Here is a 72089-nt window from a genome sequence, read left to right on the forward strand (position 1 = left end):
CTCCTCTTCTTTCCCCTCTGTAGTGCTGATATAGAGATGAAGAGTGTTTTTGTTTAACCGAAAAATGTAAGAACATAAACCACAGCAGACCATACTAATGCTTTATGTGAAGGGAAAATGTTCAATTTGCCGGTAAATGCTGTTTTAAGTTAGTTTCCCACAATCCAATGTGTTTTATCACCTTTTTTTTTTTTTCTTTTCTTGTTTTGTCTGATAAACATTAAAAAAAAACAACCTTCACTTTCACACATGTTAGCGTTCACTTAACATGCGCGTCAGAAACAAATAAAAGAATCGTCACATACATTTGTTGTTGACAAACTTTTGGAATACAACATTTACATCAGTGAGAGGAAATACATTGAATTATCTGATCTCAGTTTAAAAAAAAGTATGACATTTGCATAGAAACCAGAAACAATGCATTGAACGTAACCACAAATGACGGAAGAAAAATAACATTTTACCAGATCATTGTAAGAACCATTCAGTCCAAACATCTCGTGTTTATAACTATCCATTTCAGCTTCTAACAATGACAATGCTTTTAAAAAGCGCTGTAAATGTACAATTCTTCAGCACATAAGGTAGAGAAAAATAAAATAAACTGGATGTGCAGTAAAGCCTTTAGGTGGGGGAAATTGTTTATTTTTACCTGTGAGTACAAATTCAATACACAAGGGATTTATAATTGACCAACGGGTTTATCATAAATCCAATACTAATATATGATGTGATGAATCCAATAAAAGGGGCTTATGGGAAAACATCCAGTAGAATACATTCAGACTGAATGGTGTTTTTATAGTTTCCATGTATACCATGTTTGGTCTTTACGGTTTGGAAATGTTTGCACAACTGCAACCAACGGTGAAGATAACGCTACTGTGTTACATGTTTAAGTGTTAAGTAATGAGGTGTGAGGATTGTGGATGTGTTTACAGGTGTATCCAGGTGTATTCAACACATGCAAATGAATCTGTATCAGTAAGAAACCCCCAATGAATTAAACAACTTAAAGCGACACAATGGTTTCAACCTTCAAATGATAATAAATGACAAATAGTTGTAATCTCTAGCTTTCACTGGCTGGCGTTCATACTCAACCGGGGGCGACCTTGTCCTGTTACTGTAGAACTAGTAAGTGTGAATAGTTTGCTTATCATCTTTACTGGGGTAAGTTTTTGTTTGTAATATATTGAAAAATGAAACTATGGAATATAGTGTGTAAAATGTGTAAAATGCTATGACTTACTAACAGTATGACGGATTATCAGGGCCAAACTGAAGAGAACAAGATAATTATCTTTCAAGAATAAAATCGTAATGTTATGAGAATAAAGTCGCAATCTTTCAAGAATAAAGTTGTAATATTATGAGATTAAAGTCGTAATCTTTAAAAAATAAAGTTATAATATTATGAGAATAAAGTATTAATCTTTCGAGAATAAAGTCGTAATCTTTCAAGAGTAAAGTCGTAATCTTATGAGAATAAAGTCGTAATCTTTTGAGAATAAAGTTGTAATACTATGAGAATAAAGTTGTAATCTTTCGAGAATAAAGTTGTAATATTATGAGAATAAAGTCGTAATCTTTCAAAAATAAAGTTGTAATATTATGAGAATAAAGTTGTAATCTTTTGAGAATAAAGTCATAATCTTTCAAGGATAAAGTTGTAATAATACTATGAGAATAAAGTCGTAATATTATGAGAATAAAGTCGTAATCTTTCTAGAATAAAGTCGTAATCTTTCTAGAATAAAGTCGTAATCTTTCTAGAATAAAGTCGTAATCTTTCGATTTCGAAAAATGTTCCTCATGACACATAATTGAGAATGTAGTTTAGTTGTCATGGAACAAGTGTGTGTGTGTGTGTGTGTGTGTGTGTGTTCTCACACTTATAACTTATATTTAATTGAGCATAGATCTCTTTTCTCACATGGTCCTCCATCTCTCTTTCTCTCTCTCTCTCTCTCTTCATATGTCTCACTTCTCTCTCACTCACAAACACTTCCTGTCCCTTCATTACCCTCAGTGATTTCACATATGCAGGTGGAACATGATGATCATACAGTAATGCCACCTGGGGGTGTCATAGTTGTCAGTGTCTTTAAAAATGTGACGATGTTACGGTTGGATAAACGTTACAGCAATTGAAAGAAAGAAAGAATTCATATTAAAAATGAATTAATAAACATTTGCAAAGGCCAGAAATATGGAGACCACTTTAAAAGTATGAAACAGTTTATTGCAAGAGTAGAATCTGTGTCATGCTTGGAATACGGAATGAATTAAGGTCTGATCAAACTCATTCATGTGTTGAAATTTCTGGAAAACTTTCTCGATCATATATTCAATGTTTGCTACTCTCGATTCCTGATAAAACACACTGAGGGTTTTTATATCATCACAGTGTATGAGGAGGAGTTATGATAATTATGACTGGGGTGCATTTGCTGTACTTAGTCTTTATGGTAGCAGTGTCCTGCCTCACTTAATGTTATTCTACTTTGACATTTGTTACTTTACTTTACTTTATTTATTTTCCCCCTTTACTTTAGTATTTCATTTTCAATATAATAATTTGGCCTTTCTTTAAAAACCCCTCGATACAGACTAGTTTACTGTTTTACACATTAATTCTTGCCACATACAAAAGTGAGATGGGAATCTTTGCACCAACAAAATGCCAAAGAATGAAAAAGATTGCATGGCACATGCATGTATTAAAATGAACAAGGTCATGGGTTCAGTGGTTCTGTTCCCCCGGGGAAACCACTGAGCAACAGGTGATACAGATGCAGCATGAGTGCTTCGTGTGAGGGCCAGGAGTAAACCAGAGTAAAGCTTGCATGGGCAGGGAGAAACAGAAGGCATGTGATTATGATAAATTTAGAAATATAGACACAGACACAGCAATGGGCTGCTCGATGATTGTTTTTAAAGGAAACGTCTCCTAACAAGCTCCCAGAATGCCATGCAGAAGGGGAACCTCAGCTCTGTGCTAATGGGAAGTCAACAAGGAGCTCATTAGGAGCCACAGCCCATCTCTGCTAACCTGCCATCTCCTGCCCTATCCTGTTCCATCCTCATCTCAAAATGAAGGACAGGACCTGAGCATTGCTTTCCCACTTTGGACAATGCATGCTAATGAACTGCATGTATGCAGTGAGGGAGTGTTTGGGCAGAAGGTTGTTGGCAGCTTGGAGGTGTCTTTGTGTGTAATTGCTTCCTCTGTACAAAAGGATGTACTGTAAGATTGTTAACAACACAAGCTTTGACTGAGGTAGATCATGGTAGATTCATTTGCCTTACAGTGTGATAGACGCTGACACGTGCCTGTTGCTAAGGGCTTTTAAAAAGGAGCAACAACGAGATTTCATTCTAAATACAAATAATTATTCCTGAGTTTTCCATCCTCACGCTCCGTCTTTGGTCTCTCTGGTAGGTGTACAGTTCATGGGGAAATGTCCTCTTCCAGTCAAAGGCTTCTTTCCAGTCATGGCTGGCAAACACATTTAATTGGTTGCGCCTTCTTCATTTGGAGGTCTCAAAACCTTTTCGCAAATAGGAAGCAGACAAACACTATTCCACTGTTAGCTGCATTTTCTATAGTCAATTTGCAATGAGTGTTTTTATCCCTTTTCAACCACAACACACCAGGCACCCAGGGGCCTTTATAAAGAAGTTGTTATCATGCAGACCTATCCGCACAGTACGCTGTCACGCAGAGGTCAGTGCTGCTGTTCTGAAGCTGTTAATTAGTGCTAGCAGAAAAGTGACCAACTATTGTTACATGAACTCATAACTTGAGTCTGTTCCACTTTTACTGTGTATACATAAGTTGTGGTTACTTAACAGTAAAAAATGTTGGTTGTAAATTCCATCCGTCCATTTTCTACCACTTTCGATGTGCGTATCTTTTGCATTTTAAAACCACAATAACATGCTAGCTGAAACGCACAGTGGATCATTAAAAGATAGCGTCTAGCATGAGAAAAAAAAAACGTTTTAATCCCTGTATGCGACTTTGAATGAACACTGACGTAGATTAATGACGTTAATGAAAACTCACCTCATAAGAAGATAGGAGGTTTAGGGTTGCTTTCTTTTCACCGTAGGTGTCATGTCGTCATCTCAGAAATAACTAATGTACGTCTGTTCGCCTCAAGGTGTCCAATTATTCTCATATCGTGCCGCTCTCTTTCGGCCGCTAATCCATTCGTTTGTTGTTTATAAACTCTGGAGAAAGTTGGCGGCTACACGTTGTGGCTTCTTCTTCCGTAGCATAGCAGAAGTGAGATCACAGCAATCAAACAACCCTAATTCAATTACAAATGTTATTGTTTTAACATCCCCAACACTGTGATTTGAAGCATGGAGTGGCTTCTTTGAAATTTCAACTTGCATATTCTGTCAAAACCGACTTGTTGCTGGCCACATTTAGAGTGTCCAATTGACCTAATCTGCAAATCTGCATGTGTTTGGACTGTGGGAAACTGGAGAACCTGGAGAAAACCCACACACACACAGGGAAAACATGCAAACTCCATGTTTCAACCAGGTCTCAAACCCGGATCTTCTTGCTGCAAAGGCAAGAGTGTTAAACACTACACCAACCACGTGGCCTGGTTGTAAATGCAAGAATCAAACATTACACAACAGTAACAACGTCCGTAAGAGAAGCTTGACTAATTAACTGGAACCAAATCACACATATGTTTACTCTCAGTACACAATTTGACAATATGAGAATAAGAGAGTCATTTATTTGCATAACAGAGAAGGGTTGATCAAAGAGCTGGAGCTATATTTGCAGTTCTGATTTAAATGTAGTTCTACGTCACACTGTAGTAAAGACTTGAGTTTTAAATTGGCATTCAAGTTTAACCACCTTGCTGTGCAAGCATAGCATCCATTCAGGCACACCAAAGTAAACGGAAATAATCTTGCAGTTTAAAAGTAGTCTTTAAAAGAAAAAAAAAAAGGTTGGTTAAAAAATATTGTATATTTCCCTCCTGCATGACGAGTAATAATGAGGGCCGGGTTGACACCTAGACCTGCTTCTAGCTGGCAGCCTAGGGGAGGTTCACACTAATCAGCCCGGTGTGAAGGTATTAGCCTTGCCTGTCTGCATGGACTGCCTCATTAAACACTTCATCTGATGGATCCACCAACCAGAACCTTCAGACTCTTCAGTCTCTCGGCTTGGCCTTCCTCATTTCGGAGTGTTTCTTGCAACATCAGCTCATAGCGCTCCGTTCACAAGTCCTCCAGTCTCAGGGAATTGGCGTCTGTCACTGAAGGACACGTGTCTCCGAAGTGCCCATGTCCAGCACCACACAGATCAACTCATACTTGTACCGCCGTGCTTTTGCTGCTTTTCTGCGCTGCGTCACACTCAGGTCAGTCGTCAGTTGTGTGAAAGACTGGTTACTTTACCCTGCATCTTTCACAGTCGGCACATTTGCTACGAACAGTTAACCACGGTTGTTGCTTAGTTATGCTGTTCAACTACTGGCTCAGTATCTATTTATTGACTGACTGACCTCTGCTACACTAGGGGGCAATACACCCCCTTTCAGCTTGTTAGTATCAGAGTATCCCTGAACTTTCAAATATTAACTTCTTGAAGCAGACAAAGCTGTTGCTGTCGTCTTATTCTTTTGTAAACTAGCTTCTTCTATCGTTTCTGAGTTTAAGCCGTGGGGTGGGAACTGTGGCGCATGCTCAGAGATGGAAGGTATGCACGCAATAGTAGTTTCACTCGTAATCTCATTATCTGGGTGTCTTAGTCCAAGAAATTGAGTATAATTTTAGTCAGACTAACATGTTTACAGGTATTTTGATGGTCAGACTAACATGTTTACATGTATTTTGATAGTCAGACTAACATGTTTACAGTTATTTTGATAGTCAGACTAACATGTTTACAGTTATTTTGATAGTCAGACTAACATGTTTACAGGTATTTTGATAGTCAGACTAACATGTTTACAGTTATTTTGATAGTCAGACTAACATGTTTACAGTTATTTTGGTAGTCAGACTAACATGTTTACAGGTATTTTGATAGTCAGACTAACATGTTTACAGGTATTTTGATAGTCAGACTAACACAACATTTCATCACAGATTAAAAATGAAAATTAACAGTGGAAATTGTAATAGCGTTAACGATACATTACTGCATACTTACTGGATCGGACATCAGACAGATAAAAATGTATGTAAATGTATGTAAAAAAAATTAAATAAAAATCAGCAATAGCATTTTAGCCGAGTCATGTTTTTGGCTGTTTATTTCTGCTTTGTGGGAGAATACTTGTAACATAGTTTGAGAATTATGTCTTAGAAACAGCTTTGAGTTTGAGATATCGCATCGGACACGAAAAGGTGGTACCCCTAAATTGCAATTTAGGTATGTCCCGGGATATAGGGATATATCTCTCCCTTTTAAACATCCACCACGTTGACAGACCAACAACAATCTGTTGACCTCTCACGTCTTGCGTCCATCAATGTTGCTGTTTCCTGAAAACAATAATGTTATTGCCAACAGAATTATGATGTTTTAACTGAGAGAAAAAAGATGACAAAAATGCAAAAAAGAGTAATAATATTTCCATTAAGCAGAAGGAGACACGGTATGCAAATTCCCTGCTTTAAAATAAAAGGCAAGAATTTGCTTATTTTGTGCTAGCCAGGCAAATGAAAAACAAGATTTTTTGCACGTTTAAATGTGTGATTAAAACATGAATTGCGATGGTGGCAGAGAATAAAGCAAACACAACAGCAGCCGAGCTTCACTGCAGGACCAGAAAAAAAGAAAAAGAAACTCTGGACCTCTTGCAAAGTCTTACAATCTAAATAGAAGAAAATTAAGTGATATCTTTGCACCCCTCCAAATGGCTGCTGTGGGGAACTGGGACTTTGCTTTAACAGCATGGCAGATCAGGAGTCAAGTGGCTTGATTCATTTGTTGGGAGTGCAGAGGGAGTGCTCGAGAGAGAGAGAGAGAGAGAGAGAGAGAAAGAGAGGGAAGGAGGGGGACTGTGTGTCAGAGGATAAAGAGAATGGCAAGCTGTAGGAGGTGAGAGGTAGATAAGCCCAGAGAGAAAAGAGACAGTCCGACAGAAAGAGAGCAAGAGCAACACGGGTAGTAAGAAGATGAGTGAGAGGGAAAGAGAGAGGCTTCGGCTCCCAGCGCTCTTAGACAGGCACTCTCCCCCAGAGACTCCTTATCTACAGGGGGCATCTTTGACTTGATAATCCTACTCCACATCACCTGTACCACCCTGAACACACACACACATGCAGACACACACCTCCTCCCCCTCCTCCTCCTTCTCCTCCTCCTCACCCATGCCCAGGGCCCAGGGGAGTAAAGAGCTACCTGTCACTGTGCCTACACCTCCAGGAGACTCGTGGGGCAGGGCGGTGTGGAATGTGGGGTTGTCACTGTGCCCGACAAAGAAGTCACCTTTCGAAGGGAAATGAATCTTAATAAGGTGGTGGGGGGGGGGAGGGGGGGAGGAGGAAGAGGAGGTGGAAGCAGATGCATGCTTGCTGCTGCTGTTACTGTGTGTGTGTGTGTGTGTGTCTGTGTGTGTGTGTGTGTGTGACAGATGGGGAGTTGTGGGGTGCTGACAGCCTCTCTATGCTTTCTTGGCTGCCAGATTATTTTTGGTAATTTATAACCATTGTTGCTTAAAGGTGCTTTTATCTCCAACTGTTCCTGATATAACAACACTCCAACAGCGGCAGTGCAACTGGCTCCAGTGGACTGTCTCCATTTATTTGTGTCTTTATGTTTCCTTTGCTTTGTGTGGTGATGTGTGTGGTGTTTGTGTCTCTGTGTGTGTGTCCGTGTGTGTGTGTGTGGCACAGCACTGAGGGCAGAGGTGCTCTCACTCATAGAAATGAGTCTGTGTGAGAAGGTGTGCGGATAAAGACTGTGTGTGAATACTGAACATAAAGACCAATTGACTTGTTTGCTTGTGATCACCGGTGTTACACAGCATGGAGCACTGAAGTCACTTTCTCAGTGGCGCCTTCTGCTCCGTTTATGCGTTATTATCACCGGGTCATTTTCACCACCAGCTGACACCGTTAACGTTTATTCACGTGCACGCAGATGTGCGTACCGGGCCACTTTTATGCGCAGACTTTTCCTGTCGTAAAGGTGACTCAGGCTTTGGGTGTCAGCCAACACCAAGTACCAGTACCAGTGTTTAGCTGTCATGAGTTGTTCATCATGCTGATTTTATCAAGACGTGTTTTTGGGTCCTATCCAGAAAATGTGCAGAGCATGTCTATTGTGCCAGGTGTATGCAACACATGCTTGGGCATTACATACACATGTTAAACTCATTGACCAACTTTCAGTCACATCATTCTAATTCAAATGGCAATTATTACAGAATTTGACAACACCTGCATTTCTTTGTTAATCGAATCTCCTTTCCTATGTTGTTGTTTTTTTTCAACATTCCATCCATTCATTATCTATTCTGCTTTTACTTTGAAGGTCACTGTGGAGCTGGAAGTCAGTCACAGTTGACACTGGGCGAGAGACACGGTTCAGCCAGATCAGGTCACCAGTCTATCACAAGAAGAACATGTAAACTCCACTCAGTCAGACAGAATTTAAACCAAGACTCTTCTTGCCTCTGACCACTGACAAAAAGGGTCGTATTCTACAAGCTCTTATCAGGTCATTTCCTATAGTTAACCTTCCTTCAAAAAAGGCCTGTTTATACTGTGTTCTTTTTGTACTAAAATGAGGGAAATGTATGCCGGGCATGCATGCATACCTGATCCCACATTCTATTTCGCTCCAGTATTTTTGTCATACCTGAAGCACGCAGAGTCAAAGTATGTGGTCTGCATGGTCAAAGATTCTCAGGCTGCAGGTGGATTCCCTCACAGGGTCCGTGCATGCCGTCACGGACACGGGTGGATGTGGAAATTAACATCATGAGAACCATAGCAGACACACAAACTGTCCTTCACCGGGTCCTGATTCACAGGTGACCCTCACATTTCACAAAATGGTTGTTGTCGGACACGGATCGATTTGAAGGTCCTACGAGGCTTTGGTTAATGCGTGTGTTTCGCGAGTCTTGTTTCACCTTTGTTTTAATTCGTGAAAAGTGTCACATTTAGCGACAAGAGAAGAGATGATGTCATGTTGGAAATCTGAGCTTTCATGTTGTGCTAATGACACTGTCTGTCTGTCTGTCTGTCCGTCTGTGTGTGTGTGTTCACTGTGTACTGAAGAAACAAAAGAAATTCCATTATCAGCACCAGACGTGTCACAGAACAACACACATACCTAAAAAAAACCATCAGAAATCAAATTTAAGCGCCGTAGAAAATGCAGTGTATTTTAGAGTCAGGCGGGGGAATGTGATTAGCTTTGATCAAAGTGATTTTTAGATTTATTTACACTTATCAGACATTAAGAATGATGGATGACCAACGTGTTGACAGGTGAGTGTGATGTTGTACACGGTCTGATGCATTTGGACACATCATCGATGTAACTTGAGGTCTTCGAGTGTTTAGAGAGAGCTTTCAACGTTAGACGGGCCCAAAGCAAACAGATCCCTGTCCGTGTCCAAATCTTGTCTGTACTCCAGGTATGAGCCTTCATTATCCACGGCCGTCCCACAGCCTTTAAGAACATCTGATGATATTTCTTTAGTTACAGACGTTTGTCTTTATGTGGTAGTTTCAGAGTCGGAGTCCGAAGCCAACACAAAACCCTTTTCTCAGGTTGTTTCTGTCTGTTAAAAAACAAGCATGCATCCCACTTTATTTATATCATTAGTAAACCTTTTACTGGTGCCAGTAGATAGAGGCATAGCATGTACTGTAGTGGGACCTGTGCGCCATGTGATTGACAGTGACAGCGAGTGTCATCCAAAGCGAACCTGGTTGCAGGTGTCACTCCACCTCACCCACATTTTTCCAAATATGGTTCATTCTGGTTATAAAAAAACAAAATGCTAAACTTGATGCTTGACTCTTGTGTGTTTCAGTGCAGCATTCAACATAACTGAGACAAGATGTCAACATTAAAGTTGTTAGGCTTACTTTCTGTTCAAATAGTATTAGGAAAAACAGTGCTTTCTTTCTTGCATTCCTTTTTCAAATGGCCCTATTAGGGTATTTAATGTCTCACTACAATATGCCTCCACCAGGTTAAGCTTCTGCATTACTTTGATCCTAACATGCTCCAAGAATCAAAAGGCCAATGATGCTGCAAAAAGGCTGGAAATTAAAATGCTGATATTTTTCTAATGTTTATGACATTCGGCATCAAGTGTAATGGGTTAGCGTGCACATATATTACTAATTACCACTGAACACTAGGTCACGTTGAATCTCAATAACTTCATATAGTTGTAGATGTTACAGGATCACCAATGGTTAGTTCATACCAAGGGAAACATACATTCATGACTGTTGCAGTTGAAAGTATCTTGCATTAAGGCCCCATCCACACGGGAATGGGTTTAGGTGAATACACATACTTTTTTTGTCCACACGGAGACGGTGTTTGAGGGTTAGGGTTTCGAGTTCCGTGTGGACGGAGATATTTCCTGAAACGATGCCGTCTTTGCGGGGGAACTTTTTAAAAACAGCAAAGAAAGACATTGTCTAAGTTTTGTGCCGTTTCCGTCTGGACGTGGCCCAAGTCTGGGATCACCCTCTGGTGACCATCCATTCTTACATATTCTCATCACTGTTTGAACAGCATTTGTTAGGACATTTGCATATGTTTGGGCCAAAGCAGTGGGATGACATCACTGTTGAGCCACACTGCTCAGAGAAAAACAATGTGAGCCAATTGTCATTCCGAAAGTTCTCCACATTGGACCGACTTCACAGCAAGGCATGCACATTGTGACACTGTGAAAATAATTCCAGCTGCATATTATGTCCTGTCCTGCTCTGACAGACAGACGTAATCAAATCCAATTATTCCACTTCTCCCTTTGCTCCCCATTACAGCTCATCTCCTATTCCCCTCTCAAATTCCCTTCCTGCAACAAATCATTTGAATGACAATGGCATAGTCCTGACACCCACAACAGACACGCTGCTCATGCTCCTCTCCTGTACCTCTCCTGCCCTCCATCCATCCACACGTTCCCCTTTCTGAAATCGATAGAAAGGAAAACAAAATGACAGGGTTTCATATCATATCTGTGATACCCCGAGACTACACAGGGAAATTACTATTTCCACACACAAAAGGCTCCATTACTGCCAGGCGACCTCTCAGCATTGTGTTCCTTAACCTCAGAGTTAGACACCCCGGGATCAGCGTTTCGATGTATGTGTTAGCAGGTGTGTGTCTTTTGTGTGTGTGTTCGTGACTGAGCAATGTAATTGTGTATGTACCATAGCGCTTCATGCACTGACAAGGAATCTGTCATTCATTGTGACTTTTTCCCCCCTCACACTCTATTTGCTGTCATTCCTGCGATGACTGCACATCCGTCTATTTTTAGCAATAAATATTCCAGCCTTTAAAAATGTCAGAAATCCACAGCTAATTACACTTTGCCTCTGTCCGTGCAGCTACTCGTGTGATTATCTTGAATAAATGTGTTTTCCTCATTAAGAGCACAGTGGACTTTGCTTTTACTCGAGTGTTTGAGTTTTTCCGACTCTGCGAATGTGACTAATGTTGCTTCAGTAAGTTTTAGAGGCACTGGCATTGGGTTGATGTACTTTAAAAAAGAATAATGTTTAACCTTAATGTCAGGCTGATTGTTGTATCACATTCTTTTGCTTCTTTCTGCAGCTCCACTTCTCCCCTCCCACATCCTCCATTCCTTCTTCTTTTACTCCTCCACTTCCCCAGCTTTGTCTCTATCATCTCTTTCTTTCTTTCATCAAGTTCACGGTCATTAAAAGAAAATGTTAAAGGTTCAGTGTGTTGGTTCCCTTTTGACTCACCCTACCTTTCCAAGTATGTAGGAGAACCTTCTTCAGGCCTTAAAACACGAGAGTCTCTCTCTGGAGTCGATGTTTGGTTTGTCCATTCCTAGAACTTAGTAACTTTGTTCAGCCAAACACTAATGAAGACATACTTAACATAACTGACCTCTAAAAATGCTATGTACTCAACTGGCTACACCATACAAACCAGTGATGTCACAGTGGGTTGCTGATCCCAAAATCTCTAAAGATTATTATCAGCCATAGGAGAATAATAAGGTCTTAATATATAACGTTCCTCGAGATAACAAACTAATTTAACCCTTTAACACCTAAGCCTCAAAATGTTCATCTGGACTTTTGTTGTTGCTTGTTTTAACCATAAAAGGGCCAGAAAATTATCCTGTGCCCATTTTTCCAGAATAAATGTCAACATCTGACCGTCATTTACAATTTACTGCATGTTAAAATAGTTTATTAACCATTTAAAATGAAGAAAAACACTGTCATACACAAACGCCAGATTTTGAGTGCTGAGTTAGACATTTGAACAGTATTAAACATATTTAAAATAACATTTGTTTGAGTCTAAATGTCCAAAAACAGGCCACAAAAAGGAAACTGCGTTTTTCCAACTCTCACACAAAGATGACAAAGATGCTGATTCGCCAGTTTCCTGCATGAGTGAAATTACCGTGATAACCAACCTCTCAGCTTTCAGAAACCGTTGGAATTTTTCGTATATTCGTATTCGTTCTTCTCATGTGTCGTGACCCCTTTGCCACCCTCTTTACTGCGCCTATCTGTCCTCTCGCTTCCCTTTCTACTTCTGCTTCCATCATACCCGGAATGTTGCACTCCACTCAGATCCTTCTTCCCCAACCTTGTCCCCCCTCCACCTGCTTTTCTGCTTAATCCGTCAAAAGAAGAGCTAATGTTTACGGGGTTTTATTGAGCCCACATGTGTATGTGTGGACAACGCGATGCCCTTGGTCATTACACATACTTGTAATTTGTTTCCAAAGTTGAAGTCTATCACCACGAGCGGCTGCTAAGTGTGCAAGTTTGGAGCTGGTGAAACTTTCTCCAGATATTTGGAGAGGAACGAGAGGAATAGTGATGTGACGATGATATTTGCGAAAGTAGATGCATTCGGGCTCTCGCTCGGAGCGTGTTCATTCATTTAGTATAACCATGTGGCAACCGAGAGACTCGGAACAAGAGCATTGCTGCTAAGTGGAACAGAGAAGGGGAGCAGCTGGGCAAAATTCACCTGCCACTTCCAATGTGGATCAGAAATTGCTTTCACACCGGCATCGCTGCTCCAGTAGTCGGGCGAAAAAATTAGGGGAAACTGGAGGACAGACTGTGCTGTGGCCATACAAATCACAGACTGCAGATTGAAAAAAAAAAAAGGGCTGTGATGGAAACGGGAAATGGTCACATTCTTTGAGGCCAGCTGTGCTTGATAGACAGGTTTTCATGGTCGACTGAAGATGAAGCAGTGGGTGTAACACACTGATTTACAGCAGCTGTAAGACTGACACAAACCAAAATGGTCCTCAGAAATGTTTTATTTGTTATAATGGAGGAAACATTAAGTTGTGTCAGTTCTTTTCCATTTATTCCCATCTGTTCTCCTTTGATATTGTATTTCGCTTGGCCAAATACACGATAACTGGGAACTGTCATTTCTTCTTGTATAAGAGGCAACTAATTGGTAAGAAGTGTTAAAAGCTTGAGTCTGCAATTTGTTTCTGGAACACTTTGTCTTCGCTGAACTTATTTTCTTGTCCTGATTGCAATCAATAAACAAAGTTTGGTGGAGGAAAAACATTGAAATTGCACAGATTATTATATTAATAAGCGACACACAAGCACACAAACAAAAATGAACCAAAGAGATTGTATTTTATTTGCTTGGAAATACACTTTTTGTTTGCAATGATCGGAATTTTGTTTGCTCCGACTCCGACAGCTCAGTGGATCGGAGGCAGTCACAGGCTTGTGGACTCGCTGTCCGTCTGGAACTCGTTCCCCAGGTTTTCCCGTTCGACAGCCGACAAACATTGTAAGTATCTAACGTTCATAATCTGACAAAAGTTAGATACAATTATTTTGTCGGCGTTCCAGACGAACAGCAAGTCCAAGTCTGTGACTACTTCCGGTCCATTGAGCTGTCGCTCCAAAGCCCAGTAGCCAATCAGCAGGCAGCTTCCTAAGGCCCACCCATCAGGGAGGACAAAGAAATATTTTGATTTTCTGGTTCATTTTTATTCGCTGAATTCATAAAGTGTTCGTGAAAAGTGAAAATACTGACACAAATCGAATTCCATATTCTTGCCAGTGATTCAGACTTGAGTCTAAATCAACAAAGCTGTCCTCGGAGCGCTCTCTCTCCTCGACTCTGCTTCTCGCTTTTCAAAGTTTCACTTGCTGCTGCTGTTGGCTTTTTTCCCACACTTGTAGACCCAGCTTTAACAGACCGGGATCCACATCTCATGTTTTGTTGAGTTAAAGATATGAAAATAGTCTTGTGTTGGGTGAGATGCTAACACCTGACTGTGTGTAGTGGGGTTAAGAGCTTATTGTTTTTGGTGCCTTCATACCATTAATCATGCTTTTGTTTTCTCTCGAGAAGAATTTCACAGGAAGGAAAGAATTTAAGAGGGAGACGGGAACTTGTGCTGCATCATATAAACGGCCGCTTAATCAGTCAGAGAAGGGCACAGAGGAGTAATCCTTCACCTGTAAAACTACAAGCAAATTACTCTGAATACTTAGTCACCCACTTAAAATGTGCATATCACTGTTACTGGATCTTACTATCTACACTATCGATCAAACCCTAACTAACTAACTCTGAAAGATTTTGTCCTCCTGCCGCTGCATTTCCTCCTTCAGGTCTGGAAGGTGTCTGTTGTGTTGGCCTCAGCCTGCAGTGACTCCTCGTCTCGCAGGGAGGCAGTGCTGTGTCACTCGCGCTGGTGAGAGGCACGGATGAGCTGCAGAGCGTCTGCATCTCAAAGAGTGATAACAGTTTGCTAATACACAATAGTGCCACATTACCACAAAGTGGCCCCCACCCCTCTCCATCTGTGACCCACCGCCGCGGCGCTCACCACCACGGGAGCCTGTCAGTGCAATGACTTAGAAGTGTGAGGGGATTCCACAGGTGAGCAGCAATATCCCTCAAGTGGAGAAGAATGTTTGTGGTTAATCTGCAGATCTCTATCGCAGGGGGGGGGGGTTCACGGCCAAAATCTGTTGCTTGTATTCACAGGAGAGATTAGATCTACAGCAGACATTTAGAGAAGAGGAGAGACGAGAACACAGAGAGGCTCATGCAGTCGGAAATTGAATCCTCATGGGTGAGCGAGGAGAATATGTATGTGCAGTTGGGGAATGGAATATGTTCCGCATATGAGCAATAAAGATCAGGTAAAGTTGCACGTGGGGGGAAACAGATGGGAAGACAGAGGGAGAACAAAGTGACATTTGGGAAAACAAACAGGTGTTCAGCTGGTCAGTCAGCCGCTCTTACAATCCTAAAGAAGGGACATGCTTTATCTTACACTGACAGATGAAAGTGATTATGCTTAGAACTCAGTCACATAATACATGACTGATTCACAGGGTTACACAATGCTACACACCTGCGCTCTCGCAGACGGGACGTACGCTGATCTGCACGGAGGATAACTTGCAAGACAAGCGATTGAACAGCATGCATCCCCACATCAGTCCATTTTTAAGGTGGCACAGTCAGGCAGGCAGGCAGGCAGGCAGGCAGGCAGCAGCTGGGCCTGGCCGTCAGGGAGAGATGTGGGGGCCACGCTGACCTAATATATCCATGCAACATTAATATTTCAAAATTGTTTTTCTGGGAATTTATAGTCTGGCTATGGCTTGTGCTGTTAGTTAGCCCCCCATCCCAACCGTTCGCTCACACAAAGCTGTCAAGGTTCTTGTCTCCGTGTGAGATAATTGTTCTGCGTTTGATGAAACCTATGACAGTTTTTAGTTGCCACATACAGCGAGGCAGAGTCACAGATTCATGGTGTGAACTCCAGTGACACATACTGTTCTAATTCTCCAGCTGCCGCTGCGGAGTCTTCAGCTCGAGATGTTCTTAATTAGTTATTTTTATTTGACGTCTCGTGCATGATTGTTTTTGCACAAAGGAACGTGCAAATAATAAACACTTTGAAATGTTACACTTCAGAATGAATGTCAGTTATGAGTGCACAGATCATGTTTTATGTTGATTGAGTCGTTTCGACGTTGTGTGTTATAACTGCAGAATGAATGAAAGTTGGTAGCTAATGAAGTCATTTTAGATTAATCTTAAGACTCGTCTTAATGGTGTATTTCTCAGAGACACCAACCCAAACATATTCACTTTATTATCATTAAGCAGCGAATCATCATCACGTTGAACATGATTGGAGTGTTTGGTATTTCTACTTAAATAATGACCTCAGTAAAATGGTTAATTAGCAAAACCGTTTATTACAGAAGAGTATTAGGGCCACATGTAAAAAGAAAAATGAATTCTGAGATTAATGTCATTCTGACTTTAATCTCAGAATGATAATCTCAGAATTCTGACTTTAATCTCATAATACTGACTATAATCTCAGAATTCTGACTTTAATCTCAGAATGACTGTAATCTCAGAATACTGATTTTAATCGCAGAATACTGACTTTAATCTCAGAATACTGACTATAATCTCAGAATTCTGACTATGATCTCAGAATACTGACTATAATCTCAGAATTCTGACTTTAATCTCATCATACTGACTATAATTTCATGTATCTATAATCTCAGAATACTGACTATAATATCAGATATCTGACTTTAATCTCAGAATTCATGCTGTTTTATTTATTTATTTCCTTTCAATTTATTGGCCCAAATACTCTTCCGTAGTTTTTCAATGGTCTAACAAACTAATGACCTGATATTTTCATATGAAGCATATGAAACAGTTAATGATCATATCAAGTCAACTTTAACGAGGTTAAACATGAGGTTAGTAGCTTCCTTTCTGATGTAGTTCCTGGTTAAATGTAACCTCATCATCTAAACACCGGCGGGAAAGTGATCTGCATGCAGTTGCGGTCAGTGTGGCGCGGATGAGCTGCTGTGCGCCGTAGCGCGCGCTTGGAGAGGGAGTGGAGGGGCGTCAAGGAGAGGGAGAGGTAGAGAGAGAGGGGGGGGGACGGGGGGGGGGGGGGAGGGGGACGGTGAGAGCGAGATCTCGTCTCTCCAAATCCACCACTGACTGTCCTAAAACACAAGAAAGCGCATGTGATCTTCAGTCAGAGCTGCATCTTCGCCTGCACCTTCCAAACTAAGCCGCGTCTCCGCGCAAACTTCCCAGCATGAGCGAAGGCAAACACCATGGATGTGCCACATGAGGCGGAGCGGAGCAGCTGAAGCCACCGCTCAAAGTTTGCCTGTAGAAATCCGACAGTGACTGAACAAATACTCAACTTTTACGCGCGTTGTCCCTGTGTGGTTTTTGTCCTGACACTTCTTTTTTTTTTTCACTTGTAGTCTGTCACCTGGGATTGCTTGGATTCCGCGTTCTTGTCTTTTTTTTATGTTCATCCGGGGAGACGTGTAGTTTTTTCGGGGTGGTCCGCTCTCAAGGAAGGTGACATGCAGGTGCTCGGTTGGACCATAGTTCTCCTCTGCCAGTGGATCCTACGGAAGGTGAGTTTATTTCCTCCCGGGGAATAAAAAAACAAAAAGAAAGGAAAGGGAAGGAAAACTTGGGTTGGGGGGAAAACACAGAGAGGTCTTAAGACAGACATAAGTGATTATGTTTGAATTATTTCACAGATCGCGTTTTCACCAGAACAACAGAACAGAACCTGATTTTTATGATTTCTGGTCTCCACTGTCATTAAACCTCTGGAAGTTGATTCAAAGTTGATGTGTCCGTGATGTGTTTAGACCCTAACAAACAAAATGCTAATGAAAACATAGTCAATGTCGTTTTTTTTATCAGTTTGGAAAAACGCGTGTGACTTAAAGCATGATGCCCACACGTTCAGATCCTCTGCTTTCTTCGCCCTCACTCCCGAGTTAAGCAGCAAACCTTTATCTATTTATCTTTTTCTCTCTTTTTTTGCGCTCCCAGCAACTTCCTCTGATTTTTCTTCAGAAGTCAAACGCGCCAGCGGCTTGTTTTATTATCTCGGCATCGATGTGGCGAGGAGTTTTGAACGCATATATAGTTTGTGCTGCAGCTGCTGATTATTTGTGGATTAATATTATGCGTGCACGCGCTGACTCATTTTCGGCTGTTCGCGCACATCACATCGGTGTTTTCCCTTCCTGTTCTTCACGGACAGTAATAATGTGCATATTATATCCATAACAGAATACAATACAATTCAATATGCACAACACAATACAACAGAATACTATGGAAGACTGCCTGTTCCAGCAGATACACAGCAGCTGTAGCCTGCTCAGTATTTTTCCTTTGGCCTCAGCAAGAAAATGAAAGAGAATAAAAACATGACCTTTCACCATGTTTCCCCATCTTCTCCTCCTCCTTCACCTCTGACACCTTCATTTTCCTCCTCCTTCCTGTTTCTTTGCTCCCCTGTCTGCTCCTCTTCCATTATGGATAACTTTACCCCAACTGAGTTTCATTTAAAAACTCAATTGTGTCTTCAGCTGACACTGTAAAATTGTCTTGTAATCTGCTTTTTTTTGCGCAGGAAAAAACCCCCCCCCCCACACACAGCTGTGAAGTGTAAAACAAGTTCAAGGAGCATAGAATTGTCACAGTGTGGTGTGAGGACTGTTAAGAGGCGGATGGGTGGACGTTCGGTGCTTAACAGATTTTTTTCGCCATCATATTCTCTAAAATTGTGTTTATTTTTATATATAATTTAGGAAAAGACTGGGGTTCGGTTGTACTGAGGCAGGTAATAACACCTACGTGTCTTTTTGGACTGAAATCGCAAGAACACAACTTGGGTTCAAGTGTTAGGATGGACTTCGTATTAAATTATATCAGCAGTGTCATTTTCCATTTGAAGTTATGTGTTTTTTTTTTGATGACGACTCTCTTTTTCTTTCTTTTTTTTTCATTGGCCAACGCTTGGTAGATAAAACATTGATTTGCCGGACACAATGTGACACGTTGCATCCTTGGGATGCTATTATCTTGAGGGATGAAGAAGTGGTGATGAGGTTGTGGACGGACGTGGTGAAGAAAATAAGAGCAGGTGATAAATTAGTCGCACAGTGGAGGAAAAGAAGAAGAAGAAGTAGTAGGAAAGATGGGAATTTTAAAGAGCGAGCAGAAGGGAAAGAAGAGAAGGTAACACTAACCGTCGCTCTAACTTAATTTGGTGGTCTCTGTGAACAAACCTCACCCCCCTCACTGGTCATTTAGTGTAATTTAGAGGCCTGTTGAAGTACATGTGTGAGTGCATAAGTGAGTGTTTGTAATAGAAGATGGGAGACAAATTGAGAAAAGGATGAGAATCCACTTCCTCGAAACAGAATAGCTCTAAACGCTTTATCATTTAGTCAATGCGGTAAAATCTTACATTTATTTTATGGACCGTTTTGAAAAAGGAATTTCTGAGTTCCACGTATGTGGACGAGAACGTTTAGTTGGTGGGTTCTTACGTGTGTGCGTAAAAGAAAATAGTTCCTGCTGAAAAATGATCATTCTTCACATCCCGTACTTAACGGCAGAAAACAGGAACAGAAAACGTGTGTTTTTTTATGCCCTCGGAAGGAACAATAGCATTAGTCGGCATCTCAACCTGACAAAAATCCTCTTATCTACCCTCCCCATAAAACAACTCGCCGTATACCCCCCTGGGACATTGAGTCACTCTAATTTCATTATTTTTACATATGTAGTTGCAACTTTGTCTCTGGAATTCTGCATAGATTTGCATTTCAAATACAGTCTCTGCAATGCCTGAGCAAACGTGTATGAAAAGTACAAATGTTACACTTACACACTCATTCACACCCAAAAACAAACAAACAAAAGAAAGGAATGATCAGAAGCCGAGCAGGATCAAATGTTTTCTTTTTCCCTCAGTGTGCATTAAAAGGTTGGTGGTTTCCCTCCCACTCGCTCCTTTTGTCCATCTGTCTGTGCGTGGATCATCTGAACTGTCATGCAGCCCACTTTCAACAGGCAGGCAGGAGGAGGAGGCCCCCACTATAGTCTGTAATCCGCAAATTATATTCTCTGTTCGCAAACCGATTAGATGTGTAATCTGTTGAATCGTGATGACAGAAGCAATCACATTACTGCTATATTATCTATCGCCTCTGAAAGTCTTCCCAGAGATCAAAGTGTTCTTTAACCCCCACCCAAAAAATGGCACAGATTTATGCAGTATTTTAATGAATTCTAACATGGTTTGCTTAAGGTTAAGCAACGATCCATTTTTATTAATTTGCTTTCTCCCCTTTTAACAGGCCTATGCCCCACTTTTGACAACCCATTACTTTTAAAATAAGCCATCACTTGCTTGCTGTAGTGAATAGTTCCACCCCAGGCTTTGTATTAACCTCGAGGAGAATTAAATTTAATTTGAATATGGGAGGATGTCATGTATTTTACACTAATGTGGAGTAAAACGTTATACATGCATTGGTCCTGCTTTGTACCGCGTATGGTTGTTATGAGCGTGTGATATAGAATTGTATTTTTTGTTGATTTGAATGAAATGTTCTTCCTCCAACATAATTGACATTATGCAGTCATGATAATAACAGAGGCAAATGGCAGACACAGACATGACTCTATATAAGAGGGTGAAATAACGTGTGCACCTGCATCTTCTGAAAAAGCAGCATTATTTCTGAGATTATTATTTTAAGATCACGGTACAATAATAACAGAATTGGCTCAGGAGTATAAACAGAGCTGCTGCTGCTGAGTTTTGTTATTCTCCTGTTTCCTGTGTCAGAGCGAATCGTCTTTCAACTCAAAGGTTGTGGGTTCCATTCCCGGCTCTGCTAGTCTACATGCCGATGTAGACCTTGAGCAAGACACTGTGAATGGGTATGAAAGATGAGTGATAGAAAATGCTGAACTGCAGTGTAAAGCAGCTTTGACTCGTCATCAAGACTAGAAAAGTTGCTATATAAATACAGATTTATCATGTTTATCTTTGATATACAGATGTTAAAGGTCAGAGAGGTGCACCTACCGTCCATCCTTCGTTTACTGACATTTTTAATGTGACAGCTGCTACATTTTATCCTCATTCTCCCCCTAGTTCTGTGCAGACTCTAATAACCTATGATTGTTGCTCATAGATAAACAGTATAGCACACACTACAGTGGGTTTAATTCTTGTTTCTTAAATTTGACTTTCAAAAAACACAGTTTTTCCACAATAAGGTGAGAGGAATATGATGATGAGATGTTTAGGGTAAGAAAGCAATGAACATTTCACAACCAGTCATTTAAAAATAAATGTGCCAGACACATTTACTCACTTACAGCCAGTCTGGAGCAGAACAGATGTCTCTCACTTTTTAAAAGTTTCACTGTAGGCACACACAGGAAACAACTGGAACACAGGGCTCAATGTGAGGATGAGCCCTCTTTAAGTTTTTAAAAATCAAGACCTACATGAGAAGTGGTGGGATCATATAATGACCCATCAGAAACAAGTGTGTCTGTGTTTTGGATGTTGACTCATGATATTAACAGACATATTTTTATTTTCTCCTCCAGAATCATGATATTTCTACTAACTTAATAAAGAGAAACAGATAGAAGGTGCCAATTTACCTCAGTAAATATTGGCTCTGTTCACTGGTGCTATCTGCAATCCATTTTGTCCTGTTTTGAGGACACAACACTGTATATTTCCTTTTCCTTCAGCAGTGACCACTGAGTAGGCTATGCTAAAAAAAAACCTAAAAAAACCCGATTTATTTTCTACTAATCATATGCAGAGGCAGCTAAACTAGCACTTTACTAACAAAAACATTCTGTTGGACATATGACAAAATAAAGTTACAGATATCAGTACTATCAAATGAATTAAAACAAATCTGAATCACAATACAAATCAAATCAATTAGATCATGACAAAAGCACATCAACCTAGCCCTATATTCATATAGTCACATTCCATATTTTACATATTAAGGCAGTACAACCATATCCATGTGTGATTTAATCACAATGTAAAGCCTCTTATGTTGGACTTAAATGCAAAATAAATAATAAAAAAAGATAATAATCAAGCTCAAATACTGTATGTTATTTGCATAATAGAACAGAAGAAAACCTTACTATGGCCACATCAAGTGTAGTTTACAATTTCATGTAAATGGATTCATTGTTAAATTATCCCTGACCTGCTTTTACAAGCATTTATGTCCGGAGCAATAGGGACATCATGTCCAAACAAACTTTGTTTGAGTTAAATTCCAATCAAGTCCAATCCAACTCTATTTATAAAGCACTTCAAAAACAACAGCTGAAACAAAGTGCTGCACATCAGAGATGAATAAAACAAATAAAATATAGAAACATAAGACCTAATAGACCAAATAACAAACAATACAACTTTAAAATACTGTTGAAAGTTGGGAATGCATAATGATCAGTTTTTACATAACTTTACAAAGCAGCTGTTTGAGAACCAGAAGTTATAGGGCGGAAAAAGTGCCCAATTCTGTTGGGTTTTCAAAAGCTCCCGTTCATATAAAATGGTAAACATGATGTCGTTTAGTACCCGTTTGTATTGTAAAATCATTGCAGTGTTGAGATTTTACAACAGCTTTTGCTATTGTTTGTTCATTCTCTCCTTCACTGCCTTTGAAGTCTGAATCTGTTTTTTTGTTTTGTGTTTTTGTGTCAAATTAAAAAGCAGTCAAAAAAAAAAAGGCTTGCAATTGGCAACAGAAATTAGAGTCAGATGTACCTGCGTATAAAAGTCGTTGCATGGAACACTGTCAATTTTCATGGTCAGTATTGTACAGGGCTTGTTTGTCTGGACAGCCGTTCCGCGGAAGTCCTTAAGTTCTACCATAATGACAATTATATGGGTGCAAAGCTCTATTCCTCTGCTTTCCGGTATCTATCCATCGAGCGGTTTGGAGCGGTAAAGCCCTCGGTCAGGCTCGCATTTCAACTGAGATTAGTACCTTTACTTGGTAGGCGGGGTGCGAGCTGTGCCCGATGGCCGTGTCAGCGAAATACGAAGAGTTGCGTTGTACCCGTCCACCAACAACAAACAACAACATTGAACACAAAGCAACAGGCTCCAGTGGCGCAATTGGTCAGCGCGCGGTACTTATAAGACAGTAACCTGCAGAGTGATGCCGAGGTTGTGAGTTCGAGCCTCACCTGGAGCAATGTGGCTTTAGTTTGACAAGAATCTCATTTGATATAAATGGTCATTTGACTGTGTATTTGAATAATCAGGGCCACTGGTTTGTTCCATGGTTGAAACAAGGGTCTTTCTACATCTTATAAGTCGCCTTGGATAAAAGCGTCTGCTAAATGACATGTAATGTAATGTAATGTAATGTAACAGACAACTAAGGAGAAACATCGGTCGCAAGGGAGTAACACTATTCTGTTGCCCAGCCGTACCAATACTCTGGTACCCAAAGGAAAGGGTACCGAAAAATGGTAGACCGGTTGAGGCCAGTTATTTTGGTACAATTCCTAATGGAAACGTTAAAAAAAAAAAAAGTGTACCGTACCAAACTATTCCATTTGGTGGAAATACACCATTAGAGTATTTGTTGACAGTGAGTGTATAGACTTTTGTCTCTGTTCACTGTTCTGGGTAAAGTTTTAGCCGTTGCTTACCAAAAAACCCGAGAAAATTGAACTGCTCTGTTATTGGCATTATGGTATAATGCACCATTATGAGCCATGGCATGAGCAGGTAAATTCATTAAAGAGGCCATAACCCGGAAGTGCCAATTAACGCTGTGTTTGGGTGTGTATCTGCTGTCATTACCTCGTCTATGAAGCCCTAAAAGTCCATAACATTCAGTTCAGCCACTGCTGAGAGCGCAGGGTTTTATTGTTTTCCTGAGCTCTACAAAGCGGCAAAGCACTTCCATTGACTAATTACGTCACTGGCGAATCTCACCACTCCTGTAAACAGCAGAAGAAGAACTACTCTTGTTATAGCTGCTGAGCGTGTCGGTTGAAATACCAGTATACCAGACGCTCCACAAGCTCCCCGCCAATGAGCAAAGAAAAGCTCAGTGGATATCTTTTATATTTCATTGTTCATGTATGCGGCAACTACTTCACGGAGGATTGTTACACAAACTTCGGGCAATGTAAAGCAGGACACAGCACCAAACTTCACCTAAAGGAAGGAGCAGTGCTAACAATACGTAGATAACAATATTTACAAACCGTAAAAACTGTCTTTGTGTGCTTGTTCTGTCGTTTAGCATTAGCGATAGTCGGCTACAGGCTAAGCTACACGCGTTCGCTCGTGTTTGATTTGCATGTATGTCTTTGCGAGACTGGAGGTGGTTCACTGTGTTCACAGTGTCTTCTGACTCTGGGTCAGACTCCGGATCATGCGTAAGGAACTACGCCGAGGGGTCGTGACGACGCCATTACTCAATGTTTGAGCTGACGTGCCAATTACGGCTCGTTTGCATCGACTAGGAGGTTTTTGACCATAAAAATGACTTCATGTTTGTTAGTACACCTCCATATCTCACATATAAGTGAGATAGCACCATGCTATGGCCTCTTTAATTCATTGGCGACAGTGTACATCGTGTTCCAACATTCACCCAAGCACAAGCACAAAATGTCACAAACATGTGAAAGCCATGAAATTAGCAGTGATTTCTAAAAAGTGAGTTCTCGAGCTAAAGAGAGAGAGAGAGAGCGAGAGAGAAAAGAATAGCACTGGGCTCCACATCAGACCATTGGACCAGGGTTTCACTGCCAGGGTAATCTGGAGGAGAAAGCCAGTGGACAGCTGCTGCCTCAGCCCCACGAGGATCCCATGTCTTCTGGTCTGAGCCACCGTCCAGCCTCCGTCAAAGCTCTCTATCTAACTGCCAGCCTGGGCAGTGGAGGAGAAACTTGTGATGACTGACACGGAGGAGGTTTATGGGATGATAGAAACAAACAGGAAATCTAACTTATTGTTCCTAGTTTTTTTTGTTTTTGGTTTTTTTTTGCAACCTTGTTCTTTTCTATAATTTTCTGTGTTTGTGCGGAACTGAGTTGGTTCCACACTGCGGATCAGACACTGCATTTTAATATTCCATGGCAACCTCGATGAATGGGGCTGTTACGACAGTATTGTGTGTGTGTGACTCACCAAACCTTATAGACACTGTGGGAAATCACTCATTGAGATGAGCCGTTGGGGGGAAAGAGAGGGACTGTCAGAGGAGACAATGACACCTGAAAGGGAATCAGCTTGAAAATACATAATTTGTTTGTCATACATATACTGTGCGTAACACAGGCATGGGCATGCACACGTGCTTGGAATGGAAATGTGGCAAATTATCTCCACACGCTGAGACATTTACTAAACCAAGAAGTGAAAGTGAGGAACACGAGTTCCACGAGTGCTTGATTGTTCTGTGTTGTCATGACCAGGGTGGGATATAGAAAGAACTCATTCATTAAACTGCAATTACCACACTGAGGTATTACAGCCATTAGAGAGGGGCGAGAAAATGAACACTGAAATGAAATAGATAAAGGGACATTACACCCATGTGTCATCATGGGCCTGTAATGGCCAAGAGAGCAAAGCTCCACAACTTCATCCTTTTTTAATCTTGTTATTAATTCAGATCATTTCAGTGCCGTTTTTTTAAATATTTGAGTTTCTTTTTTCTCCTGATTTAATTCAACCCTTTAAAACCAAACGCATCGCTGACACATTTGCACTTTTTGTGCTATTGGAAAAATTCAAACGGTTTCTAAAAGCTGGTTATTACAGTGATTTCACTCGTGCTGTTTCAGGAAGCCGGGGAATCAGAGTCTTAGTCACCAGAGAGGGGAGAGTTAGAAAAACACCGGGACATAGAGTCAATTTTTTTTTATTGTAAATATGTTTTATACCGTTCAGATTTTAAATTGACAGTGTTTTTCTTAATAAACCTTTTGTTTTTCCTCATTTTAAATGGTTAAAACAGTATTTTAACATAGATACTGAAAGTTGTTTTGAAAAAATGAACAAAAAGCACTTAGTTACAGGACATTTTCTGGTCCTTTTATGGTTAAAATAAGCAAAAAGGGTGTTAAAGGATTCAAATGTGCCACAAACATACATTTTGTGTATTTATTTTACATCTGCTGTGAAATGAGTATGCAAAATATTATGTTAATTTCATGACAGAAGAGACTAAATGATCTCTGGTGCTGTGAAAAAACGTATACATTGAGTATTGGTATCGGTTATTGCCCCAAGCAATCACGATATATCGGCTTATCGGATATCAACATCTGTCCAATGTCGTGCATCCCCTAGAAAAAAGTATTATTTTGGCAGTAGCATGTAAATATTTCATATTTGCAAGTCATCCCTCTTTAAAATACTGCTGGGATTTTTCAAAGTCTTGAATCTCCGCTTGGGTTTTTGTGGCTGTTGCTCTCTGTTTGCACGAGGAACACAAGCAGCAGAGGGAGACTCTGGGTGTGAAGTGGTCAGCCCTACTTTAGAGAACTCAACTGATGTTGCTCTACTTTGAGAAGTCCCCAGTCATCTTCATGATGCGAGCAGTGAGTTAATCTCTCTCTTGCTCTCTGTCTCTTGGCTGCGAGGAGCTGAATTGAGCATTGGAAATAGATCACATCAGAGGGGGCGTTTGGCTCCTAATGATGGGCGACATATTTGTTTCATACATGCGTGATGAGCAGCTCTGCTCTCAGCAGGGGCCACCAGTTATGGCGTGACGCCTCTGGTCAGTGTGTTGCCTCGTCTCGGGCTCCCTCTGTGAAGAAACACGCTGTGTTTCATTCTTTGTGATTGCAGTGTGTATATTAATGAATTCACGTGTTTACTGGTGCGAGAGACAAACATATGAAAAGACCACAGGCTCAACGGAGCCCTGTGTTGTTGCAAGAATCTTATGAAATCTTATGAAAATGGCAGCTTGTGTACAAGTGTGGTTTTAACCCTTTAACACTAAGCGTATCGCAGGTGACACGTCCGCACAAACGCACTTTGCATTACTGTAATTATGTGGCGGTTTGTGCTTTCTGAAAGCCGAGAAGTTGCAAGTGAAAGCCAACATGTGGTTATTACGGTAATTTCACTCAGAGAGGAGAGAGTTGGAAAAACACAATTTTTTTGGCCTGTTTTTTGTCCAAATGTTATTTTAAATATGTTTTAAAGTGTTCAAATTTCAAATTTAACAGGCAAAATCTGGTGTTCATGTACAGCTACAGTGTTACAGTTAAATTGTTAATTTTAAGTGCTTTTGTCCATTTTTTCCAGAATAACTTTCAATATCTGGCAGTTATTTACAATTTACTGCATATTAAAATAGTATATTAACTACGGAAAGTATTAGGGCCACATGTTTAAAAAATTAAAGAAAGATTAACGTCAGAATTCTGAGATTAGATTTTTTTTCTAACTTTAATCTCAAAATAGAACTCACAAATATAATCTCAGAATTCTGAAATTTAATCTCAGAATTCATGCTGTTTTTTCTTCCGTTTTGTGGCTTTAATACTCTTCCGTAGTTAATATACTATTTTAATATGCAGTAAATTGTAAATAACTGCCAGATATTGAAAGTTATTCTTACTCACAGGACATTTTCTGGCCCTTTTAATGCTTTAAATAAGCACAAAAAATGTCCAGATGCACATTCTGAGGCTTAGGTGTTAATGGGTTGAAATGCACAGTTTGTTATTACTGCTTTGCCTCCAAATATTTGTATGTAAGTGTACCATTCATTGTTAGCCTTGGGTTTTCACAATGGCATGAGATTAATAATGACACACCTGTGGGATATATACACATATATATCAATATAGAATAAGAGTTTGTGCATGTAATGAAATATTAAGGTGTAATCCGAGTGACGGCAAATATCATAACTCACAGTGCAGACAGCAGAGAAAGCATGGGGTCAGCTCAGCGTGAAGAGGGATTTGTTTTTTATCATTTTTCTTTTTTTAATATCTGCAGCACGGCTTATAATGCATTAATTCAGACATTGAAACTATTGGAGAACTATGGCGCGGTTAGAGGAAAAAGAGCCATAAGTAACCTATAGAGAATGTACAGTAAGCCTTAGTTTGCACAAAGCCTCCGCAATCACACAATCTTAATAAATAAAAGATCATGTCTAAATCCGCCGGACATAGAAGAATGTCAAGGATTTGATGTTGTTTCTGTGTTTATTCATTTATTTATTTATTTATTTTCCATTGCATCCTCTTTTCTTTCTTTTTTTTTTATTCCTTTCAGGATTCCAGCGGCTACATTGGATGCATTATTAAGATGAAAGCAAGACAATATGCTCGTAGAAGCGGCGCTTGTATTTATTTATTTATATGCTTTCTGCGGATTGTTCTCCCATGTCAAAACTTTCTTTATATATTGTTTCCTAGACTCTGAGCCTAATGGAGAGTGGCCGGGAGATTTCAGTGGAGAAGCAGGCACTCGGCTCAACCATTTGTCCACAGATCTCTCTTATTTTCCCTGTCCTGCTCTCTCGTTGTCTTTCATGTTACACCTCTCTCACCTGCCACCTGCCTGCAGAACCTCCACAATCGAGTCTCTATCCTTCAGCCCGTCGCTCCACTTCTCCTGCGTGCGCCTTTCACGTCCTCCACCACCCTGCTCTTGATAATAATGGTCCTGCCCAGCCCCTGATTAAAATGTAGCCCTTGAAGAAATAAAATATGTGAGGAGAATGTTATAGTCTCGGCTTACAGCTACTTGTGCCGTTATTATAGCTTGTGCTGATGGAGAGCGGATTTGTTTTTTTCTCCATTTTCCTGTCCTGGTGGTTTCTGGCTTCACTCGCCATGTTCCTCTCTGGGTGTATCTGGATCAAGAGATGGCAGTTTGATGCTGAATAATGTAAAATCTCAGTTTGGGTTTTAGCTAATTAGCCTAAACAATGGCAAGAGGGAAGGAATGGTGTGTGTGTGTGTGTGTGTGTGCGTGTTTTAACTTGGTCCAAGTTGGCCCAAAGGAGGATCTTGGGGAGGGAGTCCTGGCCAGCTTTGAGGAAGGAGGGCAAAGCAAACTGAACTTGAAGCTGCATGACTGTGTGTGTGTGTGTGTGTGTGTGTGTGTGTGTGTGTGTGTGTGTATCCTTAGCTGTCAGTGTGTGCTAGAGGACCTTGACATGTATTTTTACCACTTCATGCTTCTGACGTTCTGGACTCTGATCATGAGAATTATATTTATAGGCTGTGGCTGGAAGTCACTAATAAGTGAGTAGCCTTGCAGAACCAGCCTTACACGGCTCTGACAATGTGAGGTGTCTATTTGCACGGCAGGCAAATACAGTGCAACAGTGTGTGTAGACGTCGCTGATGATGATTGGATCCACCGATAACAATAGGCGGTAATTCGCAACCTGTTTAACCCTTAGAACACAGAGCATTTTGGCTGCTTTTTTCCATTACTATGTTTATACAGTATATACAGAGGCTATAAGAATGTGCAATATAGAGTGTCTTATATCCTTTTTTTAAGCAATGAAAAAAAATTCATTTTCACTAACTATATAAACACATCTGAGCAAAAAGTACACAAAATGTTTAAAATTGGATTGAATTTGTGAAATTTGGAAATACGTCACAGTTCAAAGTTCACTTGGCTCGTTTTTTATGAACAAAAAGAAAAGGAAAACGGTCTAATTTTGTGACTTTGGCACAATTATTGCTACTTTATATCACTACTAAAAATGTGATGGCTCAGAGTGAGCGTCAAAATAAATTAAACTGAATCTAATAATCATGATAAATAACAAAATGAGCGGTGATGCAATCTTGGACAATTGGACGACTGCTGGTGTGTTTAAGGACGCTAATCTCACTCGTGTGTGATTCATTTGTCCAGAGATTTCCCCTCACTCTGTCCACTGACACGTTGTTTCCTGTGTGCTGTTGGTAACTGGGGAGTAACAGGTTTATTTCCACTGAAGTTCTTGTTTTTAACATAAAACTCAAAAGTATATACAGTATAAGTGTTTAGTATTGTCATGTACAACATTCATTTACTACATTGCTTTAACATCATGTTATGCTTCATTATTAAAGGCACAGAGTGTGACATTGCAGTGAAATGACTTCCATCTGGCAAAACTGGCATTTAAATAAATGATACCACATTTTTACAGTAGCCCAGACAAACTAAACACCTTTTTTTTTGTTAATTTAATGCTAACTGAAGGCTGCAAAGGATCTATTGTTATGTTCAATTGTATTTCTATTATGTCAAACTATAGTTATTTGCTTACATTTGTGGACGGCAGCGACTTAGTGCACTTAGGCTTGTTAAGTTCAAAATATCCGAGTGGAGAAGACGAAGAAGAGTGACTGAACTGATCTAGAATGTGGCGTGGTTGTTGGTGCCAGATGGGCTACTCTGAATATTTCAGAAACTGCTGATCTACTTGGATTTTTACGTATAAGCATCTCTAGGAAAAGAAGAAAAAAAAAAGAGAAGAAAATATCCACTGAGCAGCCGTTCTCTGCATGAAAATGTCTTGTTGATGCCAAAGGTCAGAGGAGAAAGAATGGTCTGCTGGTGTGAGATGATAGAAAAGGCAACAGCAACACAAAAAAACTGTTCGTTACGACCCAGATATGCACAAGTATTTAGAATGCACAACGTGTCAAACCTTGAACCTTTAGCAGCAGAAGACCACAACGGACGCTGTATTCCCATTATGCCCCACATACACAAAAAAGTTGAAAAAAAAGATAAAATGTTACTAAATAAAAGAAAAAAAGTCAAATAAACTATTGGTTAGAAGAGTAGTGAGTTAGCAGCTTTTATCAAGTGTCTGACAACAATGTGTCATCAGTGGATAATTCACGAATAGTCGGCCAATGATTATTAAAATTCTGCAAAAATCAAAAATAAATAAATGCCATAATCAGCCTGACCAACTGATTAACTGATTAACCTCTAAATGGAATGGAACCCCAGGACCACAAGTGTACCTGTCTTTTAATTTGGCAGTTAACCTGCATGGTCACATGTCTGTGACCATGCCGACAGGATTTGGCATGCATACTTCTCATTACCGTAACACCTAGACCGTTTGTGATTTCTAGAAAATTCAAAAACTATGGACTGCTCGATCTGTCCAGGGTGTGACCCCGCCTTTCACCCTACAGTACGTCACCTGAGATTGGCACAGTACCCACCCGCGTGACCCTCATGTGGAAGATAAAGCAGTAGAAGTGTATAAAAGTGTATGCTAAATGCTTAAATGTAAACGTAATATCATGATGGTCATAAGAGGGCTAACCTGAGCACTTACAGCTATCGAAACATAGTAGCAAAGACAGAAGTTTGCCTTAAAATCTCAATTCTTCAAGATGTGAAAAGTATTTAAAACACAATTATGTAGCTCCACACATCTGTAGACATCTGTAACTCAGTCATGTGACTTTGAGATGAGGTTGGCAGATAAAGCCTTGGTTCACTTTGCTCACCAGATGTCACTCTCCTCTTTGGCAAACTCATGGACCAGAGCCACAGACTGCATGTAGCAACATGACCAGTCGGTGACAATGACATAGTGTGGAACCTTTTAGAAACAGGCTGGATAGAGAATGAGGGGCAGGAGGTGACAGACAGAGAATCAGACACATATGTTCCACCAGAGAGTGGATGGGCATGTCACTGCAGAGGCCTGTGTTCAGTTTATTCAGCACTTTGAACAATGTAATGCAGATTATCCTCCCCCCCCTCATATCTGCTCGAGTGAATTATTTTACACGAGTGCATGACGTTCAACTAACCACAGCTTCTTTCAGTGATCATTTGCCAGCTCTGTGATCCACATGACCAAACCGCTTTCCCTTTATAATAACAAACCCCTCAGTCGAAGTCATGCCTGAATCTTACACTTGTGTGCTTTATTTTTTCAGAAAATAATGACTCGTGAGACTGCAGCTGTTTCTTTGTCTGTGCAGACAGAAAAGTGAGTTCTCCGCGGTCAAACGTACTGTACTGATCTCTTTTGAAACATATTAGTCGGCAGAAGAGATGGACCGCTGTTCTTTTGTCTGTTTGCAGCTAAACTGAGTGGTTTATTTACATGTTCACTGAGAAGCTGCCCTTCAAGAACATGACTGGATACTACATTCTCACACACAACAACAACAACCAGTCCATAAAATATAACACTTTCTCCAGAGGTGAATGAAGGGAAACAAAGTTTAAAAACTTTGGTAAAGCACTACACACACTCACACAGTCACTGTCGCTAAAATACACCAGACTCCTCTGTTAAACATTGAGATTTTACACATTTCCTTGCTAAATGTTGGAGATTAACACACGTGTTTAGTACTGTAAAGTCTTTTTAACTGATCTACAGTTCGGTATTTTTTTTCTTCTGCCTCTTCCTGTGACCAGTCATCTGTTGATGTCACGCATAGTAACCTCACCTGAGCAGGTACTAAAAGCACCAGGTACTGTCTCTAACGGAAAAGCAAAACAACTTTATCATGCCGAGGCGAGTTGAGTCACGCTAGTGGAAACAGAGCACTTGTTTTTCAAACTCTGATCGTCCTTGGAGCGCGGAGACACGTCTTTCCCTGTCAAAGTTCTCCCTGCTGTCGTTCACCGTGTCACACCCTTCTCCTCCTCCTCCTTCTCCTCCTCCTCCTCCTCCTTTGCTCTTGTTGTTTTCCAGGTTTTCATTTCCTTTATGCTTCTCCCCATCGCTCCGTGGTGGGGTGTTTTCTCGTTGTCAAGATAAGGAGGTCGGTGTGAGCTCATGTCTTGCTGCATCAGACAGCCGAGTATTGAGAGTCCATCAAGTCCATCGTGTTGGCCTGCTGAGTCACATAAATCAAACACACACACACACACACACACAAGGACAGACGGAAAGAAAGAGATTAAAAGATATCCATGAATGATTGATTACTCTGTTGCCTTGTAAAATGCAACTGCCAAGACTTTTAAAAAAAATAACATATTACTGTTTCGACTTAACTGTGCTGTAGTCTGTTATTAAAAAAAAAACCTGCGCAGACCTTGAATGAGTAAACCCTCACTTTGAGAAATGACACGAACTCTGAATTTACGGTGCAGCCGAACATCATTCTTGTGATCAACTTGAGGACTTAACCTTAGTGTAATATCAAAAAAAAAAAAAAAAATGACACGACCACAAATTGTCCCACGTTATTGTGTGCTCAAGGTTTATCACATCTCACAAAATCTCATCAGGCGAAGCCATTTGTATTAACGGGGTGTGCATTATTTGGAGATTGCCACATCCACTAAATTGAGATTAAAATGAGATTTACAAATGACTGTCGCTGATAAAAGTTTATTGTAATTTCCTCAGATGTTTAATCCAGGACCCCATGACACCCATATCAATTCTGTAATTGACATTCCTCCCCCCACATTTCTTTTTGTTATTATTCTTTTTATTTTAGATGAGATCCACTCCAGTTATTATGGTTTACAGGACGTACTCTCAATTGCAAAGGGCTTTGGAATTCAATTTGTGCTTTTAAACAGTAGACACACATTGTTCCTACAGGATAACGCTGCTTATGATTGATATATTGGTGAGAATTAACTTTTATCTGTGATAACAAATGGTCTTTATCTGAGATACCACCCTCCAAAAATATAGATCTCGTCTTTGTCTAATGTAGCAGAGATTAGATTGTGTTTCGTTTTTATTGCAAACCCACATTGTCTCCTTCCCGTCGACGTCTCCAGTGTTTGTGGAGATTACATTCTGAATCAAATAAATTCATAGTTGTTTTACAGATTAGAGGGAATGTCAGATAAAGGGATGTCAATCCTTTAAGACTCAGATGTTTTTTGTTTTTTTTTCATATGTATAAGCAATAGTGGATTTGTGTTAACGCTGTAGTTTGTAGATTAAATTCCCTCTTCCAGTTTTTGTGCATCACGGAAGGCCGGACAGTTATTTGACAGACAGCTAATTGAATAACATCTACAGTGCGTGGCGTGTGTGCAATGCAATGTTTAAAAGATGCAATCCCAAAACCCTACATGCGGCCGAAAAAATTGATTTGATGACACGAGATTGGCAGCGAGCGACTGTACGTGGAAGCAGCTGAATAAAGAGAAATCACTGACGTCGACCATCCATAATGTTCTTTTAAAAAATATGACGTGAAGATACTTTAACGCTATACTACATTGACTGAGTTTTGAGGGACAGTGCGGTTAATTGTGCTAAATGTGGTTTGTTATGAGCAATAACCTGCATAAATGCTGGCTTTGTATATAAAGTATTAGCTGTTAAAGCCAATAAGCCGCAGCACTACCTTGTGAAAAAAGGGGAAAAAAGACATGAGAGAGAAATTGTTTAAACTGTGGATGTTAATGAGTGACATTAACTTAAATTCAGTGTTCAATTTATTTCACTCAGTTTGATTGATTGTTTTGGTTTGTTTTATTGACTGGGGAACAAGGCCTTTGTTTTTTGTTTTTGTCTTTCTCAGCACGTTTTTAAGACAAATTCACTCAGGATAAATAAAATCAGTTTATCAAGAAAGAAATTTACTTTTTATGTAGTATTGGAACATTAACAGAAAATGTTCCAATACTACATTTTGCATTTTCTGTTCTAAAAATGCAAAATGACCAGAAGTTACAGTAGTCATTTGTTATATAAGGTGCTTCCTTATCAAAACTTATAACTTCTACTGCTTTATTACTACTTTAATAATATTTATAAAGCCATCTGCGTACTTCAATAATATTTGGATGTCTCATTAGTTTAAAGATCTAAAGAATGCAGTATGGCATGTGTGTCGCTGTATTTTATCATGTAGACTTCTCCAAAGGCAGACTTTTAGGATGATCAGACTATTATTTTAGTTTTGGCTACTCTTTTATAGCAAATTGACATGCTGTGGATTTATATTAATATGGGCATCATCATATATACAGTTATAGTTACTTTATTTTATTTTTTTAATTAGCAGCTAATTTAATTAGTTCCTAAAATAAACAGTGTGCTGTATTGGCTCTATAGGATGTATTGGCAGAACAAGCAAGGGTGCGTGAAGATGGTCGTGTTTGTGGCTACATTGTTCCCTTGAGACTCGGCCAAGTCAATCTGAAACAGAAATAGGTGATTTGAATTGGGCAGGAAAAATCTGTCAACACTGCGGAGATGACACGGTGACTCTGGAAGATTGAAAAATGTGTTAGATTCCTATATTTGGGTATAATGGGGCATCATAATATGTTTCTAATATCTTATTGTCTCTTGTCAAGCTTCATTTAGTTTCATTTTAAGCTGCTTTAAAAGTCTGATCTGCTACATTTATGTTTATCATTTATTAGACCACTACCTAGGGGTTAGGTCTTCTGTGGATTAATGTCGGGGCACAGACCTGTCCTGAAGACATTCTGGTTGTTGTTTTGACGGTTTGCTTTGGGTCACTGTTGTGCTGAAAGGTCACATGTGCCCTGAAGCAGATTTTCTTCTTGGATCTCTCTGGTTTTTAGCGGCACTAATTTTCCCCCTCACTTCTGTCTTCTTGTTCTTGCTCCTCAGACACAACAGCATGCTTCATTGCTGGCATGAGCCAGTTGATAAAAAAAAGTGTCTGGTGTTCATCAGACATAGTGTGTGAAGATCTGGCCTTTCTTCATATTCTCAATGTTCTTCATATGCAGTTGGTTAACACCAAGTTGGCCTGTTATATCCCTTTAACCCTTTAACACCAAGTGTATCGCCATCGACACGTTTGGGCAAGCGTTCTTTGCGTTACTGTAATCACTCGACGGTTTGTGCTAGTGGAAACTAAGAACTTGCACTTCAAATCCGACCAAGTGGTTATTACGGTAATTTCACTGACACATTGAGAGAAACTGAGAGCATAGAGTTTTATCAAATATCAAATTTTGAGACAAATACTTGGAAAATTCTATTTACTATATGTTTTATGCAAAATCTCTTATTCATGTTCAACTACAGTGTTTTTTCTAAATAAAACTCTTAAAATCAAATTCCATGTTTTGTTTTGCTTGACTTTAAACTGTTAATATGCTCTTTTAATTGCAGTAAATTGTAAATTTGAAAGTGTTCTGGAAAAAGCACTTACTCAAAGGACATTTCTGGCCCTTTTCTGGTTACAATAAGCAAAAAAAAGGCCAGACGGACATTTTAGGTGTTAAAGGGTCAAGTCAATGTGCTGCCGTCTTACCGCTCTGCAACAAAGGCAAAACTGATGCAGTGCTGCTGAGATGAATGTCCTTCTGCCATGTTCTCCCACCTCAGCAGAAGATTTTCTGAACCTCTGTTCAGAAAGAACAACAGTTTCTGGTTTAACGCTCTTTGTGATAAAGACAGCATTTCTGCATAGACGTGTGATTTACAGTACATGGCTGGAATTCTCTCGTGATAAACATCATCAGCATCAGTTTATTATTTACTGTATGAACCTATTTTTGCATGCTGACAGAGAAATTATGATTTGAATTCTCAGGAGAGGCAGAAAATAAATCACAAAAACCTACCTGCCACTTCCTTCACATCCACATCCGTTATTTGTAAGCAGCACAGGATGGCGCCTCATTTGCATGCATCACTGCCCTTGCCGTGCCCCTGTGGTTGGGCTTGCCCCCCAGATTGGGAACCACTGTTTGTTTTGCTAAAAGTGTGCGAGATGCATAATGTCATTACTGATTCAGTCAGCAGAGGGGGTTTGTTAGGAAGAGTGGAGTAGGAGGAGCAGGAGGAGGAGGAGGAGGAGGGGGGTGTGGTGTGCAAAATAAAATTTCAGCTAAAATTAAAGAAATGCCACAGAATGAAATAAAGATGACTGCTCCACTGAGCCGCAGACTGGATATAAAAGACAATCCTGTGAAATATACATGGCTGAGAGGAGAGGTGAGCAGAATGCTAAGCTCCAAACTATACCAACAGCCTACAGTGCCGGCACTCATCCTGAGCCTGTTGATCATCCCACAGCATTTAGGAATCAAGTTGGGCCGCCACAGTCGTTCCAGCAGAGCTGCTTCCGGCTCACCTAGGCAACAAGAGACAGGGGGAGAAAGAAAAAAACATAACGGAAGAGACCAATTCCCGATATTTAATAAGATTTAGTGTTCATTTTCCCCGTCTGTAATGCCTTTATTATTGCAGATTGGCTTAGCTGTGAAAGGTATTGATTGTAAGCCAGAGCCTCAGCAGGGACTGAAGACAACGATACAGAGATGCAGGGTGTGGGCTTTTACTGGCAGGTGATTTGTATGTGGTAACAAATAACGTGTGTGTTATGAGGTGTTATTTTGCAGCATAAATGAGCAGGTTCGGTTTTCTTATTTGAATAAATGAAAGCAATTGTACCTGCTTTTTCCTGGAAAGTGTAACAGCAAATGACCTGTATTACACCTGTATCTCACATCATCCAAAACAGAGGTCCCCAACCACTGGTCCGCAGGTCATTTGGTACATTTTTCAGAAAGACTGAATAAAAACGATATTTTATTGATTATCAGAGAAAACGCTCGTCACGGTCACATGATATGGAAAGTTGAAAATGTAGCTTACAAGCTAGCAGAAATGAGTAAAAACCAACGTCTTTGGAAAGGCAAAAAGGCCCAAGGAGGAGGAGACAGAAGAGGAAGAAGAGCCTTCGACTATAGATAGACAATATCAGGATTCCTATTCCTAAAATAGGGGTTTATAGCTACAGGTGATTCTCAAGCACCAAGCCAAAGCTAGAAAATGAGGCTTGAAGCCTCGTAAAAATCAAGCCCAGGGCTCCCCCTACTTCAGCGGGATGGTGAGTTGTATTTTTACGCACTTTCAGACCACTGATCTTTTTACAAAAGAAAGCCAATTAATACCGTTCATGATGAATAATGGTTGTATTTATTTCAAAGCTGCTCTGCTGCTCATTCAGTCTCACATGTACAACAGTGGGATGTTTGTTTAATTCTTTCTTGAATGAAAATAAAAAGAACTGGAATAAGAAGAAAGCAAAAACACACACAGAGAGAGAGATGGAGATGATGAGTAAGTGATTGTGTTCATGCTCCTATTCTTAGCCTTGCAGTGGGGAAGCAGGACTAATGATGCTTCCTGACCTTAATGCCGAGCACTCAAGGTCAGCCCTCCACTGATGCATCATGGGCAAGGTGTCCCGCACCACAGAGGAGCCGTGCCAGACTGAGTTTACTGTTGTTGTTTTCTTTGACTTTGCACCAGAATCTATCACCGCTGTTTCTGAAAGAATAAAAAAAAAAAAAAAAAGATAAAAACCGCACAACAGAAAACCTACTCAGCAGCAGAGCACTCGCTCTGCAAATTATACACCCAATTACCCGCTGGTTGTTCATGTTGCTGTGGACAGGCACAGGTTTTCTTACCAGGAAAACATGTAAGAAACACAAAGGATGCAGGACGTTGTAATTTAACAACATGGCTCTCTTCACTAATAACTCGTTATAAACATGTCTTTTACAATGTACAGACGTGTCTGACAGTTAACTGTGTTTTTACCATTTCCATAACTATGGCAACAAAGCTCAACTGAACACGTGGGGACATATTTGGCTTGTCTGCGGTCAAAAGTCGACGCCTACAACAATTAGAGTTAGTGAAGCTGAAGGTTTTTTCGTCTCCAGTGAATAAAGGCACTGCTTTTGTAAAAAGAAAGAAAGAAAGCGTTACAGAAAAACATGTCTATGATGTGGCATCATATTCATCAAAGCTATTATCCTGTAGAAGGGACCAAGAAACAATGTGTTTGAGAGCTTAAAACCTGTTCAGCCTAAAAGTAAAAGAGATTTCATGGGTTTTACTTTCTGTTTTGTCCAACGTGCTGATAAGACGAAACACAACAGAAACTGGACTTGACATGACACTGCACTCATCCTACACAGAGTTGTAGTTGCATCTAATCTCGGCTAAAATATTGTGATAAAAAAATGTTTAAATCAGTTACGTTAGCATCAATATTACAATGATGAAAATGGGGAAAATGTTTTTAAATGTCTTTAAAAACATTTTGCAAATCTGAGGTAAATCAAAATGACACTGCAGTAATTATGGATGCTGAATTATTGTCCTGCACTGTCTCTATCTGTATTTTATGCAGCAAAGGTGTCACCACAGTAAAGCTTCCACCTACATCCCAGGTTCAGCTATATTAAAAAAACAAAAAAAAACAAAACCTAAGTATGGAAATTGCACTATGCTCACTGACATATTCCCAAAGATTGTGTATGCACAGCACTCTAAAAGTGTTTCTCTCACCTGTCTTGAGGAGGAGAATGATGTAGGCAGTGCAGAGGCAGCTGTGTTTGGGAGCAAGACTTACTGTTGACTAGAGTGAGGAAGAAGCAGCCTGTCTCACTCGCTTGGTTCATTAATTTATGTTCTAATTAACAAGAATGCCACAGTTGGAATGTGACACATATAAGAGCATGTGCTGTGTGTGTGTGTGTGTGTGTGTGTGTCTCCTGTGCCTGTGACCTGCCCTGGCTTTAAGTCTCCTGGCTTGTTAGAAATGACAGATTGACGCTTTCCTGCACCCCCTGCCCACCAGGCCAACTCACCCACCTCACCCATCTGCTCTGGAAATCTGCCAGATCTTTACAGCCATCTTGTGTGTACACTTGTGGTCTTTAGTGTGTGTGTGTGTGTGTGTGTGTGTGTGTGAGTCCACTCTGTTGAAATAAGCAGTTTTGCCATTGCAGCACCTATTGTCCAACGCCGGCTCGGTGAATGAAGTCTGTTTTTTTTTATCTTGAGATGCTTATGGCGTCACATTCACAAAAGACCAGTTGCCGGCTGAGTAAAAGTATACATTCACTTGGAAATGGTTAAAATGCTCACCCTCTGAGTGTTTGTTAGAAAGAACTACAATTAAATCCAGTCATTTCCCCCCTGTTTTCTCTCTCTCTCTCTCTCTTTGTGAATAGACTTTGCTTCAGCCAGGCTTTCCATCAGCTGTTCACTGTTAAAAACCCAGACAGTGCAGAGAGAGAGCCTTTTCTCCCAGTGGCATTAAAACATTCATTTAGATAGTGCCAATATCCAATCTTCCAATGTGTTTCTTCTGGACTTTAAAGAGGGAAAAAACAAGGGTGAGAAATGTTGATGTGTGTGTACTTGTATTTATGTCTTTGTGGAGTCCAAAAAAACATACAAACCTTTGCCAAACAGCTTTTTCAGCATTAAAACCTGGTTTTGGGATTAACATTTTGTTAAGGTTAGGGTTAGTGTAAGGGTTAGGCACTTAGTTATGATGGTTAAAGTTAGGGTAAGGGCCTAGGGAATGCATTATGTCAATGATGTGTCCTCACTAAGATATAAACCAAGTGTGTGTGTGTGTGTGTGTGTGTGTCTGTGTGTGTTTAGTGAAGCTATTCCAGTAAAGTATCTGGCCCAGGGACACAGGGACAGAGATCTGCCCCTCACAATAATTGAACCCCAGATCCAGCTGGACCATTAGTCACAAGTCGTGCTCTGTTCAGAGGCTTTTGTCACTGTTAAATATATAATAAGAGCAGGTCAGTGATACAAATGTAGTTTTCATAGCAGTGCCATGTTTTTCTTTTGTTTTCTTTGGTGGCTGGTGAAACTCTCGGGTTTGCCGTTTGCAGAGGTCACACAAGACTCGGATCACCACGTTGGCCATTTAAATATAATTATGGTGTCAGACAACTATAACGTGGACAAACAGTTATTTACCTGTTCATACCCACGCTTATCTTTATCAATGAGCGATAATCAGCAATATTCCAGAAAGAGAAACCTTCAATTTAACTCCAAGTGAAGCTTCTTTGATAAGCTGATTACTATCCAAGGACAGAACGACGACACACTCACATACTCAGCACAGGTTTTGCATGTGAAATACTGCCCATTCACTTTGATTGGGCAGCGTCACACGTTGCTGAATTCCATCATGGATCTGTTGCGTGGCCATCCATTTAGCTATATTAGCACTGCTTGCTATAAAGTATAGGCCATGACAAACACCACCAACACCAAGCCCCTGTCATGCCCACTGTCAGGTGGATGGGTGAGTGCAGTCATACAGACAGACAGACAGACAGACAGGTAGGTAGTTCAGATCAGTTGATCGACATGCGAACAGACAGATAAGCATTGCCTCAATTCAGGCGCTGCCTTCTTTGGAGAGTGCATTTAAAGGCAGATTGCATCTACAGTGCTGCAACTCTTGTCTGTCCCATTCTGAAGGCTCATCCAAATGTGGCTGACAAATGCGTTCTTCTGTCCCTCAGCAACAGAGAACGGAACGGGTGGGTTTATTTTACGGCTCAGCTCATTGCAGCATTCATTGTGCGCGAGAAGCAAATGTTTTGACACAATAATAATGGCAGCCAGTAAAGTCAAAATATCACAACACAGTTTTAAAGTAATGGCACTTTTCCACTATAGAGTTTCCCGCACGGCACGGCACGGCTTGGGGTCTACTGGTTTTGGTATCCATTACTATAGTACCTCCTCTGTCATAAAAAAAGTAGAGTCGAGCCATGCCAAGTCAAGTTGTGCTGGAACTGTGGAGTGGAAAAGCAAGGGTCCCTCCAACTCTAATTATTGCTTTAATTGTTATACTAGTGATCTGCATCACGTCCAGCTGCAGACTCATATTGGGTTGGCCTTCGCCGTCTCCGCTGTAGGAGACCACGCTGATATTGTGACACAGCTTCCAGACTGACACTTTTTCTCCTTGGGTGTTTGCAGTCAAGGATGATAAACGTGTAGGTTAACCAGTTCAGACGTGTGCATGTGGCTGTGGACATTGAGATGACCTGAGCTGAAACAAAGTGACTGTCCTGTCTAATAGAGGGAGATGAGGAGAAACCCTCCTGTCTTCAGTTGAGGTTTGTGGCCTTGAGGAAAGTCAACAGCCACACAGAGAGACACAGGTCCACTCACACCACTGGGTAGCATGACTCAAATAACACGTGTTTTCTGTGGAAGGACAATTCCGCGTTTCTCATTTCTGTTCATATCTGCTTTGATATTGGGTCTCAGAGTGTGAAACTAAGTCCAATGATGGAGGGGTGCTGTCTCAGGAGGAGGGCGAGCAAGTGGGAGAATGTGAACGAATGCTTCAAACTGTTCTGGATGAGCAGAGACATTTGGGAGCTTCTCTTGCGTCTGTTTGTCTGTATCGGCCTTTCACGCCCTCTCTCTCTCGCTCTCTGTCTTTCTGTATCTATCTCATTCCCTCTCAAAATATGCTGCCTTCATCCAATTTCACTTTGCTCCAGAGAAAAATTTTAAATGAAGTCTGGCACATGCTAAGCAGTCGTTGGGCTGATAAGGGTTATATCTACAGCGCACACCCACCCCACATCTTGTGGCTCTTCCAGAGGAACAGAATGAGAGCAGGGCTGCTGGTCAGCACTCTGCTTTTCTGTGTCCAGATGGTGGATGTGAAAGATCCCAGTTAGGGGTCCCAATGCTGCGTCCTTGAAGCTGTGTGATTTATACGCTGGCAAAGGCATCCAAAAGGCCAGAGATGAGAAAGTCTCTATACATTATGTTCTCTTATTAGTTTTTTTTCTTAATACGAACCTTCATTTGAGTGACACTGGAGATAATCTTGTGCTCCTTATGTAAATAATGCTGTAGTGACCCTGTCAGTAGCAGGTGTGTGCTGTTGAGCGTGCGCATGACCTTGACGTGAACGGGGGGAATGTCACCGTGCCCTGCTGCCACCATCTCCGAGGGGTTTTATTCACTGGCACCTCCCACTGTTTTCTTCCCAATTATCTCTCTCATCAGCCCCAGTGAAGTCGACGAACACTCCTCCCAGCTCCTCTCGGCTTGGGTCCTGCACACATGTCGAGCATCCTGCCTTGCAGGGGAGGAGCGGACGCGGGAAACATAATCTCTTCATCTTTGTCTAATTATTCCATCACATTCCAAAGCTCAGGTGACTCCTAAACGAGGGCACGGGATTTGGGAAGGTGACGCTCAGACAGCGGAATGACAGGGAAGAGATGGAGAGAGGAGTGTGGGTGGATGAAAATAAGGGTGGGGGTTTTTTTTAGGAGCTGGGTGTAGATGTGTGAATGAACCGATGGCTGCGTGGATGATGAAAATGAAGAATGGGAAGATCGAGACAATAAGGAACGGGTGGGTGGCAGAAAATTGGGAAGAAATAAAGTAAGAAAATATGGAAAGAGAAACTGGAGGAAGAAACAATCTCCTCATTGACTGAAAGAAGAGATCGATCAACAGAATGGGAGGGAGTAAATATCAGAAGTTTAGAGGGATGGGGAAATGAAAAGGTAAAATAAAGAGGAATGAAATTAAGGAAAAGGGATGAACAAAGAAAAAACATTAAGTATATGTCAGGGGCAAAGCTGAATGTTGTTGCTCATTATTGGCCTGAATGTAGAAAGCAGGAAAGCTTTCACTTTTATTAAATATTAAGAGGAAACGTAGGAATGATGGCGTTGTGAGGCAATGGACAACGACAAGGAATGAAAGAAAGGGAGGAAAGTGTCAAAAGCACATTTCTTACAGCAAGGACACAGAGACAAGGTTATGGATTAAAGAGAAATATGGGAAATTTAATTCTTGTCAAATTATACCTGGGAACAAATGTGAAGAGAAAATATCCAAACTCAATATCTGCCACAAGCACACAAGACAAATTGCGAGACACACAAAGACAGATCGGAATCATTTGATATGGGTTGTGTGCAGTGGGACTGTAGGTGGCTGGAAACAGGAGGCAAAAGAGCAGGTCTTTATTATGGTGAGTAACTGACACACTCATGTTGTGCTCAGTGCCAGTCCATCTGTCATCCAGCTCTCCTACTGATGAGCACTGGAAACAAATCTGAGGAAACTGGGCTCTATTTTCCTGCCTGGGCGACTTGTCGAAGTCATCACAGACCCGCGTGTCCCCTCCCTCCCAGGCTCAGTTTCACCACTGGGATCTCTCCCTCTCTTCTCCTCCTCCCCCCTCCCCCCTCCCTCCTCCCTCCTCTTCTCCATCACATTTATTCATTATGCAGATTTTTTTTTCTTCTTCTTCTTTGCCAGTCCCTTGTGTTTATTGGATTCCTTGTTTATATCAAATGTTTCTGCTGTTTATGTGTTTGTGGAGTGTGTGTAAATATACGCTTGATAAGTTGCAAAATACAGAGGGCATCAATCACTGTCACTTAGCTGCTGAATAAGTCGCCCGTGCTGCCAGAGCCTGAATACCCACAACTTCCTCCAAACCGTTTTTTTTTTTGCTTAGTCTACCCTCAATGAATTTTAAACTCTTTCAATACATAAATATTTGAGAGAGAGAGGAATAAGTGAGGGGGGGCGGCGATGTGGACAGGCACTTTTGTGCTTTGGCAATCTGAGTCAAATAAATGTTTACACGTTCACAAATGAGAAATCCAAGAAGCACCACGTCACTTCTCATATTCCCCCCCTCACCCATGGCAGCCTGTCCGCCGAAGCGGCCTCCTCCAGCACCGCGTTTCTGCAACAGTTATTTAGATGAATGATTAGAGTTAAGGCACAGCCAGCAAGAGTCTCACCACCCTTATTTAAGGAAGAATGCAAGACTTGTCATCTTTTGATGCATTGCCCGCCGTCCTGCATGCAAACGAGACACCATCAGACCACTGATTCCTCCTCACACCTTCGCTCCCTCCCTTCCTCTCAGACGGGTCCCTGAAGACTTGTCTTGGGGTGATTGATCAGGTTGCTGCTGTGGCATCATCGTAGACACGTAGGAAGTCTGCCCACCCAGCCACCCACCCAGCCAGCCAGCCGGGCAAAAACACTCCAGCATGCTGATCCGATGTGATCAGTGAGATAGCAGGAACAAGAAGCAGTGCACACAGTTGATCTATGGCCAGTGAAGTCAGGCTTCTGGGAGCAAAAGCTTCTAATGGCTTTATAGATAAAGCTTCTGCCGGCTTGTATTAACCCTCTCTGCTGTTTTCCTTGTGCAGATGCCACAGAAAGAGGTTTTACCAAGTTTGCATTCTTTTGTCCTACATTAAGTCCTGGAGAGTCATTCAAACAATATGAGTGATCTCATAGTTTCACACTGAGATCTTAACCCTTAGTGCTTACGCGGCATGGATCGGTGCCGCAGGTGCACCCACGGTAATTTGCAGATGGAATAATACACAACTCCTTATATGGACATCCGGGGGATGTGTGTGTTTATAGGTCACATATTCAGGCTTTAAAAAATGTGTCTTCTTATGTGTTGTTGAGTCAAAGTTACGATTCATCTTATGTCACATTTTTAGTCGTGATATAAAGTAGCGATAATTGTGCCGAAGTCACAAAATAGACAGTTTTTCCTTTTCTTTTTGTTCATCAAAATGAGCCAAGTCAACATTTTGAATACTTTTATCTGAGGTGTCGTTATAAAGTTGGTGAAAATTCATTATTTTTTTCAGCAGATTGCCTAGGTTGTGCTGAAGTATATAAGACACTCTATATTGGACATATACAGGCAAAATGCTCTGTGTTCTAAGGGTTAAACAACCCCACTCCTATCATGTTATTTAACGGCTGGCTTTGTCATCATATTTTCAGAATTACTCAAAAATGTAACAAACACTTATCTTGTATTATGTAACTATGTCATGTGACATGTGAGCTTTTGCATGAAAAGGCACAATAACAGCCTCAACAACAGTTCTCAACTCTCAACTGGTTGCACGACTGCTTTGTGGATTATTTAACACTGGTCTTTCGAGTTGATTTCACCTCAGTGAGGTAACTCGGCTGCACATCTCATTATATTAAGAGTTTTCCACACCGCTGACATTGTTGTCAGATGACTATTCTTCAATAATCCCAACATGGTCAGTGCCAAAGAGATTTTTGTGAGATTAACCTTTTGCTGCCACAGATACTGTATTAGTATAAATTCAGCTGTTTTGCTTCCATTATTCATATTACTGATGTTTTTTTTATGGTTACATGTTAATTTTAATCTGGCTTTTGCCTGAGATTTATTATTTATTTGTACTCTTTTATTTTAAGTACTGATTCCCTTATCTATGTCATTACATTGTCGCTTGTTTTTTTAAGTTCTCTATCACCTCCTGTTCAGATTACCCATTATTATTTTAGTCTCCAGTGTTTTCCCTCACGGGTGTTTGTGAGTTCCATGATTGTGTTTCCTCACTTCCTTTCTTCTCTTCTTTCCCTCACTTCTTAACTTCACCATCGCTGTTTTTTTCCAACCTGAAATGGTTGGGTGGGGGGGGAAACGTGGCATTGCATTGCCTTGTATGAAAATTGCTGTATAAATAAAGTTTGACTTGATCGATTGATGCCCTAGTTGCCTTAAGGTTTTTGGTGAAGTCTTCATATTAACGCTTATCTCTTTACCTCGCCTATGCAGGCTTTTGTAGGGTCACATATAGCGTAGATGAGCGTGTATAGTGTATAGGAGTAGCCTACATGTTTCATGTGAAAGGTTTGTACTTGCTGCATAATTCTGCAGCTGGATTATTATTCAACATCGTCCCATATGATTGGATGGATTATGTATTTTGTATGGATGGCAGCCTACAGTATATGCATATGTAAATTGGTTTTAATTTACCTTTGCTCTAAATGAGGCAGCATGTTGCTTCATGTCACCGTACCACCAGTTTATTATGTGCATTGGAGTGTTTATAATAATAATAATACATTTTATTTTACAGCTGAAACAGTTGTAAAAGATATATGTGGTTTTCTATTTTCTATTTAGCTGCAGAAAAATCTGTCTGACTTCTGTTGGCCTCTGTACCTTCACTGCATCTGTGTTGCGGTATTTCTGCTCAACACCCTGTGGCTATCACAGAGAATTCACCACTGAGTGTCTTTTGTGACTTGATGGTGACATGTATGTAAATAAGATAATCTAGCTCAGCAGTAAATGCTACATTTCCTTAATTTTTCTGGACTACGGATGAAACACAGAAGGGGAAAAATGGTGAAAACAAATAGAAAAACTCCTCACTGAGCATTGCAGCACTGTTTGTTGAGTTTTCACACTGCAGCCGTGGCAGAGTGTAAGCCACCACAGAGCGACTCTGCATTTCCCTGTCAGTCCAATCTTAGTGGCATCTGCAATATCTTGCAATATTGTCTGCTCACAATACCTTCATACTGTAAATCCTCTTATGTAGACATCAAATGGCAGAGAACAGTGTTTCTCGTATTTTCCTCCTCTTTCTCTGTTTCTTAAGCTCTTATCTCTTTCCTCAGTAGATGCTGGATCCAAACAACATTACAATATAGTTTTATTTGCTATATATTCTACACATCACTCCAATATGCAAACACCAAAAAAAAAATCTTTTAAATGAAACTTTTGCCCTGCAAAAAATACTTCAATTGTACTTGATACTGTGAAAGGAGACTTTATTCCTTCTTTAAGTAAAATTATTTCGGCGCTGAGCTGGTCTTTTTTGAAACAATATTGCAGATATTACTTCTCAAGAAACCTCTGATTATTCTCTATGGGGTGAAGTGATTCTCATTTTTGTCTTATTGCACTCATAATCTCACCGTGTGTCGTATATATATTGTCTTTTTACTTTTTCCTTTCTTTTCCTGCACTTTTGGCTCATATTGTCTTACAGACATGTCTGCTCTCCCTACACTCGTTCTCTTATTCGTTTTCTTCTTCTCTCTTTTACTGTGTTATCTGTCCTGGCTCCATTTCCTTGCTTTCTGATACTCCCTGACTCAGTAGCTTTCATTTTCATGATAATCCAGCAACACCACTGGACTGCGAAATCGCTTTTACAGCCACACACTCTCTCTCTCTCACTCTCTCTCTCTCTCTCTCTCTCACTCTCTCTCTCCCTTCCCCCCACTGGTTTATCTGTTTTTCTCCTGGCTTGATTTTGCTTTATTTAATTAAATGTCATTTTTAGTTCTCGTTTTTTTTTTCCTTTCAATTCCCTTTTTGTAGAAGAAAGAAAAAAACTTTTTTCACTGTTGGTAAAACAGTTCATGCCTCACCATTGCCTCACAATGATTTCCAGTATTGCCATCCACCATTTACAACACAATAGGAATAAAAGTCTTCTTCATTGGTCCTAATTCACTTCTCTTGACAATACAACCATGTACCGGTCGACTCACCCTACATTTACGCGATCTTGGAAAGAACTCCACCGGATAGGAACAGTGTGCTGACAGAGGGTGAGACTGCAGGAGTGGATCCAAGTGCAGAAGGAGATCGTGCCGGGGAGGGGAGTAGTGCTAGGACAGAAGATGCTCTTGGAAGAGCTGGGTCTTCAAGAGCTTCTTGAAGGTAGACAGGGACGCCCCTCGGTAGGTCATTCCACCAGCGTGGAACTACACACCAAAAGAGTCTGGATTGTCTTGTGTAGGTGGGAAGCACTTTGTAGGCTAGCATCAGTGATTTGAATTTGATGCAGGCGGCTAAGGGTAGCTAGTGGAGCTCAATGAACAGAGGGGTGACATGTGCCCTTTTAGGCTGATTGAAGACCATCTGTAGTGGTTTCACAGCACAGGTCACAAGGTCTGTTAGCAGGGCGTTGCAGTAGTCAAGGTGGGAGATGACCAAAGCCTGTACTAGGAGCTGGGTAACCTGCGCGGTTAGGTACGGCCTGATTTTCCTTGCATTGAATAGAGCAAAGCAACATGACTGGTCGACAGAGACCCTACATATCAGTTCCTCTATAAAATATCTTGGTGTCTTTTATGTTTCCATGGTAAACCTGGCCAAAATCAAACCCATGCTTTTCCCTCAGACTCCTGGAACTATAAATACACAACTTCATCTTCTCTTGATTGGATAACTTCAATGCCCTCCACTCATCTTCCATCTTCACACTGTACAAGATACAGCAGTCATGCTCCTAATTATCACCCGTCACTGATCTCACATTTTTCTCATCCTTGCATTCCTCCACTGGCTCCTGCTGGAATTAATTAAAAAGTTAAAAACTCTCTTGTTATCAGTGGCATTATTGTATCTAACATGGAGTCGTTTGTTAACCTGAGCCATATTATTCTCTGTGTGACTTGTTACAGTTGAGTATTCCTGTCCGCCTGCTGCCTGTACCTGTTACCTGCCAGAAACCTGTTAACTTGACATTGCAACCTACCGCTACAGTGTGTTAGTGCCTGTGAATCTAACTTCACACCATCTTACCCTGAAAACTGATTTTGTGTCCTGTGACTGCTCACAAACACACACACACACAGCTTCTGTCACTCAAAATATGAGGCTGAGACCCATATAGAAGCGGTAGTAGAAAGTATAGACTTTTGAAAAGGTGGTCTGTGCTTGTGTCTCAAAGAAACAAGGTTCTTGTGGGTTCAACTGTGGCCTTTCTTGCATGTGTCTTCCTGTGTTTGCAGGGGTTTTCTCTGGCTAATCCAGCTTTCTGCCACACTCTCAGGACATGCAGATTGGAGGAAGGTTATTTGAAGACTCTAAAGTCTGCATGGGTGACAATGGGAGTGTGAGGACCTGCAAGGAGCTGATGACCTGTCCAGGTTATATGCTGCCTCTCACCCAATGTCATTTTTGATTGGCTCCTGCTCCGTGACCGTCAAACGGTATAAGTCGGAGATTCCTACACCCAGAGACACGAACCGGTATCAGGCGTGGTGTTCTGTACAGTGGTTAGGATTGACTTTATTATGTTTCATACAGTATATCTTAACATGTTATTATTGCCCCCTTTCACCCACCAGTCCATAAGAAATATGACTTTTATTCAGTCCTTGCAGTCAAAAGGGTTTCGGAACTGGTGCAGATAAAAGATGGATGGGTGGAAATAAAATCCCAGCAGCTGCTATTGAAGTATGTGGTTTTGCAGTGTGGTAGCAATGGAACTGTACATTTGACTCTTCTCTGTGACAGCAGATCAATGCAGCCTGGAGCACAGATAGAAATGAATTGATTGTCACCAATAAAACTCCAATTAAACAAAGGAACAAGCCTGAAGAGAGCTCTGAGGCAAGCTGCTCTCATCTCCTCATCAGTCCTCAGGGAAAGGTTGGGAAGGTGGGGTCAGGAAATGGAGTCAGACGTGGGCTGTTGAGTGAGGAGGCCCTATTCTTTTAAACGCTCACACTGTCAAGGAGGAGTGGAAGTTAGAGCTAAATATGAGAGTGAGAGAACAGTAGACGGAGGATCGGATCAGAGCTCATAGATAGAGAGTGTGAAAGGCAGGGAAAGCAGATACAGAGGGGCTTCCATTGATCCAAGGCTTCCTTAATGATGAAAAGAGATCTCAGTTGTGGTGGCATGTGATACTTCAGGTTTCAGCAGTCAATTCTATTGCTCATCTGACCTTCTCCTACTTAATAAGTTAGTGTGAAACCCTCACTGCACAGTCTGTCTTTCACTTTCTCTCTGTAAATCCCTTTCTAGCCGCCTGCATGTGCATCTCATCATTTTATATCTGTCACTTTTATCTGTGTCTGAGCTGCTCTCATAATCTCCTCATTCAACAATCCCTACATTTCATACTTGCATGTACTTCCAGGTAGGTTATACCCAGGCCTCCCGTCCATGCAGTGAAGATGCTTAAGGATGCTTTTTGCTCATATGAACCTTGAAATGAAGTTAAAGATGATTAATGTTCCCCCATTCCTAGAAAATGTACAAGATCCCCTTACTCTCTCTTCTCCCCGTCTCACTTCCCTGCTAATAACATTTTCTTCACTATCTCCCTCTATCTCCCAAGCTCTGTAATCTGATTGTTCTTTCCATGATTGTGCTATTATTGAATTGCCTGTATCATACATATGTATAAGTCCACCACAATGCTTATTCCATCATCCTCTATCATTTTCTCCAGCGTCCGACCAAACAGGAATCTCATACCTAGGGGGAGAAAACATTAATGTCATGTTGACACATGTAAAGCGTCATTGTGGGAACTTGGCAGGTTGGGATTACTAAATGGTGACTCAAACCTTCCCCCAAGCAGAGTTTTCACTGGCATCTATGTAAATTGTAGTTGGCTGAATGGGTTGAAAATTACACATTCAACATTGCACGGTTTTCTATTTTTTTTTTTTTTATTATTATTTTTTTAAAGCTGCATTTTAATTTTTTTTGCTTTAACCCTTAGAACACAGAATATTTTGGCTGTTTTTTTCCATTACTATATTAAAACATACAGTATATACAGGGGATACATAGAGTGTCAAATAACCATGGCAGCACACAGAGCTGTGCCGTGTGAGCACTAAGGGTTAAAATACAGTGGTGGAAATAGATCGAGCAAAGTCAGCTACGGACTGTTCACACGTGGCAGATTTATTCCCAATAAGATCATTTTACTCTCTCATCATCCTCCTCTTCCTCACGTATACTTCACACACTGGTATAGGTGACTCTAATAATGTTTTATGCACTCCGGTCAAAATTCCTCAGTCTATTCCGATCACATACCCTGTTATATACAGTGATTTCCCTCCAAGTACCACCAGAGGAAGCTTGTGTACCACTGGAGGTGGACGTTACACAGTTTGAGAACCAAGGTAATGGCAGACATTGGAAAAATTAGGCATTCCTGGTCTGAAACTTCCCCGAGCATAGCATCATTGTTTCCTGAAGAGTACACCGTAAAGCAAAATTTTACCAGCAATGCCATTTCTGATTTAAGTGTAGATCTATTTTTCACTCATCCTGTTATATCTCTCTAATCTATTGGCATAATATTCTGTACAGACATTGATTCTTTTTTTTTTTTCCCACAAAGAATTATGCAGTCTTTGGTGATCCCCTGACTTTTCCTGTATGTTGACATTTGTGGCTTTTGGATGAAATATCTCACAACATTATTGTATTGATTGCCCTACAATATTCAAGATAGATTAAAATGACATGAGCTTGCGTTGTAATTCATCCTCTCCTTTTGTTAATGTCAAAATACCTGATATTTTCATACTTTGGGTTCGGCGTTAGTGAGTACATGTTTTCATGCTACGGTGCTAAAATAATCTAGTGGATGTGGTCAAAGATGTAACTCTGACACATCTGCAATTTGGAAAAAGACAAGATAATCCGTACCTTATGATCACGGCAGTAACATATGTAATTGCCTCACTAATTGTGTGACTATATTAAGTATGGACTATGTTTTTTGTATTTGTGTGCATGCACCTCTTCATCACCTCAATGTTCCCCGGCTATTGCTGCAACAGCCTCCCTCCCTCTCATTGTAACATAACTGAATAGACGCTGAGGAGGAACAATGGGAGAGAAGCCGTGTTTTTCAATCTGTCAATCTGTCGCTAGTTGCTGCAGCCTGATATGACCTTATAGCAAACATCCGCTGTTTTGCAAAAAGTCTATAGCTTATGGATTTCGTGTCAGGAGGAAATATCTGATATTTCTTCTAACAAATTCTCACCCTTTAAATAGATTTACTGTCAAGCACAAAAAAAAATGTCATATTTATGCTAATAGAAAGTCCATCTATTTATTGGTTTCTCTTGGCATTTTATTACTTTTGTGCCACAGAAGAAGAAGCCCTCTCCCCATACTCATCTTTTTCCAATCAGTCGATGTTTGGCAAAGGTGCTGACTGTGTTCAGTTGCTTCCCCCCCTCTCTTGGAAAGACCGACCGCAGCCCCCAACATGAAATCATTCTTGAGCTTCATCCACTTGACCCTGAAGGCTGAGTTGAGGTTCATGTTGTGATGTTGCTGCTGAAGATGGTTAAGGATTATGATGATGGTGCTAGTTCCAGCTCTGTGCCATCAGCTGGAGAAGTGATTAGGGCTGCACCAGCCGAGTGTTAGCCTGACAGATGGCAACACACGGAGCTAGCTGACAGCACTGCTGACAGCGCATTCACAGGAAGTCCCCATCCTGCATTCACTGTACACTTTGCTTGCTTAACGTATTCTGATGTTTTCTGCCATTCACTGTGTATTATTCCTACCTGTCACATTGCCAATTCACAAACTTAAAATTTGCAACACCACCGCACAGGCGACCTGTCAATGGCGACAGAGAGAGGGGGTCAGTGTCTGGTCGAAGTCTTGTGGTTCATTATCCCAGTCAGTGCTCATTTTTCAGCACCTTTCCTTTTTTTGGTAATTCATTCCTTCGGTGATCGATACGTTTTCAGTTATTTTCCCCTCAATCAATCTGCTCAGCGCTGCCGCCGTGTTAATGAATGGCCAGCAGAAATAGATATGTTAATTGAATGACTGAATGCATTAAGAGCTGTATCGAGTGCTGCACTGTTGGCTCCGTGAGCAGCAATGTGGAGTTGTTATTAGGCGGAGTGATTGATGAAAGATGAGGAAGGCTTTGGCACAACACTGTCCGTTCCACTGCCCCGGATAGAAATGGAGACACAGAAACAGTCCTTGTATTATTAAAAACTCTCATCCTGTACCAGTTTTCAAATACTTTTTTTTTTTCACCCATGAGAACAATATTTTATCCTGTCACTTCATGGCAGTTTTTGTGTGCATATGCGCACATACAGAACATGCATATGGATGGAAGCGTGTGGCAGTAATGTGATTGATGTGACATGAAACAGAGCAGAGGAGGATTTCCAGTCAATCAACCCCGTGAATAACGACCAAGCCTGTGGATTAAAGGCAGAAAGATGCCTGAACAAACAAAGGCTCACATCCATTACCTTACATTCAGAGTGTTCTTTTCTCTTTTTCTCATTTTTTTTTCTCTTCAATGCAACAATGACAACGGAATTTAAGTGTGCTGATAAAAATAGATGATGTTGTTGTCTTGAGTTTTTGAGAGATGAAACATAGCAGCATCCACGTGGATGCCGGCAGAAATAAACGTCACGTGGGGTTAAAAATAGCTTTGCAAAAGGAGTGATTTTTAACAGCAGTTTGATTATGATATGATAATAATAATGTGTGGGAAACTAAATGGGTGATAAAAAAAGAATTCTGTTATAATATCTGTTTTAGTTTTGCCTACAAATACAGTTCAGGTTAATGACTAATCCTTGTGACTTAGAGCTGAATGAACTGGCTGAGCTCTCCGGAGGATGCCAACTATTCTGCCCTTTAGAATGTCACAAATAACTGTTTGCTGAACTGATTCAGACAAGATCATTGATCAGTGCTTTTAAGAAGTCATTCGAGTGAGAGACTTTCATTGTCATGACAAATGATCAAAGGACAAAAGAATATGTAAAAAAAACCAAAATTAATTGTCTTTAGCACTTTGTTGATACTTTTCTTCCATCTGTTTATATCTGTCCTCAGGTCCAAGGGTTAGAGAAGCAAGTGGACTTCTCAGATCTGGGCCCAGTGGGGTCGGCGATGAAAGCTCTTCCGTATGGCATGGGTGGAGGTGCAGTTGGAGGAGCGACAGGAGGAGTCGTTAAACCACCGTACCAAACCCGCATCTTCTCCACTTCCATTGACCAGCCACCCATGAAGACCAAACCACCCACTTACAGTTTCTATAACCCGTATGACCCAACTAGAAACCAGTCCCTGCTCCTGGACCAGACAGGATACCGCTCTAAGCGCAAGCCCTCACTAAAGACAGCCATGAAGACCAAGAAGATCTTCGGCTGGGGCGATTTCTACTTCAATGTCAAGACCATGAAGTTCAGCTTGCTGGTGACGGGGAAGATCGTGGACCACATCAATGGAACTTTCACTGTTTACTTCCGCCACAACTCTTCCAGCCTGGGAAATGTTTCGGTCAGCATCGTGCCACCGACCAAAGTGGTGGAGTTTGAGGTCCTCCAGCAGCAGCTGCACCCTCACACCCAGCAAGACATCCAGATCCACGCGACCCATCAGTCCACCATCGACCCCAAAGAGACAAAGACCTTCAACTGTCGGGTGGAGTACGAGAATACCAACAGATCCAAGAAGCCCAAACCCTGTCTGTATGATCCGTCTCAGACCTGCTTCACAGAGCACACCCAATCCCACGCAGCCTGGCTCTGTGCCAAACCCTTCAAGGTGATCTGCATCTTCATCTCTTTCTTTAGCATTGATTACAAGTTGGTTCAGAAAGTGTGTCCAGACTACAACTTCCAAAGTGAGTACCCTTACTTTGGCTAAGTAAGTGAGACTGAACTGGAAAGAGAATGAAGAGACAATGTTAACGACAAAGATGATGTAACGATAATAACGATGAAGATGGAAATGATAGTCATATTGATTACAGTGAAGATGCGGGGGACAATTTTTTTGCCTCTAAACTGCTGTGAATTGTGGATTTTAAACATGTATAATCAGAGTTATGGATGGTTAGGAGACGGCTGGTTTCTCTGAATTCTTTTCTTTTTTTCCCAACTTTGTGTTTGTTTGTGTTAACTTCCGTTTTTGTTCAATTCTTTTCTGTAAATAATGTACTCAACCCCAGCACAATTATTATTTTCTGATATTTGAGTTGCAGTTTGCAGAGAATTCAGTTGTAAACAGCTGGAACCATTATTATTATTATGCCCTCCGAGTACAAAAAAGCTTCTGAAGTGGCTGAATGTGCCGTTACTCTATGGCAGACGTAATGTTATGGTAGACTGACTGTTAATCATCCACCTCAACTATATGTTTCAAAAACCTGGATATAAGAGAGTTATATGTATGAGAAATGCTATGCTGGATATGCATACAATATACTGTATGAAAAAGCACATTAAAATCTCTTAAACTGTCTGTCTGTTACTGAGTGAACGTGTTCTTTCTGAGCCGGAGGCGCGAGCTGTGCAGCATGTTCATGTTATCAAAGGCAGCAAGGGAACTATTATAAATTAAGTTACATTTCACTCTGATTAGAAATGCATGACCAAGCTTTCTGTGAAGATATGTGATTTTTAATTTTCTAAAATATATTGAATGGATTTTAACATGAAAAACCCAACAGTGAAACATTCTTCAGATGACAATAACAGCTCTAAAAACTCCTTTTGAGGGAGCTGGTAATGTACACTAACAGAATCCAAGGGTAGATTTTTAGTTACATACATGCTGAAACTGAAAATTAATAATGTAACTGACAGGTTCGTGTTTATGTGATCATCTTGCAGCAAAGGAAGAATTGCACTTGCGCCTAAACCTTCATTAACTGCTGTATTACTGCTGCTACTTATAATCTCAGCTACCTAATACCTGTTTTATCTGAGTTTGCTTTGTGCTAAAAAGCATTATCGTACTGTATGCGAAGATAAAGCAGGATTCTGTCAACATTACCCGGGGTAATTTAAATACTCCTTAAAACATCCATGACCCTTCAGGCTATCTTAGACTTGATTTCTTAACACTTTTGATGTGACAATAATGGTGCTCGGAATTTCATTAGATAACACACCATCAATGTTAATTGAATCTTCATCTCGGTCCTGCTCAATACCCCATTACAGTCCTGATCAATGACATTGAGATGGAGGTCCACGGAGGTCCATGTGTCTTACACAAGTCGCTGTGGACACTTGGATTGATGGAGTTGGTGCAGCCCAGATTCGCCACTTTTTTTTTTCTCGCTGGGATGCTCTAAATTTGTTTGGTGAAGAATCCTTGATTTGTGGATCCTTGAGTACACCTTTGTGTGTGTATCTGTGAACCATAGGCCTAAGTCTGTGTGTGCATGCAGAAATATCTAAACTAAAATAACTAAAAATAGGACACAACAATGAAATAATGCTTTTGCTCACATAATATTTTACACATTGGTAATGTGCTGCATATACTATAGTTTGTCAACACGAGTGTAACAAAGGCAGGATTTGGGGGACATGCCGGGCATTGTGAAAACTGCTCCAAAATTGTTGTTAAATGATCAGATTAGAATCGTACAACCAATATTTTGTGCCATAATCAATGGGTTTAGACCATTTCTATTGGGCATTGACACGTAAAGATAAAAATGTGCAACCACGTCGAACAATTCTCTGGAATGTTTATGTCGCTAAAGAATTTTGTGCTTACATAAAAATGTATTGCCTTTTATCCAAATGTTTGTGTCATTTTATGAAAGCAGGAGATAGATGACAAGTAATATGCAATAAAGCCCCATAACTGAAGCCAAACTTGGGATATCGAATTTCATGGTTGTCACCTTATCCCCTACCCACTAAGGTACCTCACTTATTTCTATTGTGCAGTAACAGTGTCTTTCTCAGCATCCTCAGTGGTTATACAGGAAAATGCACCCAATACTATTTAAATGTTTTAATAGAAACAGACAGACAAACACAGTCGCACTCTATTTGTCAGTGTGGAGTCACACTGGAGTTGACTTTTCTTATGGGTGACAAAAAGGAAAATTTGTATTCTAGTGTTAAAATGTAGAAATCTGTTCAAATTGACCACTAAACATGAAGATTTACCTCAAGGAATGAGCAATTTGTACTGCACTGCAGATTGTCCATCGCAGACATAATATTTTAATGTCTATTCACATGGGGCATAAACAACACCACATACAACACCACTCATAGCTTATGCTAATTTGCGGTGGCTTTCCTAGATAGTAGGCCTGTCAAATCAAAAAAATAAACAAAAAACACAAACAGCACACTATGATACAAACAAAAAGTACCATAGAACAATGAGGACTTGATAATAATTGTTATTAGGTATACCATGGTTTGTCTTAGAAACACTTAATTCATTCCAGTTTTTAAATAAAACTTAACTATTCTACAAAATCTGAGGTCATACCATGATTATCGTATCTATAATATTTTACATATTTTGTAACCTTATTTGTTCCATACAATTAATATCATTCTTATTTAATTAGATCTGTACATTTCTATCTTTGTCGTATAAATTAAAACACAACATCAAAACACAGAGGCAGAAGATTCAAAATTGCAAACATGCATAGCACATAAAAACAGTTATTTGACCTATTTAAGGTTTTTAATATTTTTTTTTACTACCTTTTCATTCTTTTTAAAAACACATTCCCATGGATTGTGTTGCTCGACTAAGTTTTATAGTAATTATGTCCCTGTTGTTTTAAATGTCTCTGTGCAGCATCTTGAATCTGCCCGTGTTTATGGGACACAACTGCCTACAATTCCCATCCACCCTTTCGGCAGGAAAAACGTCACAAGCCGTTGCCAACAATCTGAGGCAGCCTTTTCCGGAGCCAGTCAGCAGAGTGTGGTGTGTGTGTCTGTCTGTCGGCTACACTTGACTCTCCGCCGGACCCGACACCTGGAAGCATGCTGTCCTTTGCGAGACAACTCACACGGGTCTGTAATTTATCAGCATACATGATGTGTGTCATTTGTGTCCCTTGTTGTTTGTTTTAGCTGCTCTTTGTATACAGCCCAACTGCTAACAAGCTTCACGTTAGTGTTGGTCAGCGGTCGTTAGTGGGGTTTTTAATTTTGCTGTAGGATTTGGCATAAAAGATAAAACAAGTAGTTCGTGGACAAATGCTGCTGTTAGTTATGTTTACATGTTTGTCCTGCTCGCTTAGCCTGCTGCTTGTTAGTTAGCTAGCACGCTGTCACTGTGCGTTGTACAGCTACAGCTGAGTCCACGTAATGATGCAACAGCGACTGCTCAGTTTCATCATGTTGAAACACTCGCGCGTTACAGCACGACACGGCCACACATTTATCTTCGTAGATGGAAAAACAACATCATTTAAAGACCAATTAACGTGATTAAAGTTATAATTTCTTTACATATATGTGTGGATATCCACGAGGAGACAATCACTATGATAGTTTTTGTAGAAATGAGTGATTCTGCTCACAGTTAACCTGAAATTCACTGGAAGAGCACCAAGAAAAGATTAACTTCCCCACTGTCAGACGATTGTGTAACAACCGAAGCTGAAGCTGTGTTTTTGTCACACTTTCACCGTGTCAGCAGCTTCTTGGCTGTTGGAAATATTTATTACCCATTTTGTAATCTTAACAAGATAATATAGATATTATCTACATGTGGTGAATCTCAACACCAAGGTCCCCTTACCTTATTCCTTATACATATCAGTATATAAACTAAACTCTTATACTCTTGTTCATATCAAGGTGGTGGGAAGAGCCTGCAATGTAACATGTAACAATCTAGTTAAGGGATTATGTGGTGAAGCAGCACTTCATTTTGCTCTCTTTTCACTCACATCATAAGTTTTGCAAAGTTGTAATTTCATTACAGTGCATAAAATATACAGCAGGATTGTTATGGTTAATAATGTTTTTATAAGCATATATTAGTTTTCCTCTGTGGAACACATTGTATGGTATGGTCATTTTGAATAGCTGAATAAATACCCAGGACGTTTTTAAGAATATGCTGAGAGTTCTGTACCACTCTTGTGGGTCTGATAAGTCACTAAATATAGTGAGAAATTCGCTATGTTGGCAACACTGCCTCAAACTCCACACTGCCGCTAACGCCATAGTGTCTGTATTGACATACAGATGTGGAACAGCCAGTGTAGACGGTAGATGCATGTGGCTTTGGTGTTTAAAAAGGAAAGCAATTAATTTTATTTGATTTTCAGTCATCACACATTTGCATCGATTTTTAACTGTCACGATACATCGTTGCATCCCTTCTGAGCTCTCCACAGCTCCAAAAATGTTTGCAACCAAAAGCTGTAGAATTGTCAGATGAGTATATTGGAAACTGAGGAAGTTGCAGTTAAATCCATTGATTTAAAGGTCTTTATTAACAGTTGATTATTGCATGGTGTACAGCCCAACCACTCACACTGTCTACCACAGTGTATAGCACTTACTCACAGACATTTAAGTATAGTTTAAAAGTTTAAAAGTATATATTCACAATCACAAAGCACAATTCTCCTAAGAAAACTATTCACGCTTTGCTTAAATCCCATGACATAGTCAGACCTAGTTTTTATAAGTAACTGTCGGTAAGTTTGAAGTTTCCAATTAAACTGAGTGGTTCACATGTTTCCATGCTTTTCTTATTGATTTTAATTGGTTAAGTGTGCATCTTCATTAAATTACTTAAGGACTCACAAGACTGGCCCTTTTTGGTGAATGCATGTGTATCTTCTTAGGTTGTGCGTGCAAATCTTTTTACTCCCTGTGCAGTTTTTCCTTGTTACTGTTGACATCAGTTCCTTTGAGGACATGCTTTGTAGAGTTGCAACTAATGATTATTTTCATAATTGATTAATCTGTCGATTATTTTCTCGATTAATCGCTTGCTCCATAAAATATCATAAAACCTTAAAAAATGTTGATCGATGTTCGTCAAACCTGGAAATGATGATGTTCTCAAATATCTTGTTTTGTCCACAAACCAAAATCATTAACTTTTAATGATTTCTTTGTTATCCAGAGCAAAGAAATAAAGAAAATATTCACATTTAAAAAGCTTAAACAATCGAAAATCTTGTTTTAATCAGGAAAAAAGCTTCAAACTGATTAATCCATCATCAAAATAGTTGTCGATTAATTTAGTAATTGATTAATAATCGATTAATCGTTTCAGCTCTAATGCTTTCGATTGTGATGAATATCTATGTAAAAGACTAAATTCTTTTGCTGTCATTGAGATTTTTGCTCTAAAATGGGCCAGTTGCTGCAAGTACTAGATTCCTGAAATTCCAGTTCAGACAGTACAGGTTAACTAGTTTCCAATGCTAATTATAGACTAGGGATGGTAAGATACCACTTTTTGGATACCGTTATCAAAAACTTGGGTATCTATACCGAAACCAATATTATTACATATACATATACAGTCATTTTAAACCAAACACATAATTCTCCAACTGTGTAATACCAAAAATAATAAACAGCCCAAACGTGACTCAGCTAAAATGCTTTTGCAGATTTCTATTTACATTTTTACAGTCTGTGCATAGTGAAGCATGCGATATATAGTTTTTTTTTATTGTATTACATTCTTCATTTTTATCTGTCCGATATCCTATCCAGTGATTTTCGACTAGTATTGGACCGATACTGACCGCTACCGATTCCCATCCCTATTATCAATAGCCAACATTAGTTGCGTTAGTAATACAGTATACAAAACATTCAGTTGCAACTGAATTTTTACTTGACACTGAGCATTGTTACCAAAACAAATTTATTGGTGGTTAATTGTATCACTTTTAATAAATTGATTTGTTTACAAGTCTAAATTAAATGTGTCAGCCATTGTCCATCTGGCCTTGGGTCACTTAGTGTTTTGGTAATGTTAAATTGTCAATACAAAATTGTATTAATTTCAGTTTAAATATGTCAAAAAGAACCAACACTCATGTGTTTACATGACATGTAAACACATGTCTCGTGTCTTTTTTTTAAACTGCTTATTATTTTAATGTGGCTTCAGAATAAAATTTGCTCAAATGTTCTTAGTCTAGGTCTGTCACACCCAGACAAGTCAACATGACAGGGATTTAATTTGACATAAATCAATACTGAGAGATAGTCATTATTTTCTCCAACAAATATGTTCTACCTGTCTTTGTTAAATAGTGCATGAATAATGAAAATGGCAGAAAATATAAATAATTGAAAATGAAGGTGAAACCAACTCCAAAGTCTCAGGCAGATCTGAACCCTGAGATAAATGTCAGAAGGCTAACAAAGCATTTTAATTCTGAATAAAGAAGGATCAAAAAGGTATTTATTCCTCATCAGGGCACAGGTACAAGAAAGGCCATGAGCCAGACTTGACCCCCACGTCCAATAGTGTCACAAGTTAAATCTACAGCATGCAGCCTCACTCCCCGAGGCATGAGGAAGCCAAGTGAACTCTTTCACCATCTTCACAAAGTGTTGTGGAAAGATTATACCATAAATGTATCGTTCCACTGCCTCCTGAAGATTGGCTCACTTAAGTCTCTGATTGTCACCCTCGCAACCTTTTGACCCAAATAGAGTGGAGTCGCCCCAGACTCTGCCTCCATCCCTTCACGCTACTTCACCCCACCCAGATCTCTCCGTCTAGTGTCATCTTGACTGAATCACAGGGCAGTTTGTAACGGACAGCACTGCTATTAGTCAGTGACGGGGAAAGAAGCAACTCCATGTAAGATGGACAGATGCTGTTGCCCTGTTGACACTCTTACTCGTCTTGCCTTACATATATTTTTTGTTGTTGTTGTTTTTTTGTTATACCAGGCTGATTGCTGCTGCGGAAAAGCAACTGATGAGTAGCAGTCATCTGTAAAATTGACTTTTGTTTGGAGTTACATCAGGAAATGGGCAAAAAATAATACAGAAGCAGGATTATAAAATGATTTTCTGTCTTCCTGTTATTTCTTCTCTGCCATGTAATTTTGGGCGCAGATGTTTGACAGGAAGGGCAAACTACTGACAGTTACCTTATCATTGTCATGCAGATGCAGCACATCTGTGACATTATCCTGTTTGACGTGACCTTTCCTGTCCCCTTGCTCACAGCAGATTTTTCGTCAAGTTCACCTTCAAACGACAGCATAAACTGTTGCCAAAAATAGTCCCTCTTTGACAAAGTGGTTCTTGTAACTTGGATTTCACTTTTTTGGATCGGTTTATCTTGTGTTTATGAATTAGTCTCCTTTAATGATCACAGCTGTGAATTGAGGCAGAGGAAGATTAGAGAATCTGACCTGTGTGTTTGTTTATGCCCAGAGCTGTCCCATTTGGAAGCCATGGAAGTGTTATGGATGACGAGAGAAGGTAATAAAAATGCCACACAAGGGCAACTTGGCAGTGTGCGCTTAGCAGTGTAGGGTGACATGATGGGGACAGGAGGATGGAGAAATGAAAAAGCAGAGTATAATATGGAGGAAGGAGAGGGACTCGTCTCTGTTTTGCAGTCATCAGTTGCATTGTAACTATGGCAGTGTTGGCTTCTGTTGGGTTTTTCTGTGACTCTGGTGTGTCCTACTAAAAATTCAGACAGCAAAGGACAGTTCCCATCAAGGTTTAATGACCCATGTGTTTTTGTTTTGTTTTTTTTTTAAGCGAGAAATGTGTCCTCTGAGGCAACGTGACCTGTTTTCATAGGCTCTCATCTTTTTCAGAACCCTGGGGTCCCCTCTCCCCTTCTCCACCACCACTGGTGACAGAAGGCCATAGTAGAGAGTGTTAGAAATTGGCCATTAATTTACCTCTCGCCTCCCCTGGTGCGTCTATAGTGTCCCCTCTGCCCCCCGGCAGCAGGGGAAGACGTGGTAGAGAGGATTGGGCAAACAGTGATAAAGTAAATAGTAGTATATCTAATTCTAAAGGTATAGGTGAGGTTTTATGAAGTATGGTTGTATGAGGTATTGACACATTGTCAGCATTGACTTTGCTAAGCATGCCACTAAATGTGCTGGGGCCAACCCAGGGACACAGATGCTCAGGAAATCAGTTGCACTTGCACACACTACCGACAAAGAGTTGTCAGCATGTTCTTTCTGCGTCTTAGTGAGTGGAGATTACTGTCCTTAGCAGGTGGTGGCAGTCTGTATTTGTCATTGAAAAGGGGAAACCTGAACACCTATTTATCAACAGTGTGTATAAGCTGCACCATTTGTTTTCTCGCTAATTCATCAGGTGGATGGACCAGTAATAGCTCAGTGACTTCAACTTTGAAGATGTCTGGCAAGAAGAAGGAGACTTGTGTTGTCACCCCTTGGTGTTTTTCTTATGGAAGAAAAATGTAGTCCTAGTCGTTTGCTTGCCTCGTCATTTCCGAGTGTCTTATCTTCTGACCGGCTCCAGCTAAATAGCCAATCACAGTGAACCATCACCTCATCTTATTACATTTTCATATACAGAGCTGATTCTGTTAACATGAACAAGCAGATCGGTTTTGCACATTGTGGATGGCCTCTTCTGAGTTTTTGGGTCTTGATAGAGAAGCACACATTGCAGGTGTGTGAGGATTAGATGTATTACCTTTCTTAAGTAATGCATAAAATGTGTCTTAGTTTTTGTAGATTTAAAACACAAATTAAGAAAAACTGTCAGCAGATAATTGAACCTTTTGTGCATTGTTTTTAGTGGAGTACACCTACACATTTCCTTCACGGTTGGTTGCCGGTGATTCCTGCATAGATATTTCGCCATTTAGAGTAGTTTATAAGTTTTGGTGTACACTAATATTCATTATTTATTGCCTTAAAATCTCTTTTTAGTGTCTTTTGTTAGATTTATACTGCACTAGAGCCACTACAAAAGATTAAGTGCTCAAGTGTTTTTTGTCTTATGGGTGTCCTCAGTCAGTCTTGAGCATTGTGTTAATTGCTTTTTAATGGTGCTATTAAAGAGAGGTTGTCCCTCACACCCCAGCACACCTGCGCAGATGATAACTATAGGTTGGCTGTTGTGGGAATGATCTCGGCACAGAGTCATCATCATATTGTTGATTAAGTGATGGTAGCGAGCCAGTTTGTTCTGAGTGCAATCAACCTGTCCAGGATTTTTTTCTTAACCTCTGATTGTTCTTCCACATAGTTCTCTGCCGGTTGATTGGAATTGTAAAGAGGACTTTTGCACTCAAGGGTACATGTGCAGCTTTAACATTTAATTATCTATGTTAATCATTTACTGTAATTCCAGGCCAGACTTAGTGCATAGGATAAGTGCTAAAAAAACCTGGACTGAACTCAGTATTCACTGAGATTAATATTTAACAAAACAAAAGATACATGGCTTGTAAAAATCCTATGGACTCTCACTGTGCTCACTCACATGATCAGGCAATGCAGCAGCAGTCAAAGAGGAACTCGCCAGTCCCGGCCCAGATTAGATAAGCAGGAAGTGCTGAATCTGTTCTCTATAATATGCCTTGTTTCATTCACTGAGGCTGTAAAAGTCAGTCCTTTTAATTTGTAGAAGTGCTTATGGAGGCATAATTCAACAACCATGCTGATATTTGATAATTGATATTATGCAATGCCACTTCAAATGTGTCCCGGAGTTGTCCTGTAAAAGTAAGTAAATCCACCCAACAGCCAAATATTGTACAATATTGACAAACAATATTTACTGTTCTTCTGACAATTTTTTTTTTTTTTTTAAATGGTGTGATGGAATTCTAGGCTGTATATTTGTAACTCAAACATGTTTTTAAGGTTCGAATTTGAACCCCCACGTGCCACCCTGACTGATTAGAATACATTTTTAAAAAAAAGGACCAATTATGTATCGGGGCATTATCCTATCATTTAGTCATTTACTGTCTTTCCCTAACCCTTTCACTTCTTTTTTTGACCGTAGCCCCTGTGCCACAGAGCCCCACTTCGTCTCGGTCTACGTGGGCAGCAGTCCCATGCTGCCACTCATTCAGTAAATGAAGACCGACCATGGACGGGCCAGGATAGTCTGGCTCAGGATGACCCCGAGATGTGGGATCTTCTGCGTAAAGAGAAAGACAGGCAGTGCCGTGGCTTGGAGCTCATTGCCTCTGAGGTAAAGCACTTTTCATGTATGTATTTATATATTGTGTGTTAGTGTTGTCCCGATACAAAACCTTTTTGTTTTGATACTGGTACCATTATGAAATCCGATACTTTTCGATACTTAAGTATACACGCACAGATGCACTAGATACAGTGTATTGCTTTCACAGAGAAAAGGGACAACAAACAAAGGGCTGAAAGTTAATGAAACCTACTGTTGCAACACATTTGTTGTAATTCCTGCAAAATTTATATGGAGTTTCCAGTCAGTGTTGCCTTTTGATTTTAATGAACATTGCGTAATTATTTTGTAAACAATGTAATTACCTTTTTCCCTATTTTTTCTTGTATTTTCTATCATTTCATATCATAGCAGCACTAGGAGAAACACTTATACTATAGATACATGCAGATTATATAAACTATGCCAAAATAATCTAACTTTTGTATGTTTTAATTGGTAGTAGCAGTAATTAGTCAGTTTTTTAAAGTTTCCAGTGTAACAGTGGCCTTCGGGCTTCGACGTACACATTTTAAAAATGGATATCATGAACTCTGACAAGTGATAGCTGAAGTGATAGTTTATTGTTTGTTTTTATTTTTTTAAATTTTTAAATAACGCATTTAAATTGACCCATGCATTCACATTTCATCCACTGACTGTGCGCTGCCATTCATTTGAACGTGGCTTGAATATGTTGCAGCACATGTATTAAAATCTCCTTTTTAACGCCAAGGCTGGGTGCCCTGAAATGTAAAAAATGTACTCTTCAAAAGAGCAGACAAGGTTTTATCTTGCTTTGTTCTTTCTCTCTCCTGTTTCTTCTCTGCCACAGTAGTTGTTCAGTGGAGTATATCAGCTCCCTCTCAGCACAAAGCCTGACCAGTGTAGTGTGAGATAAAGTTGATATCTTTATTCTGCCTCCTTCACTCCTCTTTCTATAAGGCACTTCTATTCTGGTGCCCTCTCTTACTATTATTTTTTTATGTATTTTGCAAAAAATACATAATATTATGTTAATTTCACTACAGAAAAGACTAAATGACTTCTGCATTTGGGCGCAGCTCTTGTACAGCTCTCCTAGTGAGAACACTCGTAGACATAATGCATTCCCGAGTCCTCACTTTAACCAGAACAACTAAATCCTAAAAAAAATCCTAAACCCTATTCTAACTCCAAAACCAAGTCTTCAAACAGCCATTTGCAGTTGTGAGGAACTTACATGTTTAATTCTATCATCAAAGGTCAGTGGTTCTCTGTAGTTGATGTAAATTAAGGCCTGGACACAATTCAAGGAAAAATATGATAATAAAGTTACATGCTGGACTTCATCGACCCAGTAGATTAGTGTGTGTGTTCGGGTTGAAGTCCCCATCAAGATATAAAAACAAACAATGCAAAGCAAATGCAATTATTTTTCTAATATATGCATAGTCATCAGAATGACAGACGGACGCAGCAGAGAGCTGTTATCTCCCTCATCTTCTCTTGGCTCCCAGGTGAAACATTAGCATAAACACACACATGGCAACTGTAATGACAGAGAGAGTGGAGAGGAGACTGTGGGTTTTCATATGTGACCCTTTTACTGCCCAGTGTGGTAAAATCTATTACAGTGTTGTGTCAGGAGGTCATGCTAAAAGTGGTATCTGTCTTCAGTCTCACACACACACACACACACACACATACACACAGATTCTCATGTCACTTTCACTGCCAAGTTACAAGCTCACATTTTCTGTTTTGCCTACAATTTGAATCTGTAAATATCTAACATGGTAATTGCTGTTGGTTTTTTTCTTAATCACATTTTAATATATTCTTCCCACTTAATGCTTGTGGCTGTAAACATATAGCTCAACATTTTGCCTTGAGGGAAAAAAAAAAGTAGATATATTTATTCTTTTGCAGCAAACCATTGTACACTAAAGTATATTATCTTCAAACACAGATTGCAAAATGATGAAACAGCCTCGCCAATGTGTCTCAGTGTGTGTAGAAAAGTTAATTACATCACTTGTATCCTCAAGCAGCACGTTGATAAGCATTGTGGAGTGCCGAGTGTTAGTCTATGGAAGTCCGGAGGTTCGATACTGTAATGATTGCCTTTAGCTGCAGGCGGATTTCTCACTATCACTTAACAGACTTTAATTTGCCGTCCTTGTCCCTTTTGTCCACTGGTACTATTGATCTAAGTGTGTGTTTGCCTGTTTGTGTGTGCGTCTGACCATCACAGAATTTCTGCAGTCGAGCTGCTCTGGAAGCACAGGGCTCCTGTCTGAACAACAAATACTCTGAAGGCTACCCAGGACGACGGTGAGCATTTATTCAGCCACACCAGATTATTAACACTGGTGATATTCTCCGCTTCAGGATATTTGTCACAGACATGCACACCAAAACACACACATATAGGCACACACTGATTATACTGTGCATTCAAGCTTACCCTATTACTGTGCCAAACACATAGCAAATAATCCACAGCCTCTGCCTTGGCAAAGAAGATTCTTTAGGGGATTCATTGGAAGAATTGGGTGCCAGGCTAATAGTTGCTTTTTTTCACTTTCCCTCTTTTATTTTATTTCCCTTGTATAATTTACATTTAACAGCTATAAACAGAGCTAATTTGTTCTGAATCGTTCCTCATTTGATGCATCTAAGTTCTGGATTATGAGTCGACCATAAATCTCCCTCCCTGTGAATATGATCATTCTTCCCCACTTTCTACATATCTGCTGTTTTACATTTTAATGTAATGGACTAAATTGATGGAAACTAAAAGAATGATCTCACTGAATGAGATGCTTGTACAATATCCATCTGTTACTACTTCATCTGAAGTGAAAAGCGATGAAAAGCGATGATGAGCATTTTCACCAGAGTCATCTGATGTCAAGTCAACATTTGTCATGCTTGCTCAAGATTTTTGTGACCAACACTTGAACTGAATTCATATTTATCCTTAATCTAGCCAGTGATTTGCTGGAGAAATTCATGTTTCAGTTTCTTTTTCCCTCTGACTTCTGTTACCTGTGAATCCACAGATACTATGGTGGAGCAGAAGTGGTCGACCAAATTGAGCTACTGTGCCAGAAGCGAGCTTTGGAGGCTTTCAACCTGGACCCAGATCTGTGGGGTGTGAATGTCCAGCCATACTCGGGCTCGCCTGCTAACTTTGCCGCATACACCGCTGTGCTGAACCCCCATGACCGCATCATGGGCCTGGACCTGCCTGACGGGGGACAGTCAGTACTCTTTGTTTTCTTTTTCTTTGAAATCACTACACTCATTTATTTTCTTACACTTTCATAAACTGCTCAAGGCTGTTGTTATGTTTGTAATTGAGTATTTTTTTGTTTTTTTTTCTGTTTTTCCATCTGTCTGCTTGTTCGTTTTGTCACCCAAGTCTGACACATGGCTACATGTCGGATGTAAAGAGGATCTCCGCTACCTCCATCTATTTCGAGTCTATGCCCTACAAACTAAATGTAAGTACAGACCCCAGTTTTCTGTCTGAATATACCAGGTTTCTCAAAAATGGTGATCAGAATGTGCAGGTGTAAACAATCCCACCATGTTTTTCTGTAGTGGCCATTTTTTTTGTATTTCACTGTTTCTCTGTCTGTTAATTTGTTACAAATACTTCAACATAGAAACTTTATTCAATCTTAAAAATGTTCAGCTCAAATAAGACATTATTCAGTCCTTTCAGAAATTTGGAAAATCATATTTTAAAACACAGTTTCTTTTAAAAACAGACACGTTCATTTGTTTCTACTTACTGGTTCCACAGTACTTGGACTTCCATCCCTCAATTCAGCTTTTCATGACATTCACATATATTTTCACTGTTACAGTTAAAAATTCATGGAATTTTCAGTCTATTCCAGAATTTTACATTGATGTGTATTGTATGAAATATTCAATTTTGGAGCGGATGGATTACATCACAGCCTAGAGTGGAAAGAGGTTGTTCAAGTCTTTAAAAAAATCTCTTTAGCTTGCTCTCCAGTTCACACATGAAATGTGTTGAGAAACTCAACTGTGTTAATTGTTTGAAAAATAATACTCAAAGTGTAATAATAATTACTCAAAGTGTTTTATGCTGGATAAACAGACGTTTCTTATAATTGCTAGAAAACAGGTGAGCCCTTTGTAATTCTAAGTTTTTCGACATTAAAATGGGATTTGGTCTTCAACTAGTGTCGAAAACGTGTATTTTACATCAGTCTAATAACAATGTAATGACTGACTGAACAGAACTAGTTCAGCACGGTAATATTTTTGTGGAAACGATTCTCAAGCTGCTTCTAACCTACATGAGGATCTGTGCCACCAGAGCCAAACGTCTTATGTGATGAGTAATTCTTCAAGGTAACATGTAGATTAGGTCATTGTTGCGTGTGTGCATGTAGTATTTCATTTCTTTGGGACACAGTTGTATGGTAGTGTTGGTTGTGGCTGATGGATGACCACGAAAGGCAGCATGTCCAGACCTGCTGATGTATGGGCTGGCAGGACCCCTCTGCGAGAGAGATAATGGGAAATCGACAGGCTGGCCAGCACCACTGGCTCTGTCTTTACAATGAGCAGCTTGATGGAGTGAGGGGGCATCCATAGATGTGCTCTGGAGATGGGAGATTATCAGGTTGTCTAAATAAAGCTTTTCTCCCTCCGTTTCTCTCCTCTTTTTCTTGTCTGTGTCTTTCTGCCTCTTCCTCTATGGCTTTTCTCTCTCTCTCTCTCACTTTTTTTGCTCTGCTCCATCCTGCTCCTTCTCTCTTTTCTGAGGCTGACAGTTGGGGGTTTGAGGGTCAAGGGTAAAACTCGCACACAAGACAAACTGGTCTATCGACTTGTCCAGCCTGTCTCCATTTGTCGTGTGACTCTGAAGTACACCCACGAAACAGAGTTGTCCGACATGTCTCAGCTCAGTCAAAAGAACAGGAAAAAGTTTCCAGATTAACCTGTGATCTGTTCAGCATTATCATCCCAGTTGAATAGCTCTGTGAAAGGTTACATTAGGATAAGTGCGGGGTGAATTACTGCAATTGCACCGTCTTCCTCCATGATATGGTAGGTTAAAATGTCTCCCTTTGATGAATCTCATCCAAAGTACCGTCATTGCAGCTCCTTTTAAAAAGCTTGAAAAAAAAAAAGTGTTGACATTTCTCCCAGGTCCTTTTTTTTTCTTGACCCTTTTAATATTTTCAGAGTCCACCTCCACCTTTTTTCTATGCATCTTCTGACTTCCCTTAATGTGTGTGTGTGTGTGTGTGTGTGTCTCTCTCTCTCTCTCCCTCTCCGCAGACTGCAACAGGACTCATAGACTATGAGCAGCTGGAGTTGACAGCCAAGCTGTTCCGGCCCAAAATCATCATTGCTGGCACAAGCGCCTATGCCCGCCTCATTGACTATGCCCGCGTCAAGAAGGTGCATGAAGAACTCTGTATATTTTAACTATACCCAGCTTTCACCACACCTCTCTCTCTCTCTCTCTCTCGCTCTCTCTCTCTCTCTCTCTCTCTCTCTCCCCACCTCCCTCCCTCCCTCCCTCTCCCTGTTTATGTGTCAGCTCACTTTCTTCACTTCTCATCATGCATTAGAAAGGACAGACCAATTTGGTTCTCTTATTTGAAATTCATCCTTCATTCAATCCTTGTCCAATGCATTTTTTTTTCTCTCCACATATTTTTAAATGTTTGTTCTTGCTTAGAAGTCTCTGTCTTTTAAGTCTCCCTTTAACTTATAATATGTAAACACAAGCCCATTTTCTGGGTCTTTTAGCGTTGCACACAGGAACACAGATGCTGTCTTGGTCTCTTGCCTACTCAACCAAACTAAACATGGCCCTGACTCGCACCTACACAGTGGCACCTTTTGACCGCACTTCACTGCTCTCTTTGACAGTGCTCAAGAGGCCCCTTTATCTGTTTTGTTATACCCACCCGCTGACTCACTTTATTCCCTCTGTGACTGCTTCTCTTTGTTGCAGAGCTCCACTTTAGCTTGTACCATCAGATGGAGTGTCCCACCATTACAGAGCTGTGTTTTTATTAAGCACCATAACTGCTTTGTCACTAGGCCTGAAGTGGGGCCATATTTTCCCCCTGGCATGTCTCTGTGGAACTGTTCACTGTTTATGGCAGAATCTGTTGGGCCGGGCTTCTCTCCAGATTGTTAGTGTTGTGCTACCTAGATTGAAACAGGCTGCTGCTGCTGCTGCTGGTGCTGCTTCTTCTTCTTAAATTTGTTTTGCCATCAGTGATTGTCAGCTACTGCATATCACCCTTTTTGTATTCTTTACCCCCTAAAGTAACTGTGCCCTCTTCCATGTCTTTTAATCCAATAAACATGTACTGATCCAGTTTAGATATGAGAGGAAGCGAGGTTGTCATCATAATGCATATTAATTAGAGCACTAAAAAGATTGTTTACTACTCTGATCACATGCCAACAAGTCATTTGCATGCTTGCAAGCTATTTATTGTTTGTGCCTTTTTGAATAAATGCTGGCAAGAGACGGCAAGGATTTATTGAATTATGCTGTAATAATTCTGGCCTCTGACAAGTGCAGAAGAGTGTAATTATAGCCGATAAATGTAAAAAATATG

The 72089-nt window shown here is 40.3% G+C and overlaps 2 protein-coding genes and 1 non-coding gene across 3 annotated transcripts in view; all 3 read left to right on the forward strand.

Moving 5' to 3' along the window:
- Positions 1-17262: 17262 nt before the first annotated feature.
- On the forward strand, positions 17263-55795 carry LOC131460330 (neurexophilin-2). The gene is made up of 2 exons (XM_058630711.1): positions 17263-17685; positions 54383-55795. Exons 1-2 carry the CDS (start codon positions 17632-17634, stop codon positions 55196-55198), a joined length of 870 nt encoding a protein of 289 aa, XP_058486694.1. The 5' UTR covers positions 17263-17631; the 3' UTR covers positions 55199-55795.
- trnai-uau (transfer RNA isoleucine (anticodon UAU)) lies at positions 23250-23343 on the forward strand. The gene is made up of 2 exons: positions 23250-23287; positions 23308-23343. It is a non-coding gene; the product is annotated as a tRNA-Ile (tRNA).
- Positions 55796-58203: 2408 nt separating the features above from the next.
- shmt2 (serine hydroxymethyltransferase 2 (mitochondrial)) overlaps positions 58204-72089 on the forward strand; it is a 19330-nt gene continuing 5444 nt past the window's right edge. The window contains exons 1-6 of the mRNA XM_058631958.1: positions 58204-58341; positions 65290-65481; positions 67709-67788; positions 68520-68720; positions 68882-68963; positions 70786-70908. Coding sequence (XP_058487941.1) covers positions 58312-58341; positions 65290-65481; positions 67709-67788; positions 68520-68720; positions 68882-68963; positions 70786-70908 — 708 coding nt within the window. The 5' untranslated portion in view covers positions 58204-58311. The remainder of the gene's footprint in view (positions 58342-65289; positions 65482-67708; positions 67789-68519; positions 68721-68881; positions 68964-70785; positions 70909-72089) is intronic.

Source organism: Solea solea, chromosome 6, assembly GCF_958295425.1.
Source record: "Solea solea chromosome 6, fSolSol10.1, whole genome shotgun sequence".
NCBI classification, from domain to species: Eukaryota; Metazoa; Chordata; class Actinopteri; order Pleuronectiformes; family Soleidae; genus Solea; species Solea solea.

Bases quoted from the DNA above. Each gene is read 5' to 3' on its own strand.
- LOC131460330 (XM_058630711.1), top strand. From the start codon at position 17,632: ATGCAGGTGCTCGGTTGGACCATAGTTCTCCTCTGCCAGTGGATCCTA. The intron at 17,686-54,382 runs GTGAGTTTATTT...ATCTGTCCTCAG, and splicing joins GCCAGTGGATCCTACGGAAG to GTCCAAGGGTTAGAGAAGCA.